The sequence below is a fragment of the Nansenia antarctica genome (assembly GCF_963989245.1).
Source record: "Nansenia antarctica genome assembly, chromosome: 2".
Classification (NCBI taxonomy): domain Eukaryota; kingdom Metazoa; phylum Chordata; class Actinopteri; order Argentiniformes; family Microstomatidae; genus Nansenia; species Nansenia antarctica.
Genome location: NC_137675.1, coordinates 58304360 through 58375951, shown reverse-complemented (window position 1 = coordinate 58375951; position 71592 = coordinate 58304360). Strand labels below are relative to the sequence as shown.

At 46.8% G+C, this 71592-nt stretch overlaps 3 protein-coding genes, 1 long non-coding RNA gene and 1 pseudogene across 5 annotated transcripts; 3 read left to right on the top strand and 2 right to left on the bottom strand.

Annotated features, from left to right (window-relative positions):
- Window positions 1-5395: 5395 nt before the first annotated feature.
- LOC308150953 lies at window positions 5396-6228 on the top strand. Its single transcript, XR_013937267.1, has 3 exons — window positions 5396-5471; window positions 5597-5704; window positions 5902-6228. It is a non-coding gene; the product is annotated as an uncharacterized lncRNA (long non-coding RNA).
- Window positions 6229-23314: 17086 nt separating this feature from the next.
- LOC308151554 (uncharacterized protein) lies at window positions 23315-25594 on the bottom strand. Its single transcript, XM_080524450.1, has 2 exons — window positions 25112-25594; window positions 23315-24907 (listed from the first exon to the last, which is right to left on the bottom strand). The coding sequence occupies exons 1-2, from the start codon at window positions 25260-25262 to the stop codon at window positions 23931-23933; spliced, it is 1128 nt and encodes a 375-aa protein (XP_080380576.1). The 5' UTR covers window positions 25263-25594; the 3' UTR covers window positions 23315-23930.
- Window positions 25595-36658: 11064 nt separating this feature from the next.
- Window positions 36659-39190, bottom strand: LOC308151300 (uncharacterized protein). The gene is made up of 2 exons (XM_080524142.1): window positions 38708-39190; window positions 36659-38503 (listed from the first exon to the last, which is right to left on the bottom strand). Exons 1-2 carry the CDS (start codon window positions 38856-38858, stop codon window positions 37527-37529), a joined length of 1128 nt encoding a protein of 375 aa, XP_080380268.1. The 5' UTR covers window positions 38859-39190; the 3' UTR covers window positions 36659-37526.
- A 5909-nt stretch (window positions 39191-45099) lies between these two features.
- On the top strand, window positions 45100-47746 carry LOC308150321 (lymphoid-specific helicase-like; annotated as a pseudogene). Its single transcript has 9 exons — window positions 45100-45124; window positions 45365-45426; window positions 45514-45561; window positions 45916-46134; window positions 46253-46435; window positions 46646-46789; window positions 46963-47150; window positions 47372-47468; window positions 47615-47746. The product of its transcript is annotated as a lymphoid-specific helicase-like (transcript).
- A 14667-nt stretch (window positions 47747-62413) lies between these two features.
- LOC308150320 (N-acetylglucosamine-6-sulfatase-like) lies at window positions 62414-64164 on the top strand (the record flags this gene model as incomplete). The annotated part of the gene is made up of 6 exons (XM_080523166.1): window positions 62414-62627; window positions 62790-62893; window positions 63013-63114; window positions 63290-63400; window positions 63526-63633; window positions 63831-64164. 6 exons carry the CDS (start codon window positions 62414-62416, stop codon window positions 63981-63983), a joined length of 792 nt encoding a protein of 263 aa, XP_080379292.1. The 3' UTR covers window positions 63984-64164.
- Between the last annotated feature and the right edge of the window lie 7428 nt (window positions 64165-71592).

The following is a 71592-nucleotide window of genomic DNA, read 5'->3' as shown; positions in this document are numbered from 1 at the left end:
GGAGAAGCAAAGCGTGAAGATGATGAAGGAAAAAGGCAAAAGTGCATCTTTAGAGAACACAGACCTCGCTTGGATTTCCTGGACCTGCGGTTTATTGAGCGACCATCTTTGAAGCGGTCGCAGTTCACTTCAGAGGAAAGCAGAGAGAAAGGAAAAAGAAAGAGAGAAGAGAGTGTAGAGACAGAGAAATGAGAGTACCATCGGCAATAGAGTAGAGATAGCAAGCCAGAGAGGAGGAGGAGGAGGAGGAGGAGGAGAAGGAGAAGGAGAAGGAGAAGGAGAAGGAGAAGGAGAAGGAGAAGGAGAAGAAGAAGAAGAAGGAGAAGAAGAAGAAGAAGAAGAAGAAGAACAACAACAACAACAACAACAACAACAACTACAACAACAACAACAACAACAACAACAACAACAAATCAGCGGCAAGTAGAGATAGAAAGTTGTAGGGGAAAAGAGAGGGTGAAAATAAAATGAAAGAACAGGTGGTGCTGTACCTAATTTCTCTACAGGTGTGTTAAGAGGGAGGAAGCCCTGTTTGAGCAGCTGGTCCATCATCTCGTCATCCTCCGTCTGGATCTCTGACACCATGTTACAGGGGATGAGCCCCGGCCGCTCACGGATCTCTGCCCCGTAGAAGCCATCCGTGTCCTTATCCCCATAGACCTGAGGAACACACAGGAGAGAGAGCGACAGACAGACAGAGAGAGAGAGAGAGAGAGAGAGAGAGAGAGAGAGAGAGAGAGAGAGAGAGAGAGAGAGAGAGAGAGAGAGAGAAAAAGAGAAAGAGAGAGACATGATTCTCGTTGGTTAATATAGTTATAGCAGCTTCAGAGTGTATGCGCACCGGAGTGACCACTGGGCCAGTGAGACTTCAATGCTGCCTCATGACTACAATGCTGTGAGTTATCCAACTGTAGTGCTGTGTGGCTCAGACAGCAGCCTCCCACCTTGATGATCTGGCCCTCTTTGAAAGGCAGCTCTTCGTCAGCCGCGTCCGGGTTTGGGGACATGGAGAGGGGGTCATAGTCAAACAGAGTCACAAATATACGCCCCAGGTCCTCCGGCTCCGACTCCTCGTAGTACTCCGGGGAGCGGCGCTCTCGCCCGTTCCTGTGGCCGCGCCCGCCGTACCCATCTGAAACACAGGAGAGGGCACTGCTGCTACTCCCAGCCCTGACAGCCTCCAGCACAGACTGTGAAGGGCAGAGGGACCAGAAGATGTCACTTTGTAAGAGCTGACAGGGGAGAGGGCGAGGAAACACATGTGTGAGAAAAAGAGCCTTGGAGGTTTTAAAATGCCACTCTAAGTAAATGAAAACTGTCAATCTCCCTCTATCAGAGACTGGAACATTTGGAGTCGGGGGTAAGCAAGAGACTGCTTTTACAAAGCTCTTCCGTGCTAACTGATTGACAGTAGCATAGAGTGGCTCTTTTTTTCACACATCTAGACTCTGAATGCTGGCACGATACTCACAGTTGCACACCGACACATTTAGACAGAGGTAGGAAAGACATTTCAAGCAAAGCCATGGGATGCAAGGGGAACTAAATGACCATGCAAATTGAAAGAATGGGGGGGGGGATATATTGTTCATTGCTGTTTTACTGTACAGAACCTGTTTTATCTGACAGAGCCTAATAGGCATGCATCTGTTCTGCTCTTCTAAATCAGAAGGTATGCTTTTATATCAATACAGGAGGGGTCAGAATCATGCTTCGTTCATATTTCGAATACAATCGATTGGGAAAAACAATCCTGAAAGAAATGAGAACACCAAAACATTCCTAAAAGAAATGATACCATCAAATGCCGTAGCAGATTCCTGAATCTGGGCATATCAGGGACACAGGGCCGCTTGGGAGATATGCGAGGCCCTGTGCAAAGTCAGATTTGCGAGGCCTTTTATAATGATGTAGGCTACTGTTATAACCGCGCGACACGCACGCACCGATATATTGCAAGAAATGCGCTCACATGCTGTGCTGATAGACAATAGCATATCTACTTATTTAGATAGTTTACAACCATGTTTGTTTCATTTCAAACCTTTTATACTCGTAAAGGATTAGGATTTAGGATAAAGCAGTCATCATACCCAACATTAAATACGCATAAGCCATTATTGACATGAATAGAGATGTTACTCACCACCATGTAGGCCTATCCTTTATGTTGAAAAGCTTACAGCAAAAGCAAAAAGACATGTCCCGTTTTTGAGAGTACACAAGCCACTTTCTTTCTATTTTTTCCCCATTTGGTAGTTTTCGGAGAAATAAAGTTTCACTAAAGTTCCTGTTCTCATTATTTTTAGGATAACTAAATCCAGGTTTCATCTTTGGGGGACCTCTTCTAATGATCACTTCTGTAACTGTAGAGATATGTACCGGCCAATTTACCAGGATCATCATACATGACATATCTAACACCGTAGGCTCGTCTTGCGTTCCATCACTCTCAGCCCTGCTGCTGCTCTGAGTAGCTCCATCTTCCGCCTCCGTATCCTCTACTTCGCCACTCCTGACCATCATCACCTGGGGCTGGGCAGCCCCACTGCTGCCGGTGTAGCAGTTGTCCTCCTCCACCTCAGAGACATCATCTTTGCCTCTCAGGGGGGGCTGTGCCGTGCTACTACTAGCATTGCTAGTGCTAGCAGTAACGTTAGCTTCTTCGGTGCTAACGGGAGCCTCACTTGTTTTTAGAAATGTTTCGAACGAACCTCTAAGCGAGGCCCTGAAGCCTTCCTTTCTTTTATTTGTATTTCTTTTTTCAGCAAAATTAACATTTTCTTCCTCGGTCTCGTTCCCTCTGCATTTTGTCCGTTGCACTAAGCAGTCACTATGCACAACAAGTGTCAACGCGCGCCCAAAAATTATTTTCACGTTTCACGTAAGGTGTCATAGGGGGAAATTACTTTTTTCTGTTGCTAAGAATCTCCCTGTCCTACAGGTATGCTAGATTTTAGATGTATGATTGACTATGATTATCACATGTGTGAACATTTAGAAATGTATTAAAGGCAAAAATAATAATAAGGTCCCTTGCCTGGCGCTTTGGAGGGCCTCGCCAGCCAGGGTACCCAAAAAAAAAAAACTGCCTCACGCGAGGCCCTCCAAAGCGCGAGGCCCTGTGCCACCGCCCCAGCTAGCCCCCCCTTAAAGCGGCCCTGCAGGGACAGTGAGGGGAAAGGAATGATATCGATAAAACCATGCATTTCATGGTTGAACCAAATGTTTCTATAGTAGAATACAGGAGGCACTCTGGTACTTATTTGTTGTTGTCATAGTAGGCTACTATGATGAGGTTCTGTTTATTCGATAACATCCAAAACAACCATGGATGAATACAGAGGTATATACACTTGAAATCAATCCCATTTAACATATATATATGATATAATAAACATTTTCTTTTGGTGACGTTTTATGGTAAAATTCGAACATTGGAGTGCAATGGAGTGACACCAACAAGGCAAGAGTGCACTTACTCATCCAACGCTTTCCCTTCCCACTGCACTGTAAACAACCAGTCATGCAAAATCAACAGAGTAGGAGGAGGGACGCTATTGTCCCTGGGAGCAGGAGGAGGAGGAGTAGGAAGGGTGAAAGGGGGGTGGGGGAGATGGGTGAGAGAGGGTGAGTTCAAAGGAGGGTCTGGGATTGAGGCTACATACAGGGAGGGGACACTCATTCTCCAGCTACAGAAAATATTGCCATCTTGTCTTCCCCGTCAGCTTAGTCTAAAGTCACACTCAAAAGGTGCCCTGAATGGAGCAGAAAGACCACCCTCTGATAATGTATATCAAATCAGTTTTCCACACACTACTGTATGTGTATATACGTCTATCTTTTCTGTCATTTTATCAAGGGTTATTTTCTTCTAGAGAGAAGCTGTACCACATACCATATTGTTGCTCGGAGGCCATAGACCGCCATATCCTGCGTGGAGCTACACTGCCATAGTAAACATCCTCCTTCACAGGTTCCCCTCACTCCCCTCACTGTTACTGTCCATGGTGATCTCTACAGAAGACACCAATCACAGGGTTATTGTCCGGGCTTGCCCCCACACTCTACCCAATGCCCCCACCCCACCCTGCCCCCGCCTGGACATGCTGGATGGGAAAGGATCAGGGGACTGGGGGGTGGGGGGGTGGTGGTGGGGGTGGGGGTGGGGGGAAGGGGGGTTGGTTAGGACGTAACAGATTTAACTCTGGAGTTATTCAATGTCAAACAGCAATGCTTACACTATTTGAGACAGGTAAAAGCACCTCAGCCCTCTAGATATTAATGTTACCCTATAGACAGTATCCATAAGCATACACCTCTGAGACACCTCTGTTATAAGCACCTGGTAGTTTACCCCCCCCCCCCCCCCCCCCCCCCCCCCCCGCTGCAAATGCACATTTAGCGAGCCAAGTCAGAGACACATTGAGGTATGAGGATGGGTAGAACTACAGGTGTAGGAGCTTCTATGATTGTTTAAGGTCATGTGTCTATGGGGAAGATGTTCAGCTCAGCTCACATGGGTAGAGAAACACATAGTACAGATAAATACAACAGCAGTGTCCCTGAGGGAAGGAACCAGGCCCCCCTCACAGTCAGTGGATGACCTGGTCGAGGCGCTGGTGAAGAAACTAGAGGACCTGAAGGAGCCCAACAACACCTACATCTTCTACACCTCAGACAACGGCTACCATACTGGTGTGTGTCTCCACACGGTTCTGTCTGTCTGACCCTGGTGTTGTTCATGCTCAGCGTTAACCCTACTTCGGGCTGGTGATTAGTGGAACCAATGGGTGTTTCCATCTTTGTTGTTGTGTACAGTGTTGTAACGATCGTTTTTTTTGTTGGGTGTTTTCTCAGGTCAGTTTTCTCTGCCCATTGATAAGAGGCAGCTATATGAGTTTGACATCAGGATCCCCCTCCTGGTCCGTGGGCCAGGCATCAAACCCAAACAGACGCTGCCGGTGAGCTCCCACCTATGCATCCGTCCCTCCAGTCTTCCGTACATTCCTTTTTGTTTATCCATATTTTTAAGTATCCATTCATCCATATACACCTATGTGATGTGTGTGTGTTCTTTCAGGCTTCAGTGTTGAATATTGACATGGCTCCTACCCTGCTGGACATCTCAGGCTTCAATCTCTCCCACGTCAACATGGACGGACAGTCCTTCCTTGCTCAGATGGTAAGAGGACCAAACAGAACACTCTGCTTAGTTTACTTTTAGTTTATTTATTTGCATATGTGCAGTTATGGAAAAAGGGGGGGGAAAAACAGACCAAAAGGGCTTGTTGTAAATTTGACTTACAGTATTTGTACCCTCTAAAATGACACACACTCATTCTCTTTTTTCCCTACAGGCCCCTTCATTGCGTAATGGCACGGTATGGCCATACTTCCTGGTGGAGTACACAGGAGAAGGACACCCCGCCCCAGACCCTGAATGCCCAAAACTGGGCCCCGGCCTGTCTGTGAGTTACTTACATTACCCCCCTATTATCTTCACCCCACTGTTACAGTATTATCCACCTCAGTCTCTGGTTTATCTCACTAAGTAAGACATGACTCACCCCTGTCTGTCTCTCTCTCCCTCCAGCAATGTTTCCCTGACTGTGTGTGTGAGGATGCCTATAACAACACCTACGCCTGCGTCAGGACTCTTGTTGAGCACAACCTACAATACTGCGAGTTTGCTGATAGTGAGGTGTGTGTGTGTGTGTGTGTGTGTGTGTGTGTGTGTGTTTGTGTATTTTCAGGCCTATGTGTGAGTGTTGCTTTTATTCCTATACCTCAGATTAGTACTTTAAGAACCCAGGAAGACTACCACCACCATACACGTTGTGTGTGTGTCTCTCACTCTCAATTCCCTGTCCTCTCTCTCTCTCTCTCTCTCTTTCTCAGTCATTCGTGGAGGTGTACAACCTGACCTCGGACCCCCACCAGATGGAGAACATTGTGAAAAAGGTTGACCCTGCCCTCCTGCAGACCACGAATCAACGGCTGATCAAGCTGCAGTCATGTGAAGGCGACAGCTGCCGCAACACCAAAAAATAACCAATCCACCAACAGGATGGGCGGGACCCCAGCTCTGTACCCGACACTTGAGGGGGTAGAAGTGGCCCTTCACCAGTTATTGTTTCATCCCCCTCCCTAATAATGATAAAGGTTAGGATATTCTACTGTGAGCATTCCTGTTGTCATCTGAGGAGAGATGTTAGGGTTTGGGTATCTGAATTATGCTGACTCATGTCATAGTTGGGGCCAGGAATTGTTCCTGGTCAGGGCACATGTTCAGGGCAAACTCCTTACTCACCTTACTCATAGTATGTGGATGGGCTCCACTCTGCCTGCTCTCAGCCTATCCTGGTACTATGAGATCATTTTATAGGCAGACATGCAGTTGCACTGTATAGACTCCATATTGTTATTATTTTCTTTCCATATTATGAGTACAGGGTCTGGAATACAATCAGAACCTTTGACCCACTAGAGACATTTAAAAGTGTCATAACCTTACAGAGGAAGGGGTTAACATTGCATGTACTCAATCAGTTTTGACCGTACAGTACGTAACCCAAAGATAACTTGTTGAGGATGAAGTTGCCCCAATGTTTATTTAAGGCCAAGTTTTCTTACCCTACAATGGATAAGGTTTGATTTTGGGGAAGGAAAGGTTATCCTAGATGTATACACAAGGGCAACTGCAATTTGTAGCAGGTTTACCAGTGTTCTCCCATAGCCTTTCTGCCTTAGAAGGTGAATGCATCCTACATTCTGTTTTTTAGCACTTTTACAGGGAACGAATGATGAAAGAATTGAAAACTGAACAAGTCCCTTGCTTGTCTTGTATTACTGTGAACCCATACAGGACTTAGTAGTTGTCCTTTATTTGTTATTTTTGTGTGCAAAGTGTCTGAGAGAAGGCAGAGTCTGCCATCATTTTCCTTTGTCTTGATTTTATATCACTCTGTTCAAATCATTTTACAATCTTAGTATTCATGAAATGCAATTGCCATGAGGCCTTCAATTCAAGAGGGAAATTGTCCAGGATGTTGATTGGACACATTTGTTTGTGTGTGACATTTTCAAACAGCTGTTTTTTTTTACTGAATATTGCCTTATGGAAAGGAAGATATTGTCGATATATGGGGACTTTTTAACGTATCAAGGGACTTTTTCAGATTCTAACCTTAAATACGAATGAAGACATGATTAAATCCATGTGCCTTGTCTTTTTGCACTGACACAGCTTATTCCTTTGTTCAATGTGAATGTGGCTGCATTGTGAGAAATCAATAAATCAAATGTATTTTGACTGCATTCTTGGTACATTATATAACACCAACACATGATTATTTATTAGGCAACATAACAGGAGAAATGTCAAGCCAACATGAGAGACAGGAGCACTGCATTTATACAGGATGTGTCTGTGTCTCAGAAGTCAATATGCAAGTTGTATTCATCATACAGTCAATTAATGCAGATGAACACATTTCAGACCAGTATATTCCATTTGTAAACCTCTATTCAACAATGGTAACTGGGTGGTGATTGTAACTGTGAGTAGAGTTCTAATTACATTGACACACTTGGGGCTATCCTGAAAATAGTCGGCTGGACCTATGTTAAAGGGGGACATCCAGGTTTTGTACCCAGTTCTATATCGTGGAGCTCCGCCCCATAGGGGAGCTCTGCTCCTATTGGTTTACCCCGCTACCTAAAGTAGCCAATGACAGAATTTTTCGATGCCTGCGCCCGCCCTGGGGTGCTATATAAAGGGCCGTCCTTCGCTCCTCATTCTCCCAAAAAGTTCAGCACGGGTTTACATCTGAGACTGCAAGAAGGACGACTACAAGAGACTGGAGAACCCGCCAGACTTTTCCCTTCAGCGATGGATCGTCCGCCGCCGACCACGAAGAAGTTCCTCCGGGACGCCTGCCGCTGCGATTTCCTAGCAGCGGAGGACAAGCACGACTTCTGCCACGTCTGCCTCGGCCCCCAACATGCCGAGGCGGCGTTGGTCGCCTCCCCCAGCTGCCTCCCCTTCCACCTCCTTTCCGTCGCGGAAAGGCGGAAGAGGATGGCCTGGTTCAAGGAGAGCATTCCCCTGGCGGACGCTATCTCCGATGATGCGTCCGGACAGGCCCCAGAGCGGCGTTCTTGGCAGGCACCTCCCCAAGTAGGGATGGTCCCGCCCGCTCAGCCGGCCCTGACATCACGCCGCCCTCACCCAGCTGAGTGGTCGGTGCCGGTGTCAGGGTCAGAAAGCTCTGATGAGAGCGAGCGGCAGGTAGAGGCTCACGAGCTCCCCGCCCTCGCCCCCCCATCACTCCACCACGACTTCCAGGGCCTCCTGGAAGCTGCGGCAGGCGTGTTGGCAATTCCCTGTCCCGCCTCCCCTTCCCCAACGGAGTCCTTCTGGGAGAAGGACCTGTTTTACGGGAAAAGGGCGAAGCGACAGGACCAACCTCCTAACGCTGTCCTCCCGGGCTTAGATAAGTTCGTGGAGGACAAGTGGGGAGAACCACTCACAGGCAGGGCGCCAGTGAAGGCGTTCCTGCCCTTTACCAGAGTGGAGGGGCTCGCGGAGGGGATGACCGACGGCTCCCCGCCGCTCGAACCAGCGCTGGCCGCCTACTTGGTACCGGGGTCCAGCGCCTGGTCGGTGCCTAAAAAACCTATGCTGCCCAACCAGCGTGACAGGTTTAACGCCACCCTGGTAGACAAGAGCTACGCTCTCGGTGCGCAGGCGGCGGCGGCGGCGAATAACATCGCCGTGTTTAACGCCGCCATTGCGAAAATCACCACAGACCGACCCAACGGTCTGTCTGCAGCGGAGGCGGAGCTTCTGAGCAAGCTCAGTGCCGCGACGATGTACCTGGCCCAGGGCGTCGCGGTTTGTGGGGGTCGCCTGATGGCAAACGCGGTGGTGCAGCAGCGACAGATGTGGCTGTCTCTCACCACCATGACCGGGGCGGACCGGATGGCCCTACTGAATGCTCCAATAGAGAGACAAGGGCTATTCGGTCCCGCCATGGACACCATGACGAAGCGCCTGGCCGCGATGGAGGAGGCTAAGAAGCACCTTGCCAGCCACCTCCCCCTCCAGCGACCCTCCACCTCTTCTTCTTCCGCCGTGGTGACGACTAGACCGTCAACGGCTGCGAAACGGAGGTTTTGGCGTGATGCGGCACTGGCTCTACCTCTACCGACGGAGCCATGCCCCACTCGGCATCCCCAGCCCCCGCCGCTGACCACTGGGAGGGCCCGCTACGGCCCCCCACGGCAGCGTGGCCCGGTTTCACTGGCAGAGGGGTCGGTAATGACCCCACCACCGTTTTCCTCTTCATGGCTGCTACCTCATAAAGAGGCAAAAGAAGGAAAATCCCCACCTTACTTTTTCAGTAAAGGAGATTTTCCCATGTTATCTACCAGAGCGGAGACCCGCCTGCTTTGTCAGAGCGTCGTCCAATCGCTACCGGTTAGAAACAAAGCGGAGACTGGCCCAGCTTACCAGCGTGTGGCCAGCTCTCTGCCTAACAGACTTACCCCTATCACGACACAAACGGGGTTAAACACCCCTGTCTGTAGCCGCATAATAAACCTGCGTCAATAAAGGGCATTGTTACACATAACAAACACTCTTTACAGACGGCAGCCCATCCCTTTCGAAATGACCCCACCTTGGGCTGTGCCACCTCCTCGGTGTGCAGCGGCGGCTGGGGTCATACAGAAATTCAAGCTTTTTCTGTCGACTGCACCACAACAGACGGCCCAGCCGCTGTCGTTGCGTTATGCAGAATGGCTAGAAGGGGCAGGTATTCTGTCGGGCTGGCTGGACAGGACATTGAGGAGGGGATATGCACTACAGTTCATTCAGCCTCCTCCGCCCTTCAGGGGCGTGAGAGAGACTGTTTTGTCCTGCCCGATAAAAACACGTGCGCTCCAGGAGGAGATTACGAATCTCCTAACAAAGGGCGCAGTGACAATGGTTCCGAGGGACCAGTGGGACATGGGGTGGTACTCCCCGTATTTCCTTGTCCCAAAGAAATCCGGAGGCATGAGACCCATACTAGATTTAAGGGTCCTCAACGAGAGAGTGGCGAAACGCCCCTTTCGTATGTTGACGACGAGGCGCCTTCTGTCTTGTATACAGAAGGGCGACTACGGAATCAGCATAGACCTGAGGGACGCGTATTTTCATGTGCCAATCACAGAGAGGCACAGGAAATTTCTACGTTTTGCCTTCCAAGGGAAGGTTTACGAGTACACGCGCCTGCCCTTCGGGTACGCGCTTGCTCCTCGAACTTTCTCCAAATGCGTGCAGACAGCACTCGAACCACTGAGGCGAAACGGGATACGCATATTAGCATATCTCGACGACCTACTGGTCTTGGCCCAATGCCCAAATCGAGCCATTCGGGACGCAACCTCACTGGTGCAGCACCTCACTCAGCTGGGGTTAGCTGTCAACTGGACAAAGAGTGCTCCGTGGCCGGCTCAACAGTTTTCCTATCTAGGCATTCAGTTGGATACTGCCAAGATGAGGGCCAGTTTATCGGCACCACGGAGAGCGACACTGACGTCAGCTCTCCGGGTGTGTCGAGTGACAAATACAATCACCGCTCTGTCAATGATGTCCTTACTAGGACTGATGTCTGCAGCCCATGTAGTGGTCCCCTTAGGCCTATTACACATGCGCAGACTGCAGAGGTGGTTCGCACGACTGCGACTGGATCCAGTGAGACACCGTCGCAAGTTGATTGTAATACCGAGATCGGTCAAAACCGACCTGAGCTACTGGAGAGACCCGCGCGCCATCGCGCGCGGAGTCGCCATGGGCAGACCGGCATCCCACTACCCAGTCTTCACGGACGCGTCGTTGACTGGGTGGGGAGGAGTGTGGCAGGCAGGTTCGGTGGCAGGAAGATGGGGACCGTTGGAGACGCGTCACATCAACCTGCTGGAACTCGAGGCGGTGAAGTTAACGCTACTTCATTTTGCCCCGGTGTTAAAGGATCTGGACGTGTTAGTCAGATCTGACAACAGGACAACAGTAGCATACATCAATCGTCAAGGGGGAGTACGCTCAGCGTCACTTCATCGCCTAGCGACAGATGTATGTCTGTGGGCTGTCACACACCTGAGTTCGCTAAAAGCTCTCCACATTCCAGGTCTGCTCAACGAAGGAGCAGATCTGTTATCACGGGGAGGCCCGAGGGACGACGACTGGAGGTTAGCACCCTCCATTGTGTCTCTGATTTGGGCACGGTTCAGGCAAGCAGAAGTGGATCTGTTTGCGTCACGGACGAATGCGCAGTATCGCCTTTGGTTCTCCCTGCGCGAACAGGACAACCCGCCATTGGGAGTCGATGCATTCGCACACCACCCATGGCCGAGGGTCCTGTTATACGCGTTCCCACCCCTGACATCTATCCTCCCACTGTTGGCACGAGTGAGGTCAGAGAGGCTAGAGTTAATTCTTGTAGCCCCGGACCGTCCCGGAGCCCCGGGGTTTCCGGAACTGATGGAGATGTTGGTAGAGGGCCCATGGCCCATACCTCATCGACAAGATGCACTCTCTCAAGCCAGAGGCTTGGTGAGGGGGCCGCCTATGATGGGGGGCCCTCTCATGGCCTGGTTACTGAGAGGGACTTGTTAGAACGCAGGGGTCTGACAGACGCGGTCATTCAGACCATTCAGAGTGCGCGCGCGCAATCCACTGCAAAGGGATATGCGGCCCGCTGGCGAGTGTTTACACAGTGGTGTGAGGGACAGGACGTTGACCCAGTCTGCTGTCGGGTCGAAACGTTCTTGTGCTTCTTACAGTCGCTGTTTGACAAGGGATTGGCGGCGGGAACTATTAAAGTTTACGCGGCTGCCATCTCAGCTTGTCATGAGGGTTTTGCGACAACGACACTGTTCAGTCATTCGCTGGTTAAGCGTTTTTTGACTGGAGTGTGTAGGCTTAGACGCCCTCATAGGACTCTAATGCCAAAATGGGACCTGTCGATTGTGCTAGAGGCGCTGTGCGTGCCCCCATTCGAACCCATTGACACTGTGTCGTTGCGTTTATTGTCTCTCAAGACGAGTCTACTCCTCGCCTTGACTACGGCTAAGCGAGTGAGTGATTTATGCGCTCTCTCGACACGGGCAGATTGTTTGATCATATCTGATGACGAAACAAAAGCTGTGTTACGCCCTAACCCGGCTTTTATCCCTAAGGTTAATCGTGGGTTTAGGGTTCAGAGCTGTGCTCTGAGCGCCTTTTTTCCTCCTCCTCACGACGGAGAGAGGGAGAGGCGTTTACATTGTCTATGTCCGGTGCGCGCGTTGGCACATTATGTGAAGCGCACAGCAGGACTGAGATCTTCTCCCCAGCTTCTGATCTGCTACGGCGGACAGAAAGCCGGGGCACCACTCTCGAAGCAGAGGCTGTCCCATTGGATTTGCGAGGCGATTAGCCTCGCATACGAATCGAAGGGGCAGCCCGTGCCGACTGGCATTCGGGCTCATTCCACCAGGGGCATGGCCACATCAGTGGCCATTCTCAGGGGAGTGGGAGTGGAGGAGATATGTGAGGCGGCGTCTTGGTCGTCGCCATCACCTTTTGTACGGTATTACTTGAAAGATATTTCTTCCTCATCCTTTTCTCATTCTGTCCTCAGTTTTGCTGATGACTGATGTAGTGGGGAAGGCACTTGGATTACCCTGGTCATGGGGATTCTATTCAAGTGCTGTCAGGATGAATACGGATGTGCCTGGGGAGGGGACCCTCCTCCAGGACATGTTCCGTTAGATCTACAACCCTACGTGCTCACGTAAGGGCTAGATCAGTGATATTTCTTCCTCATCCTTTTCTCATTCTGTCCTCAGTTTTGCTGATGACTGATGTAGTGGGGAAGGCACTTGGATTACCCTGGTCATGGGGATTCTATTCAAGTGCTGTCAGGATGAATACGGATGTGCCTGGGGAGGGGACCCTCCTCCAGGACATGTTCCGTTAGATCTACAACCCTACGTGCTCACGTAAGGGCTAGATCAGTGGAGCAGACTCGGTGTGGGTTGGGCCAACTTTTTAAGGTTGTCTTGAACCAACATCAGTGGTCAGCTCCGGGTGCCGCTGAGATTGTTTTCGGACTAATAGTCTCAGTGGGGGTACATTTGGCCTCGCTCGCTCCGCCTAAACCAATAGGAGCAGAGCTCCCCTATGGGGCGGAGCTCCACGATATAGAACGATAGTTATGGAGATAGACTCAAGTTCTATGAGTGGAGCGGAGCCCCATAGGGCTGCTGGCCCACTTCGACTTGTTCAAACCCGGCTGTATTGTATGTTTGGGAGAATGAGGAGCGAAGGACGCCCCTTTATATAGCACCCCAGGGCGGGCGCAGGCATCGAAAAATTCAGTCATTGGCTACTTTAGGTAGCGGGGTAAACCAATAGGAGCAGAGCTCCCCTATGGGGCTCCGCTCCACTCATAGAACTGGAGTCTATCTCCATAACTATCGTACTCCGGCAAGTCTTTCCCATTCAAGTCAATTGAGTCTGGCTTAAGCAGTGGCTTCTCAAAGATATTTGTAGACTGTCTTCTCCAGTGTCTGAATCTCCAACTTCACAGGGCATTTGTAGAAGTGGGAGAGCAGTGCCTCTGTGTAGCCAATCAGGAAGTAGAATTTCTGTGGGGGCAGTTTCTGCAGCATCAGAGCACATATCACCAGCACATTACCTCGCCTCTTTATCACAAGCTCATTGGCCAGACAGTTATGGAATGTTCCGAACATGAAGCGTCGCACAGACACATCCTCTACTGTACGATCAGCTGCTCCTCCCTCCCCTTTGAGGTTACCTAAGAGAGAAAAAGATGTGAGGGTTAGCATTGACACACTGTACTACAGCAGTTAGTTTGTTCACGTTCATAACGAATAAGAGGTAACTGATAAGTTTCCAGTTGAGGCCTGAAATGAGCATAGACAGTTTTCTGCTTGATGGCTTTGTTGAATAATATCAGAATTAGAATGTGAGAGGCAGGAAGGCTGGCAGCTCACTGGTGGCCAATGTGATGTGGGTGAAGGGCCTGCTCATAGTTCAGTGGTCTGTCTCCTTTCCCCACACGAATACGGGCTGCCTTGTTCTGCAAAGACAAAATAAGGTATATCAGAAACAGGGCAGAAAGACAGGCAATGAACACAAAATGTGGTCATGCAACAACTGGCCTGCCCATGATTTGGAAAGGTTTTGTTTGAGCACAATCACTACCTTGTGTCCTCTCTTCTTCAGCGCTGGCAGAATTCTGTCCAGTATGAGGAACTTCCCAGATTATATATATATTTTTTTTTTAATAATAATAATAATGGAAATTAGTTTGTCCACGTGTCACCAGATTGCGTTCGTCTCTCACCCCTGAACATGTTAACATGATCATCTTTCTGAACAAGAACCAGTAGGCCTGCCGCCTACAGTCTCTCGCTGGAGTTTAAATTTAAGTTAAGCTGGACGCTCTTAAGGACACTAACGTTTTCAGTCATCCTCCTATTTGTGAGTAACTGTTTTTTTACTGCTCCTATGGTGAGTTACTTATTTTCTATATTTTTATTGATAACGTAAAATGTGTTTTTAAGTTAAACAATTTAGGCTACTCACTGCCTTGTTTAAGAGGATTGTTATCTGACTGTAGTGTCTAGTTTGAATGTGAATGAATGAATGTGTGCAATAGCAACACAAATAAAGTTTTTTCCCCAAGGAAAAAAAAAAAAAAACTTTAATTAACTTACTTTAATGAAAGGTTATCAATTAATCGATAATTGATCGTTAATTCTTGCGATTATCGAAAAAGAAATTTTGATCGTTTGCCCAGCCCTAGTCTGCACCAGCTCCTCGTCAATCTGCAGGGGGGGGGTCATACATACAGTCATCTGTAACAGGCGTCACACTGCTGCAAACACCATTGCTTCCTTGAACTCTGACCTCACACTAGCCTGGGTCCTCCGTATGGATATACATCAACACACGTGACCGTCACAAAACACCCAAGGTTAACCTGCTATCCCACAGAAATGGCAATTTAAGGCACAGGTGAGTGGGGGGATTTAACTTGAGCAGTGAGTTTACCATATCCACTCAGTTACACATACAACATTCATTAGCACCGTTGCTAAAAATAATTTCTCATTAGCAGTCTCAGCGCTTCTGTCAGGGTAGTGATGCAGCCAGGAGTGAACCTACCTTGAGGAGGAGCTCCTTCTGCCTGCCGCTAGGGGGGGCTGCAGCACCCTCAGCACCCCCCTTCCCGCGTGCGTCCCTGCTAGCAAACAAGTTTTTCAGTTGTCAAACATGAGTTGGTAAGTTCTGTTATGTTTCAAATGTCTGCTTTGTGCAAGCCTCGCTGCAGCTGTTAGCCGACTAGCTAGCAGACTTGTGATAACTTCTTGCTATCGACGTTATTACAGTGATATTTGTCGACCATCCGTCTAACTTAGCAAATGTATGAAATGTTAACAGCTTGAAGGAAGAACCACGCAGCGTGTCCGAGTCTGAGGGAGCACAGGGTACAGCGATGGAGGAGACCGTGCCTGACACCGGTAGGGCTGTTGACATCTTTTAAAAGTTAGGAATGGGATGAAAGTGTTCGTTTTCTTCTAACGTCAGGTTTGTCTACAATACGTGTAAATCTAGCTGCAGCAGACGGAAGATGGAGTCCCTGAAGTTCTCCTCACTAAGGACATGGAGGAAGAGGAGAAGCAGTTGATGGAGGAGCGAGTGAAAAAAGAGATGAGTGTTAGTTTTCTTCTAACGTAATTTATTTTTTCTCTATTTTCAAGTCGGAGGAAAGAAGCGTGGGCGTGAGGAAGATTACAACATTGCCGATGTCAAGTCTGAAGAGGTAGGCTAACATACTTTGAAATGGGGCAAATGGGCCTAGTTAACAGTGGCGGCTGGTGCTAAAATGTTTGGGTGGGGCACAGGTTATGGGGGCATGCTCCACGGGGAAGAATATCAACTTTAAAATCTGGATTTACAGTCAATTTTTAGGGATGCTCCGATCTGGATTTTTGGGGCCGATACCGATCACCGATTTGTTTCCTCAAGATCAACCGATACCGATACCGATACCGATTGTTTTAAAAATACATAACTGACTGGATAGCCTAAATATTTTTTGCTTTTTAGACAAAAGTTTTGATCCATTAGGCACCAAGCAAACGCAGACCCATTTTTATGGCATAGTAAAGGTCTGGCCTATCACCCAGTTAGGGCCTGAAGCCCAAGTCAGTCGATATGGCTGTATAAAAGACATCATAAACGTGGCCTTCATGGTTTACATACTGTTACGTCCTCCTATGTTTTCTGTTCAGTTATCTGTCTTCCCCAGAAAAAAAAAAAAAAAAAAATTTAAAAAAAAAAAAAATCGGTTTTTGCGATCGGCCATTTTTGCCGATCACCGATCGAGTCATTTGGAGTGAAATCGGCCGATTTAAATCGGTGGCCGATAAATCGGAGCATCCCTATCAATTTTAGCATGAGAATAGCTCTACCCCCCTGTACAGACCTCGCCATCCCCTCTACCCCCCTGTACAGACCTCTTCATCCCCTCTACCCCCCTGTACAGACCTCTTCATCCCCTCTACCCACCTCTACAGACCTCTTCATCCCCTCTACCCACCTCTACAGACCTCTCCATCCCCTCTACCCACCTCTACAGACCTCGCCATCCCCTCTACCCCCCTGTACAGACCTCTCCATCCCCTCTACGCCCTGTACAGACCTCTCCATCCCCTCTACCCCCCTGTACAGACCTCTCCATCCCCTCTACCCCCTGTACAGACCTCTTCATCCCCTCTACCCTCCTCTACAGACCTCTTCATCCCCTCTACCCTCCTCTACAGACCTCTTTATCCCCTCTACCCCCCTGTACAGACCTCTTCATCCCCTCTACCCCCCCTGTACAGACCTCTCCATCCCCTCTACCCTCCTCTACAGACCTCTCCATCCCCTCTACCCTCCTCTACAGACCTCTCCATCCCCTCTACCCCCCTGTACAGACCTCTTCATCCCCTCTACCCCCCTGTACAGACCTCTTCATCCCCTCTACCCCCCTGTACAGACCTCTTCATACCCTCTACCCCCCTGTACAGACCTCTTCATCCCCTCTACCCCCCTGTACAGACCTCTTCATCCCCTCTACCCCTCTGTACAGACCTCTTCATCCCCTCTACCCCCCCTGTACAGACCTCTTCATCACCTCTACCCCCCTGTACAGACCTCTTCATCACCTCTACCCCCCCTGTACAGACCTCTTCATCACCTCTACCCCCCTGTACAGACCTCTTCATCCCCTCTACCCTCCTCTACAGACCTCTTCATCACCTCTACCCCCCTGTACAGACCTCTTCATCACCTCTACCCCCCCCTGTACAGACCTCTTCATCACCTCTACCCCCCCAGTTTTCTCTACAATTTCTACAATTTTCTCTCTACAGTTTCTACACGTCAACGTGTACCGAAACACTTGTTTCCAACGTGGTCCTACGTTTCTCCTACACCAAGACACATACAAAGAGCATAGAAACATACAAAGAGCATAGAAACATACAAAGAGCATAGAAGATACAATCAGAATACAGTCTGCCATTCCTTCTCCCAGCATCGATTTGGTTTTCCTATCATGACTGAAGGACAGATGATTCACTTACTTACACAAGTTTGACTTCGGTAATAGGTCCAGTTGCAATATCAAGTTGGGAACAAAAGATGCCTCCTTCTAATCCATTTGTTCAATTTGTTTACAAAGTCCGGTAGTGGAAAGCAGAACAACGCATTTGTTACTTCACATCCCGCTAGCCATGTTTTCTACTCAAACCAACCCCTCGTAAATCCTCGGTTTTACCGTCACGAACGTGACGCCGGACATGACGTAAGCACGTACGATTCTTTGTGCATGTCCCAAAACCCCATAGACAATCGACCGAATGGCCTGAAGTTACCAAAATAGATTTTACATGCAAGTCTACGAGAACAGCCTAGTGCAACTTCGAGTAGACTGAAAGTTGCCCCGAAAGGGGCGGGACTTGAAGCTGATTGGAACATACTCCACAGAACACTAGCTGATTGGACTATGATATACTCCACAGAACACTAGCTGATTGGACTATGATATTCAGAAGCAACACTGTCTAGAAGTCATAGAAAACAAATCTCTCTCTTCTCCCTTTGGTGGGGCATTGCACAATTGCCCCTAATGAACCAGCCTCCCCTGCTAGTTAATAGTTTCATTTTGATTTAATTGTTTGCATGTTTTTGTGTTTCAGGAAATGATGTCTAAGGCCAAAATAGCTAAAGTGGAGGAAGAGGAAGAGGTAAGGAATTGTAATCACAATGTAAGGGATACATTTTATAGTTTTCAGCCTATTTTATAGCCTGAACCACCATAAAGGGATGGTTCAGCCTATATTCATGTTTAGGTGAAATATCATCGGTTCTCATAGTATCAGTTGTCCTCATAGGCCAGTAGTGGAATCCTGTATGACCTTTTCTACTGTCCTACCTAGGCCTGTAGTGTATCCTCGATATAAATATAATAGGATGAGAATGGATCAGGCTAAATAATCCTATGATGGCATCTCTGCCAGAAGACAACAAATGTAATGCTGAATTTATAAGGTCACTATTGTATTCTGTCACTGTAATAGTTTTTAGGCATATCATTAATTCAGTTCTGACTGTATTTGAATGCTCTTGCACTGCTAATTGAGTGGTTAAGATTACTTCACTTACCTTTATGAGTTTTCACAGTAATTTTGTGGAGTGTTGTTGATATCAGGGTATCCGCGGTGTCTTGAAAAGTATTAAAAGTTGATCAATCAATTTTGGGAAAATCAAGACCCTTAATAAGGGTTAGGGTTAGTGGGGTGTCCTGCTACACAAACGGGAGATGGGGATCCTGCGTTATGAGCCATTGCTGGTTCATGTGACCTGGTTTGCACAAGGTGTAGCCTACTTACAGTTCACATAAAAAGGTAAAGTATGCAGGTTCCCAGAGAGCTGATCTGCGTTGTGGTAAATGGTAATTTATTTATTGTGTTGTCTGTTTCAGAGTGAAAAGCCACGGGGCTTTGCCAGGAACCTTGACCCAGAGAGGATCATCCTCGTAACAGACAGCAGTGGTGGTGAACTGATGTTCCTGATGAAATGGTGAGTCTCACATGCACAAATGCCGACCTTGTACTTGTTGTCAAGTCACACATTCACTCGTATTGCTTTTTGTAGTCACTTTGGAACCCAACTTTGTTTGGAACCCAACTCTACATGGCAATACTTGAAATTGGGGGTGTTCATGATTAACAGTTATTAGATTACGTCTAGTGATCGCAAGGTCGGCAGATCGTTGGTTCGAACGCCGGCTGGCTACATGTCGAGGTGTCATGGGCAAGACACTGAACCCCAAATTGCTCCCAATGAGCAGGTCAGCACCTTGCATGGTAGCTTGCCACCATTGGTGTATGAATGGGTGAATGAGAGGCCATTGTAAAGTAGGGCTGCCACAAACGATTATTTTCATAGTCGACTAGTCACCGATTATTTTAACGATTAGTCGACTAATCGGATCATAAATTACAGCTTATCGCACAATTACTCAATCGCTCTTATTTAGCTATCATCTTCTAAATCAGCTTCTAAATTTAGCTTGAAGTTGTTAGTTGTTGTTGTAGGCATGTGCTAACTAAAAATAAAGACAATTAAAATGATTGTTCACTCAAAAATAGATATTTTAATGAACTTTGCAGATTTATTTCTGGCATCACATGCATGTAATGTAATGTAAAGAGTAGTAGAGAGTGCAAACTGCTGAGTAAAATGAGGTAGGCTAGGCACTAGGCAACCAAAAGAATACAAAAACAAAAATAAATACTTGTACAGAGTACAAAAGTTTTGCTTTGCTTCACTCATCTCTGGCATCAAACATACATTTTAAATGTATTGAATAGTGCTGCAAAATAAAATGAGGTAGGCACTAAGGCAACTAAAAAAGAGCAATTATCCACAAAAAGAAATGTTTGTAGAGAAAAGGTTCGTCAGCAACCATGGACAAGGGTCTCATATCCTTAACCAGCATGTTCAGGATTGATCCGGTCAGGACGGTGGCTTGCTGGGGTGTGCACGTTGGCATCTTGACAAGATAACTATCCATAGTAGAACGCGCCTTCTTAGCACTGTAACGTTAAGACAACATTTTTAGCTATTTGATAAGTATCGCTTTGATGACAACGTTACAGCACATAACGTAAAATAATGTAAGAAGGCTTTTAACGTAACGATATCGTTAGCCAATAACAAGCTAACTAGCTTACCGAGACGAGCCATCGTCTTCCTCGTCATCTGCCACAACGTGCTTCCTTTTGAGATGCTCGCGCATCATAGACGTGCTGCCATGATAAGCGAGTTCAGCTTTGCAAATTTTACATTTCACATTCTTTTTTTCAACGTTGTGGTTGAAATGCCCCCACACTTTAGACGTACGAGGACGGGAAGACATTTCTCTGTTTGTTTTTCCGGGGATGTCACGTGTGCCCCGGATGACCGACACTGCGCATGTACATCAAAGACACTGGGAGACGCTAGCCAGTGGCAGCTTCAGGGAAGAAAGCGAATGCTTATCGCTTATTTCAGCTACAAAAAAACATGCGACGACGTCGATTACCAAATATGTCGGCGACGATTTTGGTAATCGACGTCGTCGCGACTAGTCGACTAATCGTGGCAGCCCTATTGTAAAGCGCTATGGAATAAGGCGCTTTAAGTCAGTCCATTTACCATTTAGATTAACCGTTGACTAGAAACGTAACCGGTTATTCTTATTGATTGATTTGATTCATTTAGTAAAATAACATTGGCAGATGGTGGTGGGTTGATAAAACCAGAGGTGTAAGTTTGATAATTAAAAAAATTGACTTTCTGCTGGGTTTTTCCCTAACTGAAAAAGGGTCTTAGATGGGGGTCAGGGGAGAGTTATGGCTGCTAGGGGGGTTTTAGGACGGCTTTTAAGGCCCATTCCCGATTCCCTTCCCTACGGCTCGTTTTGGAGTGCTGCTCACTTTGGAGCCACGGCCTCTGAACAGAGCCACAAGGCGTAGGTAGTGGTTGAAATCTTTCCCAATTAAATGGGACAACCCTTCAAGACCCTGATGGGTCATCAGTAGTGTCATAGAAAAACATTGACGTTAGTGATTCATTCACAATTTAAATTTTTACACTATCAATCGATCAAACACGTCAAATCAAGTCATCAAATAACAAATAACAATACTTAATTATCAGACCATGACAGAATAACAGTGCTCTGTAGGCTATCAACTGTGCTCCTACCGTGCCAGTCTGCACTGATATAGGACAACCGTGCAACAACTTCGTGGCTTTAGTTAAATTCGGGTGTCATATGCCATCAAAGGGGGGAAATACGACATGGAAATATGTCAAAATGCATGACTATCATGCCCAAATCAGCCGTAAAATATGTAACATTAGGTAGATAACGTTAGTAGACACGGAGCGCAGTTTTAGTTTAATAAGTGCAATAGCGTCATATGCCATCAAAGGGGGGAAATGCGACATGAAATGTTAAAATGCACCACTATCATGCACAAAACATGTAACGTCAGATAGATAACATTAGACACAGAGCGCAGATTTATTTTTATGGAGTTCTAAAATCCGATATGACAGGAACGCTGGAGAAACAGCCGCTGTCCATGTTATTAGTCAGCTACATGATATAACCCATCAATAATATGGCATAATAACAACTGTTCGGATTAGATTGCGTGTTTTGGTTCAAGAAGTGCCATAGCTATAGCTTCATGCCATCGAAGGGGGAAAATGCGACATGGAAAAATGGTTGTGCTTGTTATAAAGAAAAGGTCTATAATACATTGAAAGGACATTAAACTAAGATAATAATATGGTTATAATTTTTCAAATCTTTATTAACAAGTAATTACAGAGAAACTAATAACATTTGTGGTTGTCTTCCACATTGCCTAGAGCAAAATCTGATTTCTGATGATTCGCAAGGCATCCTGGGAGGTAGGGCCATGGGTCTGAATGTAGTCTTGTCATGAAAAATCTCCAAACAGAGCCATACTCTAAATGAAAACAAGAATTGGGACACCCCTACACGTGAACGTTCAAAACTGAGCCGAAGGGGTGTAATGGGATTGGCCCTAAATGGTCGATTCTGGTGGCTCGTAATGAATACTGGACATTAATCACAGACAATTTGATTGCCATTAAGTTGGCTGGTATACAGGCTATATGGTTTTACATCCTTACTATAGAATTACTAAAACTGAATCATAACCCATCCCTGCGTACTCCCTGCCTTTTGAAGTCCTCCTTACTACCGTACTTTTCATAATGCACTTCCAACTTTTGTTTACACTTATGTGAATCTGCCTTTTTATTAGGGACATTTTCAGAAATGTCTTAAATAAATACGCTTCTGTCCTTGCTAGTTTGTAAGCTTTGGGTTGCCATGGAAATGAGAGCATGACTGACATGATGGAAGTTTATCAAACTTGCTACTAAAGGTCTATAATTAGTATGAGTCCTGAGCTATTCTTTTTCTCCCTCTGCTCTACAGGAAGGGGTCAGACGAGGTTGATCTGGTTCCGGCCCGTGAGGCAAACACTCGCTGTCCTCAGGTGGTCATAGCCTTCTATGAGGAGAGGCTCACCTGGACTGAGGATGAGTCACAGTAGCACCTGACAAATGTCCCTGTTCAAATGTCCCTGTTCAAATGTCAAATGTCAAATGTCCCTGACAAATGGCCCAAATGGCCCTGTTCCTGCCATGTTTTGCAAATAAAAAGACAAACAGAAAGAGATTGTCAGGTTGATTTATTTTCCAATGAGGAATAGGTTTAACACCCAATGTGACATATATGTATTTCAGATCTTTGCCACTAGGGGGTAGTATTTAGAAAACAATGTCAGATGTGTTCTATGTGGTCTAATAATCTGTTTTATATCCCCCATAATTTTTCTTGAAGGAGAAATGGATCCGGGTTCTTATGGGTTAAACATGATCATGTTTATTAAGACCCAGCAGAAGCCAACCAAATAAACATATGTTTATAGCCACTCTTCAGTCCTAAGCAATGGGAGGAACTAAACGAAATGATATGGGAAGGGAATTATAAAAGTTACGTTGTTTGATATCTCAGGGTATCCGCGGTGTCTTGAAAAGTATTAAAAGTTGATAAATCAATTTTGGGAAAATCAAGACCCTTAATAGGTATTAAAAGTATTAAAAAGTCTTATCACGATTTTATGAGGTCTTGAATTTTGTAGGTATTTTTCTGAATTAGACTCTGTCCAAAGAGTTTGAGTCCTAAAAACTTTGAGTAAAAGTTCGTGAATTTATTAGTTTGATTAAAAAACAAAGATGAACCGGAAATTCTGTTGTATGATAGTGGTCTAGTCTATTGCAAACTCAAACTGTTAAGTTAAAGGTCTCACTGATGTAAACGGTTACAGCTCGAAATGGCGGTGAGGTCTGGAAAAATATTGACAAGGTCTTTAAAGGTGCAAATGGTTGAAACAATAGGTCTACTAATTGTTTTGTTATACAGTTGAGAGATGGGACATGTGACCAATCTCAAACATCGATCTCTGGATGCAAAAGCTAACAAAGCCTACTACAATAATGGAGTAAAACAACCTTATATTTTGGTTTATGATAAGGTAATTATAGCTGCAGCAAGATCAACAAACAAAAAGGGGCTGCTTTTGCATAATCATTTCACAATACAAACATATAAATCGCAGTTGAGAGAATGTGGTGGAACGTTGTTTTATTTCACCAAATAATCAAGGTTACCAATCCAGACCAATTTGTAACAATCAGAATACACTATCATTTTCATAGTAATATTTTAACTCTTCAGCTGAAAATCTCCCTGCTGCTTAATCAGCATGTCAAAGTCCTTCACTGTCCTCAGAAAGAAGTCTTTGATGTGTTGGAGTTTCTGAGCAGCGATAATGCGGACCACCAGGGTCTCTCCTAGGGCCTTGGCCTCACAGGGGCGGTGCTGCACCCCATGGGACGTGTTCCTGAAGGGCTCCACCACCAGCAGGCCTGAGCCTTGGGATGGAGCTCCCTTCTGGGGCCTTGAGGCTGGTGTCTCCTGGATGTTCTTTGCCAGATAATTTCTATAAGTAAGCAACAGCTCTGTGAAGTTCTGCAGGTAGTACTGGTTTAGTTCAAGGCGGCTTTCTGATGCAGAATCCACGGCCATTAGACGGTTGCTGTGGATACGCATGTGCACGTGGAACGCGGCGCCGTTCAGCCACTGTTTCATCCCAGCCGAGCTCATGCGCCGCTGCATCAGCATGCGTTCCATGAAGTCCAGTAGCTCGTACCTCAACTTCCTGTCGTAGAGTTCTAGAACCTCCGCCATCTTGGTCTGGTTGTTGGCGACTCCGGAGACCTGCTTCAGGTACTCGCTGACGAGAGTGGCGATCTGAGAGGAGGTGTCCGCTCCAAAGATGCGCTGAATGGGGTCAAGGCGTGATACCTGCCCCTTTATCTGGTGGGCTAGGACCTCGAAGAGCAGGGAGAGAGCCAGAGCTACGATCCCCACCCCCCCGTAACTCACCTTGGTACTCCCCCCAAAGGCTGACGTCAGGTCCCGGTTGAAGGCTGTTAGCTGTTCAGATGACAGGTTCTGCTGGATGGCAGCGTATTGCTGCTCCAGAGCAGTGGTGGAGTTGAGGGAGAGCAGGGTGATGAGGGTGGGGTCCAAGGTGATGTCAGGGAGGATACCTGCTTGGCTCGCCACTTCATACAGACAGTTGACAGTCTCTGGAGTCTCTGGAGTGCAAGCATTGTTCCCCATGGTAGGACTGCTGTCTAGAACCATACAATACAATACCATACAATCATTATAATCATAAACCATACTTAATATACTAGAAAATAAATTACATTTCTTCATTAATTAAAATTAATACAATATATACAATACAGTGATGTATGATATAAAACACTACAATAGAGTATGATGTGTCCAAAAACTATATGATACAATGTAATACGATATGATGCAATACTCACAATGATACAATACACAATTCTGTGCTCCAAAGACTAACACATGGGCTCCGGGTCTGAGGGACGGTGTACTGTCCAGGACACAAACATCGTATAAGCAAACAGTGGATTGCAGGAGACACATTGATAAGAAAGACTTCATCCAATGGAACATGCTCAACGAATCAGATCATCGTCCAATGAAAAAGCAGGTCATTGTCACTAACTGATAGGGCGACAAAGAAGAGACATGGTGCATGTTTGTGTTGGGAAGGAATCTCAACAGTCTAAAAGCAGCTTCCTCTCCTCGTCTCCTCCTCCACAAACGGGGTTAAACACCCCTGTCTGTAGCCGTATAGAGGGACCGTTATTTACATCAAAAACCCCTCCATGTCTATCAGGATCTGGCCCAGCTCATGAGCGTGCGGCCGGTTCTTTGATTATCAGGCATAATAAACCTGCGTCAATAAAGGGCATTGTTACACATAACAAACACTCTTTACAGACGGCAGCCCATCCCTTTCGAAATGACCCCACCTTGGGCTGTGCCACCTCCTCGGTGTGCAGCGGCGGCTGGGGTCATACAGAAATTCAAGCTTTTTCTGTCGACTGCACCACAACAGACGGCCCAGCCGCTGTCGTTGCGTTATGCAGAATGGCTAGAAGGGGCAGGTATTCTGTCGGGCTGGCTGGACAGGACATTGAGGAGGGGATATGCACTACAGTTCATTCAGCCTCCTCCGCCCTTCAGGGGCGTGAGAGAGACTGTTTTGTCCTGCCCGATAAAAACACGTGCGCTCCAGGAGGAGATTACGAATCTCCTAACAAAGGGCGCAGTGACAATGGTTCCGAGGGACCAGTGGGACATGGGGTGGTACTCCCCGTATTTCCTTGTCCCAAAGAAATCCGGAGGCATGAGACCCATACTAGATTTAAGGGTCCTCAACGAGAGAGTGGCGAAACGCCCCTTTCGTATGTTGACGACGAGGCGCCTTCTGTCTTGTATACAGAAGGGCGACTACGGAATCAGCATAGACCTGAGGGACGCGTATTTTCATGTGCCAATCACAGAGAGGCACAGGAAATTTCTACGTTTTGCCTTCCAAGGGAAGGTTTACGAGTACACGCGCCTGCCCTTCGGGTACGCGCTTGCTCCTCGAACTTTCTCCAAATGCGTGCAGACAGCACTCGAACCACTGAGGCGAAACGGGATACGCATATTAGCATATCTCGACGACCTACTGGTCTTGGCCCAATGCCCAAATCGAGCCATTCGGGACGCAACCTCACTGGTGCAGCACCTCACTCAGCTGGGGTTAGCTGTCAACTGGACAAAGAGTGCTCCGTGGCCGGCTCAACAGTTTTCCTATCTAGGCATTCAGTTGGATACTGCCAAGATGAGGGCCAGTTTATCGGCACCACGGAGAGCGACACTGACGTCAGCTCTCCGGGTGTGTCGAATGACAAATACAATCACCGCTCTGTCAATGATGTCCTTACTAGGACTGATGTCTGCAGCCCATGTAGTGGTCCCCTTAGGCCTATTACACATGCGCAGACTGCAGAGGTGGTTCGCACGACTGCGACTGGATCCAGTGAGACACCGTCGCAAGTTGATTGTAATACCGAGATCGGTCAAAACCGACCTGAGCTACTGGAGAGACCCGCGCGTCATCGCGCGCGGAGTCGCCATGGGCAGACCGGCATCCCACTACCCAGTCTTCACGGACGCGTCGTTGACTGGGTGGGGAGGAGTGTGGCAGGCAGGTTCGGTGGCAGGAAGATGGGGACCGTTGGAGACGCGTCACATCAACCTGCTGGAACTCGAGGCGGTGAAGTTAACGCTACTTCATTTTGCCCCGGTGTTAAAGGATCTGGACGTGTTAGTCAGATCTGACAACAGGACAACAGTAGCATACATCAATCGTCAAGGGGGAGTACGCTCAGCGTCACTTCATCGCCTAGCAACAGATGTATGTCTGTGGGCTGTCACACACCTGAGTTCGCTAAAAGCTCTCCACATTCCAGGTCTGCTCAACGAAGGAGCAGATCTGTTATCAAGGGGAGGCCCGAGGGACGACGACTGGAGGTTAGCACCCTCCATTGTGTCTCTGATTTGGGCACGGTTCAGGCAAGCAGAAGTGGATCTGTTTGCGTCACGGACGAATGCGCAGTATCGCCTTTGGTTCTCCCTGCGCGAACAGGACAACCCGCCATTGGGAGTCGATGCATTCGCACACCACCCATGGCCGAGGGTCCTGTTATACGCGTTCCCACCCCTGACATCTATCCTCCCACTGTTGGCACGAGTGAGGTCAGAGAGGCTAGAGTTAATTCTTGTAGCCCCGGACCGTCCCGGAGCCCCGGGGTTTCCGGAACTGATGGAGATGTTGGTAGAGGGCCCATGGCCCATACCTCATCGACAAGATGCACTCTCTCAAGCCAGAGGCTTGGTGAGGGGGCCGCCTATGATGGGGGGCCCTCTCATGGCCTGGTTACTGAGAGGGACTTGTTAGAACGCAGGGGTCTGACAGACGCGGTCATTCAGACCATTCAGAGTGCGCGCGCGCAATCCACTGCAAAGGGATATGCGGCCCGCTGGCGAGTGTTTACACAGTGGTGTGAGGGACAGGACGTTGACCCAGTCTGCTGTCGGGTCGAAACGTTCTTGTGCTTCTTACAGTCGCTGTTTGACAAGGGATTGGCGGCGGGAACTATTAAAGTTTACGCGGCTGCCATCTCAGCTTGTCATGAGGGTTTTGCGACAACGACACTGTTCAGTCATTCGCTGGTTAAGCGTTTTTTGACTGGAGTGTGTAGGCTTAGACGCCCTCATAGGACTCTAATGCCAAAATGGGACCTGTCGATTGTGCTAGAGGCGCTGTGCGTGCCCCCATTCGAACCCATTGACACTGTGTCGTTGCGTTTATTGTCTCTCAAGACGAGTCTACTCCTCGCCTTGACTACGGCTAAGCGAGTGAGTGATTTATGCGCTCTCTCGACACGGCCAGATTGTTTGATCATATCTGATGACGAAACAAAAGCTGTGTTACGCCCTAACCCGGCTTTTATCCCTAAGGTTAATCGTGGGTTTAGGGTTCAGAGCTGTGCTCTGAGCGCCTTTTTTCCTCCTCCTCACGACGGAGAGAGGGAGAGGCGTTTACATTGTCTATGTCCGGTGCGCGCGTTGGCACATTATGTGAAGCGCACAGCAGGACTGAGATCTTCTCCCCAGCTTCTGATCTGCTACGGCGGACAGAAAGCCGGGGCACCACTCTCGAAGCAGAGGCTGTCCCATTGGATTTGCGAGGCGATTAGCCTCGCATACGAATCGAAGGGGCAGCCCGTGCCGACTGGCATTCGGGCTCATTCCACCAGGGGCATGGCCACATCAGTGGCCATTCTCAGGGGAGTGGGAGTGGAGGAGATATGTGAGGCGGCGTCTTGGTCGTCGCCATCACCTTTTGTACGGTATTACTTGAAAGATATTTCTTCCTCATCCTTTTCTCATTCTGTCCTCAGTTTTGCTGATGACTGATGTAGTGGGGAAGGCACTTGGATTACCCTGGTCATGGGGATTCTATTCAAGTGCTGTCAGGATGAATACGGATGTGCCTGGGGAGGGGACCCTCCTCCAGGACATGTTCCGTTAGATCTACAACCCTACGTGCTCACGTAAGGGCTAGATCAGTGATATTTCTTCCTCATCCTTTTCTCATTCTGTCCTCAGTTTTGCTGATGACTGATGTAGTGGGGAAGGCACTTGGATTACCCTGGTCATGGGGATTCTATTCAAGTGCTGTCAGGATGAATACGGATGTGCCTGGGGAGGGGACCCTCCTCCAGGACATGTTCCGTTAGATCTACAACCCTACGTGCTCACGTAAGGGCTAGATCAGTGGAGCAGACTCGGTGTGGGTTGGGCCAACTTTTTAAGGTTGTCTTGAACCAACATCAGTGGTCAGCTCCGGGTGCCGCTGAGATTGTTTTCGGACTAATAGTCTCAGTGGGGGTACATTTGGCCTCGCTCGCTCCGCCTAAACCAATAGGAGCAGAGCTCCCCTATGGGGCGGAGCTCCACGATATAGAACGATAGTTATGGAGATAGACTCAAGTTCTATGAGTGGAGCGGAGCCCCATAGGGCTGCTGGCCCACTTCGACTTGTTCAAACCCGGCTGTATTGTATGTTTGGGAGAATGAGGAGCGAAGGACGCCCCTTTATATAGCACCCCAGGGCGGGCGCAGGCATCGAAAAATTCAGTCATTGGCTACTTTAGGTAGCGGGGTAAACCAATAGGAGCAGAGCTCCCCTATGGGGCTCCGCTCCACTCATAGAACTGGAGTCTATCTCCATAACTATCGTACTCCGGCAAGTCTTTCCCATTCAAGTCAATTGAGTCTGGCTTAAGCAGTGGCTTCTCAAAGATATTTGTAGACTGTCTTCTCCAGTGTCTGAATCTCCAACTTCACAGGGCATTTGTAGAAGTGGGAGAGCAGTGCCTCTGTGTAGCCAATCAGGAAGTAGAATTTCTGTGGGGGCAGTTTCTGCAGCATCAGAGCACATATCACCAGCACATTACCTCGCCTCTTTATCACAAGCTCATTGGCCAGACAGTTATGGAATGTTCCGAACATGAAGCGTCGCACAGACACATCCTCTACTGTACGATCAGCTGCTCCTCCCTCCCCTTTGAGGTTACCTAAGAGAGAAAAAGATGTGAGGGTTAGCATTGACACACTGTACTACAGCAGTTAGTTTGTTCACGTTCATAACGAATAAGAGGTAACTGATAAGTTTCCAGTTGAGGCCTGAAATGAGCATAGACAGTTTTCTGCTTGATGGCTTTGTTGAATAATATCAGAATTAGAATGTGAGAGGCAGGAAGGCTGGCAGCTCACTGGTGGCCAATGTGATGTGGGTGAAGGGCCTGCTCATAGTTCAGTGGTCTGTCTCCTTTCCCCACACGAATACGGGCTGCCTTGTTCTGCAAAGACAAAATAAGGTATATCAGAAACAGGGCAGAAAGACAGGCAATGAACACAAAATGTGGTCATGCAACAACTGGCCTGCCCATGATTTGGAAAGGTTTTGTTTGAGCACAATCACTACCTTGTGTCCTCTCTTCTTCAGCGCTGGCAGAATTCTGTCCAGTATGAGGAACTTCCCAGATTATATATATATATTTTTTTTAATAATAATAATAATGGAAATTAGTTTGTCCACGTGTCACCAGATTGCGTTCGTCTCTCACCCCTGAACATGTTAACATGATCATCTTTCTGAACAAGAACCAGTAGGCCTGCCGCCTACAGTCTCTCGCTGGAGTTTAAATTTAAGTTAAGCTGGACGCTCTTAAGGACACTAACGTTTTCAGTCATCCTCCTATTTGTGAGTAACTGTTTTTTTACTGCTCCTATGGTGAGTTACTTATTTTCTATATTTTTATTGATAACGTAAAATGTGTTTTTAAGTTAAACAATTTAGGCTACTCACTGCCTTGTTTAAGAGGATTGTTATCTGACTGTAGTGTCTAGTTTGAATGTGAATGAATGAATGTGTGCAATAGCAACACAAATAAAGTTTTTTCCCCAAGGAAAAAAAAAAAAAAAACTTTAATGAACTTTAATGAAAAAAAAGGTTATCAATTAATCGATAATTGATCGTTAATTCTTGCGATTATCGAAAAAGAAATTTTGATCGTTTGCCCAGCCCTAGTCTGCACCAGCTCCTCGTCAATCTGCAGGGGGGGGGGGGGGGGGGTCATACATACAGTCATCTGTAACAGGCGTCACACTGCTGCAAACACCATTGCTTCCTTGAACTCTGACCTCACACTAGCCTGGGTCCTCCGTATGGATATACATCAACACACGTGACCGTCACAAAACACCCAAGGTTAACCTGCTATCCCACAGAAATGGCAATTTAAGGCACAGGTGAGTGGGGGGATTTAACTTGAGCAGTGAGTTTACCATATCCACTCAGTTACACATACAACATTCATTAGCACCGTTGCTAAAAATAATTTCTCATTAGCAGTCTCAGCGCTTCTGTCAGGGTAGTGATGCAGCCAGGAGTGAACCTACCTTGAGGAGGAGCTCCTTCTGCCTGCCGCTAGGGGGGGCTGCAGCACCCTCAGCACCCCCCTTCCCGCGTGCGTCCCTGCTAGCAAACAAGTTTTTCAGTTGTCAAACATGAGTTGGTAAGTTCTGTTATGTTTCAAATGTCTGCTTTGTGCAAGCCTCGCTGCAGCTGTTAGCCGACTAGCTAGCAGACTTGTGATAACTTCTTGCTATCGACGTTATTACAGTGATATTTGTCGACCATCCGTCTAACTTAGCAAATGTATGAAATGTTAACAGCTTGAAGGAAGAACCACGCAGCGTGTCCGAGTCTGAGGGAGCACAGGGTACAGCGATGGAGGAGACCGTGCCTGACACCGGTAGGGCTGTTGACATCTTTTAAAAGTTAGGAATGGGATGAAAGTGTTCGTTTTCTTCTAACGTCAGGTTTGTCTACAATACGTGTAAATCTAGCTGCAGCAGACGGAAGATGGAGTCCCTGAAGTTCTCCTCACTAAGGACATGGAGGAAGAGGAGAAGCAGTTGATGGAGGAGCGAGTGAAAAAAGAGATGAGTGTTAGTTTTCTTCTAACGTAATTTATTTTTTCTCTATTTTCAAGTCGGAGGAAAGAAGCGTGGGCGTGAGGAAGATTACAACATTGCCGATGTCAAGTCTGAAGAGGTAGGCTAACATACTTTGAAATGGGGCAAATGGGCCTAGTTAATAGTTTCATTTTGATTTAATTGTTTGCATGTTTTTGTGTTTCAGGAAATGATGTCTAAGGCCAAAATAGCTAAAGTGGAGGAAGAGGAAGAGGTAAGGAATTGTAATCACAATGTAAGGGATACATTTTATAGTTTTCAGCCTATTTTATAGCCTGAACCACCATAAAGGGATGGTTCAGCCTATATTCATGTTTAGGTGAAATATCATCGGTTCTCATAGTATCAGTTGTCCTCATAGGCCAGTAGTGGAATCCTGTATGACCTTTTCTACTGTCCTACCTAGGCCTGTAGTGTATCCTCGATATAAATATAATAGGATGAGAATGGATCAGGCTAAATAATCCTATGATGGCATCTCTGCCAGAAGACAACAAATGTAATGCTGAATTTATAAGGTCACTATTGTATTCTGTCACTGTAATAGTTTTTAGGCATATCATTAATTCAGTTCTGACTGTATTTGAATGCTCTTGCACTGCTAATTGAGTGGTTAAGATTACTTCACTTACCTTTATGAGTTTTCACAGTAATTTTGTGGAGTGTTGTTGATATCAGGGTATCCGCGGTGTCTTGAAAAGTATTAAAAGTTGATCAATCAATTTTGGGAAAATCAAGACCCTTAATAAGGGTTAGGGTTAGTGGGGTGTCCTGCTACACAAACGGGAGATGGGGATCCTGCGTTATGAGCCATTGCTGGTTCATGTGACCTGGTTTGCACAAGGTGTAGCCTACTTACAGTTCACATAAAAAGGTAAAGTATGCAGGTTCCCAGAGAGCTGATCTGCGTTGTGGTAAATGGTAATTTATTTATTGTGTTGTCTGTTTCAGAGTGAAAAGCCACGGGGCTTTGCCAGGAACCTTGACCCAGAGAGGATCATCCTCGTAACAGACAGCAGTGGTGGTGAACTGATGTTCCTGATGAAATGGTGAGTCTCACATGCACAAATGCCGACCTTGTACTTGTTGTCAAGTCACACATTCACTCGTATTGCTTTTTGTAGTCACTTTGGAACCCAACTTTGTTTGGAACCCAACTCTACATGGCAATACTTGAAATTGGGGGTGTTCATGATTAACAGTTATTAGATTACGTCTAGTGATCGCAAGGTCGGCAGATCGTTGGTTCGAACGCCGGCTGGCTACATGTCGAGGTGTCATGGGCAAGACACTGAACCCCAAATTGCTCCCAATGAGCAGGTCAGCACCTTGCATGGTAGCTTGCCACCATTGGTGTATGAATGGGTGAATGAGAGGCCATTGTAAAGTAGGGCTGCCACAAACGATTATTTTCATAGTCGACTAGTCACCGATTATTTTAACGATTAGTCGACTAATCGGATCATAAATTACAGCTTATCGCACAATTACTCAATCGCTCTTATTTAGCTATCATCTTCTAAATCAGCTTCTAAATTTAGCTTGAAGTTGTTAGTTGTTGTTGTAGGCATGTGCTAACTAAAAATAAAGACAATTAAAATGATTGTTCACTCAAAAATAGATATTTTAATGAACTTTGCAGATTTATTTCTGGCATCACATGCATGTAATGTAATGTAAAGAGTAGTAGAGAGTGCAAACTGCTGAGTAAAATGAGGTAGGCTAGGCACTAGGCAACCAAAAGAATACAAAAACAAAAATAAATACTTGTACAGAGTACAAAAGTTTTGCTTTGCTTCACTCATCTCTGGCATCAAACATACATTTTAAATGTATTGAATAGTGCTGCAAAATAAAATGAGGTAGGCACTAAGGCAACTAAAAAAGAGCAATTATCCACAAAAAGAAATGTTTGTAGAGAAAAGGTTCGTCAGCAACCATGGACAAGGGTCTCATATCCTTAACCAGCATGTTCAGGATTGATCCGGTCAGGACGGTGGCTTGCTGGGGTGTGCACGTTGGCATCTTGACAAGATAACTATCCATAGTAGAACGCGCCTTCTTAGCACTGTAACGTTAAGACAACATTTTTAGCTATTTGATAAGTATCGCTTTGATGACAACGTTACAGCACATAACGTAAAATAATGTAAGAAGGCTTTTAACGTAACGATATCGTTAGCCAATAACAAGCTAACTAGCTTACCGAGACGAGCCATCGTCTTCCTCGTCATCTGCCACAACGTGCTTCCTTTTGAGATGCTCGCGCATCATAGACGTGCTGCCATGATAAGCGAGTTCAGCTTTGCAAATTTTACATTTCACATTCTTTTTTTCAATGTTGTGGTTGAAATGCCCCCACACTTTAGACGTACGAGGACGGGAAGACATTTCTCTGTTTGTTTTTCCGGGGATGTCACGTGTGCCCCGGATGACCGACACTGCGCATGTACATCAAAGACACTGGGAGACGCTAGCCAGTGGCAGCTTCAGGGAAGAAAGCGAATGCTTATCGCTTATTTCAGCTACAAAAAAACATGCGACGACGTCGATTACCAAATATGTCGGTGACGATTTTGGTAATCGACGTCGTCGCGACTAGTCGACTAATCGTGGCAGCCCTATTGTAAAGCGCTATGGAATAAGGCGCTTTAAGTCAGTCCATTTACCATTTAGATTAACCGTTGACTAGAAATGTAACCGGTTATTCTTATTGATTGATTTGATTCATTTAGTAAAATAACATTGGCAGATGGTGGTGGGTTGATAAAACCAGAGGTGTAAGTTTGATAATTAAAAAAATTGACTTTCTGCTGGGTTTTTCCCTAACTGAAAAAGGGTCTTAGATGGGGGTCAGGGGAGAGTTATGGCTGCTAGGGGGGTTTTAGGACGGCTTTTAAGGCCCATTCCCGATTCCCTTCCCTACGGCTCGTTTTGGAGTGCTGCTCACTTTGGAGCCACGGCCTCTGAACAGAGCCACAAGGCGTAGGTAGTGGTTGAAATCTTTCCCAATTAAATGGGACAACCCTTCAAGACCCTGATGGGTCATCAGTAGTGTCATAGAAAAACATTGACGTTAGTGATTCATTCACAATTTAAATTAAACACTATCAATCGATCAAACACGTCAAATCAAGTCATCAAATAACAAATAACAATACTTAATTATCAGACCATGACAGAATAACAGTGCTCTGTAGGCTATCAACTGTGCTCCTACCGTGCCAGTCTGCACTGATATAGGACAACCGTGCAACAACTTCGTGGCTTTAGTTAAATTCGGGTGTCATATGCCATCAAAGGGGGGAAATACGACATGGAAATATGTCAAAATGCATGACTATCATGCCCAAATCAGCCGTAAAATATGTAACATTAGGTAGATAACGTTAGTAGACACGGAGCGCAGTTTTAGTTTAATAAGTGCAATAGCGTCATATGCCATCAAAGGGGGGAAATGCGACATGAAATGTTAAAATGCACCACTATCATGCACAAAACATGTAACGTCAGATAGATAACATTAGACACAGAGCGCAGATTTATTTTTATGGAGTTCTAAAATCCGATATGACAGGAACGCTGGAGAAACAGCCGCTGTCCATGTTATTAGTCAGCTACATGATATAACCCATCAATAATATGGCATAATAACAACTGTTCGGATTAGATTGCGTGTTTTGGTTCAAGAAGTGCCATAGCTATAGCTTCATGCCATCGAAGGGGGAAAATGCGACATGGAAAAATGGTTGTGCTTGTTATAAAGAAAAGGTCTATAATACATTGAAAGGACATTAAACTAAGATAATAATATGGTTATAATTTTTCAAATCTTTATTAACAAGTAATTACAGAGAAACTAATAACATTTGTGGTTGTCTTCCACATTGCCTAGAGCAAAATCTGATTTCTGATGATTCGCAAGGCATCCTGGGAGGTAGGGCCATGGGTCTGAATGTAGTCTTGTCATGAAAAATCTCCAAACAGAGCCATACTCTAAATGAAAACAAGAATTGGGACACCCCTACACGTGAACGTTCAAAACTGAGCCGAAGGGGTGTAATGGGATTGGCCCTAAATGGTCGATTCTGGTGGCTCGTAATGAATACTGGACATTAATCACAGACAATTTGATTGCCATTAAGTTGGCTGGTATACAGGCTATATGGTTTTACATCCTTACTATAGAATTACTAAAACTGAATCATAACCCATCCCTGCGTACTCCCTGCCTTTTGAAGTCCTCCTTACTACCGTACTTTTCATAATGCACTTCCAACTTTTGTTTACACTTATGTGAATCTGCCTTTTTATTAGGGACATTTTCAGAAATGTCTTAAATAAATACGCTTCTGTCCTTGCTAGTTTGTAAGCTTTGGGTTGCCATGGAAATGAGAGCATGACTGACATGATGGAAGTTTATCAAACTTGCTACTAAAGGTCTATAATTAGTATGAGTCCTGAGCTATTCTTTTTCTCCCTCTGCTCTACAGGAAGGGGTCAGACGAGGTTGATCTGGTTCCGGCCCGTGAGGCAAACACTCGCTGTCCTCAGGTGGTCATAGCCTTCTATGAGGAGAGGCTCACCTGGACTGAGGATGAGTCACAGTAGCACCTGACAAATGTCCCTGTTCAAATGTCCCTGTTCAAATGTCAAATGTCAAATGTCCCTGACAAATGGCCCAAATGGCCCTGTTCCTGCCATGTTTTGCAAATAAAAAGACAAACAGAAAGAGATTGTCAGGTTGATTTATTTTCCAATGAGGAATAGGTTTAACACCCAATGTGACATATATGTATTTCAGATCTTTGCCACTAGGGGGTAGTATTTAGAAAACAATGTCAGATGTGTTCTATGTGGTCTAATAATCTGTTTTATATCCCCCATAATTTTTCTTGAAGGAGAAATGGATCCGGGTTCTTATGGGTTAAACATGATCATGTTTATTAAGACCCAGCAGAAGCCAACCAAATAAACATATGTTTATAGCCACTCTTCAGTCCTAAGCAATGGGAGGAACTAAACGAAATGATATGGGAAGGGAATTATAAAAGTTACGTTGTTTGATATCTCAGGGTATCCGCGGTGTCTTGAAAAGTATTAAAAGTTGATAAATCAATTTTGGGAAAATCAAGACCCTTAATAAGTATTAAAAAGTCTTATCACGATTTTATGAGGTCTTGAATTTTGTAGGTATTTTTCTGAATTAGACTCTGTCCAAAGAGTTTGAGTCCTAAAAACTTTGAGTAAAAGTTCGTGAATTTATTAGTTTGATTAAAAAACAAAGATGAACCGGAAATTCTGTTGTATGATAGTGGTCTAGTCTATTGCAAACTCAAACTGTTAAAGGTCTCACTGATGTAAACGGTTACAGCTCGAAATGGCGGTGAGGTCTGGAAAAATATTGACAAGGTCTTTAAAGGTGCAAATGGTTGAAACAATAGGTCTACTAATTGTTTTGTTATACAGTTGAGAGATGGGACATGTGACCAATCTCAAACATCGATCTCTGGATGCAAAAGCTAACAAAGCCTACTACAATAATGGAGTAAAACAACCTTATATTTTGGTTTATGATAAGGTAATTATAGCTGCAGCAAGATCAACAAACAAAAAGGGGCTGCTTTTGCATAATCATTTCACAATACAAACATATAAATCGCAGTTGAGAGAATGTGGTGGAACGTTGTTTTATTTCACCAAATAATCAAGGTTACCAATCCAGACCAATTTGTAACAATCAGAATACACTATCATTTTCATAGTAATATTTTAACTCTTCAGCTGAAAATCTCCCTGCTGCTTAATCAGCATGTCAAAGTCCTTCACTGTCCTCAGAAAGAAGTCTTTGATGTGTTGGAGTTTCTGAGCAGCGATAATGCGGACCACCAGGGTCTCTCCTAGGGCCTTGGCCTCACAGGGGCGGTGCTGCACCCCATGGGACGTGTTCCTGAAGGGCTCCACCACCAGCAGGCCTGAGCCTTGGGATGGAGCTCCCTTCTGGGGCCTTGAGGCTGGTGTCTCCTGGATGTTCTTTGCCAGATAATTTCTATAAGTAAGCAACAGCTCTGTGAAGTTCTGCAGGTAGTACTGGTTTAGTTCAAGGCGGCTTTCTGATGCAGAATCCACGGCCATTAGACGGTTGCTGTGGATACGCATGTGCACGTGGAACGCGGCGCCGTTCAGCCACTGTTTCATCCCAGCCGAGCTCATGCGCCGCTGCATCAGCATGCGTTCCATGAAGTCCAGTAGCTCGTACCTCAACTTCCTGTCGTAGAGTTCTAGAACCTCCGCCATCTTGGTCTGGTTGTTGGCGACTCCGGAGACCTGCTTCAGGTACTCGCTGACGAGAGTGGCGATCTGAGAGGAGGTGTCCGCTCCAAAGATGCGCTGAATGGGGTCAAGGCGTGATACCTGCCCCTTTATCTGGTGGGCTAGGACCTCGAAGAGCAGGGAGAGAGCCAGAGCTACGATCCCCACCCCCCCGTAACTCACCTTGGTACTCCCCCCAAAGGCTGACGTCAGGTCCCGGTTGAAGGCTGTTAGCTGTTCAGATGACAGGTTCTGCTGGATGGCAGCGTATTGCTGCTCCAGAGCAGTGGTGGAGTTGAGGGAGAGCAGGGTGATGAGGGTGGGGTCCAAGGTGATGTCAGGGAGGATACCTGCTTGGCTCGCCACTTCATACAGACAGTTGACAGTCTCTGGAGTCTCTGGAGTGCAAGCATTGTTCCCCATGGTAGGACTGCTGTCTAGAACCATACAATACAATACCATACAATCATTATAATCATAAACCATACTTAATATACTAGAAAATAAATTACATTTCTTCATTAATTAAAATTAATACAATATATACAATACAGTGATGTATGATATAAAACACTACAATAGAGTATGATGTGTCCAAAAACTATATGATACAATGTAATACGATATGATGCAATACTCACAATGATACAATACACAATTCTGTGCTCCAAAGACTAACACATGGGCTCCGGGTCTGAGGGACGGTGTACTGTCCAGGACACAAACATCGTATAAGCAAACAGTGGATTGCAGGAGACACATTGATAAGAAAGACTTCATCCAATGGAACATGCTCAACGAATCAGATCATCGTCCAATGAAAAAGCAGGTCATTGTCACTAACTGATAGGGCGACAAAGAAGAGACATGGTGCATGTTTGTGTTGGGAAGGAATCTCAACAGTCTAAAAGCAGCTTCCTCTCCTCGTCTCCTCCTCCACAAACGGGGTTAAACACCCCTGTCTGTAGCCGTATAGAGGGACCGTTATTTACATCAAAAACCCCTCCATGTCTATCAGGATCTGGCCCAGCTCATGAGCGTGCGGCCGGTTCTTTGATTATCAGGCATAATAAACCTGCGTCAATAAAGGGCATTGTTACACATAACAAACACTCTTTACAGACGGCAGCCCATCCCTTTCGAAATGACCCCACCTTGGGCTGTGCCACCTCCTCGGTGTGCAGCGGCGGCTGGGGTCATACAGAAATTCAAGCTTTTTCTGTCGACTGCACCACAACAGACGGCCCAGCCGCTGTCGTTGCGTTATGCAGAATGGCTAGAAGGGGCAGGTATTCTGTCGGGCTGGCTGGACAGGACATTGAGGAGGGGATATGCACTACAGTTCATTCAGCCTCCTCCGCCCTTCAGGGGCGTGAGAGAGACTGTTTTGTCCTGCCCGATAAAAACACGTGCGCTCCAGGAGGAGATTACGAATCTCCTAACAAAGGGCGCAGTGACAATGGTTCCGAGGGACCAGTGGGACATGGGGTGGTACTCCCCGTATTTCCTTGTCCCAAAGAAATCCGGAGGCATGAGACCCATACTAGATTTAAGGGTCCTCAACGAGAGAGTGGCGAAACGCCCCTTTCGTATGTTGACGACGAGGCGCCTTCTGTCTTGTATACAGAAGGGCGACTACGGAATCAGCATAGACCTGAGGGACGCGTATTTTCATGTGCCAATCACAGAGAGGCACAGGAAATTTCTACGTTTTGCCTTCCAAGGGAAGGTTTACGAGTACACGCGCCTGCCCTTCGGGTACGCGCTTGCTCCTCGAACTTTCTCCAAATGCGTGCAGACAGCACTCGAACCACTGAGGCGAAACGGGATACGCATATTAGCATATCTCGACGACCTACTGGTCTTGGCCCAATGCCCAAATCGAGCCATTCGGGACGCAACCTCACTGGTGCAGCACCTCACTCAGCTGGGGTTAGCTGTCAACTGGACAAAGAGTGCTCCGTGGCCGGCTCAACAGTTTTCCTATCTAGGCATTCAGTTGGATACTGCCAAGATGAGGGCCAGTTTATCGGCACCACGGAGAGCGACACTGACGTCAGCTCTCCGGGTGTGTCGAGTGACAAATACAATCACCGCTCTGTCAATGATGTCCTTACTAGGACTGATGTCTGCAGCCCATGTAGTGGTCCCCTTAGGCCTATTACACATGCGCAGACTGCAGAGGTGGTTCGCACGACTGCGACTGGATCCAGTGAGACACCGTCGCAAGTTGATTGTAATACCGAGATCGGTCAAAACCGACCTGAGCTACTGGAGAGACCCGCGCGTCATCGCGCGCGGAGTCGCCATGGGCAGACCAGCATCCCACTACCCAGTCTTCACGGACGCGTCGTTGACTGGGTGGGGAGGAGTGTGGCAGGCAGGTTCGGTGGCAGGAAGATGGGGACCGTTGGAGACGCGTCACTTCAACCTGCTGGAACTCGAGGCGGTGAAGTTAACGCTACTTCATTTTGCCCCGGTGTTAAAGGATCTGGACGTGTTAGTCAGATCTGACAACAGGACAACAGTAGCATACATCAATCGTCAAGGGGGAGTACGCTCAGCGTCACTTCATCGCCTAGCGACAGATGTATGTCTGTGGGCTGTCACACACCTGAGTTCGCTAAAAGCTCTCCACATTCCAGGTCTGCTCAACGAAGGAGCAGATCTGTTATCACGGGGAGGCCCGAGGGACGACGACTGGAGGTTAGCACCCTCCATTGTGTCTCTGATTTGGGCACGGTTCAGGCAAGCAGAAGTGGATCTGTTTGCGTCACGGACGAATGCGCAGTATCGCCTTTGGTTCTCCCTGCGCGAACAGGACAACCCGCCATTGGGAGTCGATGCATTCGCACACCACCCATGGCCGAGGGTCCTGTTATACGCGTTCCCACCCCTGACATCTATCCTCCCACTGTTGGCACGAGTGAGGTCAGAGAGGCTAGAGTTAATTCTTGTAGCCCCGGACCGTCCCGGAGCCCCGGGGTTTCCGGAACTGATGGAGATGTTGGTAGAGGGCCCATGGCCCATACCTCATCGACAAGATGCACTCTCTCAAGCCAGAGGCTTGGTGAGGGGGCCGCCTATGATGGGGGGCCCTCTCATGGCCTGGTTACTGAGAGGGACTTGTTAGAACGCAGGGGTCTGACAGACGCGGTCATTCAGACCATTCAGAGTGCGCGCGCGCAATCCACTGCAAAGGGATATGCGGCCCGCTGGCGAGTGTTTACACAGTGGTGTGAGGGACAGGACGTTGACCCAGTCTGCTGTCGGGTCGAAACGTTCTTGTGCTTCTTACAGTCGCTGTTTGACAAGGGATTGGCGGCGGGAACTATTAAAGTTTACGCGGCTGCCATCTCAGCTTGTCATGAGGGTTTTGCGACAACGACACTGTTCAGTCATTCGCTGGTTAAGCGTTTTTTGACTGGAGTGTGTAGGCTTAGACGCCCTCATAGGACTCTAATGCCAAAATGGGACCTGTCGATTGTGCTAGAGGCGCTGTGCGTGCCCCCATTCGAACCCATTGACACTGTGTCGTTGCGTTTATTGTCTCTCAAGACGAGTCTACTCCTCGCCTTGACTACGGCTAAGCGAGTGAGTGATTTATGCGCTCTCTCGACACGGGCAGATTGTTTGATCATATCTGATGACGAAACAAAAGCTGTGTTACGCCCTAACCCGGCTTTTATCCCTAAGGTTAATCGTGGGTTTAGGGTTCAGAGCTGTGCTCTGAGCGCCTTTTTTCCTCCTCCTCACGACGGAGAGAGGGAGAGGCGTTTACATTGTCTATGTCCGGTGCGCGCGTTGGCACATTATGTGAAGCGCACAGCAGGACTGAGATCTTCTCCCCAGCTTCTGATCTGCTACGGCGGACAGAAAGCCGGGGCACCACTCTCGAAGCAGAGGCTGTCCCATTGGATTTGCGAGGCGATTAGCCTCGCATACGAATCGAAGGGGCAGCCCGTGCCGACTGGCATTCGGGCTCATTCCACCAGGGGCATGGCCACATCAGTGGCCATTCTCAGGGGAGTGGGAGTGGAGGAGATATGTGAGGCGGCGTCTTGGTCGTCGCCATCACCTTTTGTACGGTATTACTTGAAAGATATTTCTTCCTCATCCTTTTCTCATTCTGTCCTCAGTTTTGCTGATGACTGATGTAGTGGGGAAGGCACTTGGATTACCCTGGTCATGGGGATTCTATTCAAGTGCTGTCAGGATGAATACGGATGTGCCTGGGGAGGGGACCCTCCTCCAGGACATGTTCCGTTAGATCTACAACCCTACGTGCTCACGTAAGGGCTAGATCAGTGATATTTCTTCCTCATCCTTTTCTCATTCTGTCCTCAGTTTTGCTGATGACTGATGTAGTGGGGAAGGCACTTGGATTACCCTGGTCATGGGGATTCTATTCAAGTGCTGTCAGGATGAATACGGATGTGCCTGGGGAGGGGACCCTCCTCCAGGACATGTTCCGTTAGATCTACAACCCTACGTGCTCACGTAAGGGCTAGATCAGTGGAGCAGACTCGGTGTGGGTTGGGCCAACTTTTTAAGGTTGTCTTGAACCAACATCAGTGGTCAGCTCCGGGTGCCGCTGAGATTGTTTTCGGACTAATAGTCTCAGTGGGGGTACATTTGGCCTCGCTCGCTCCGCCTAAACCAATAGGAGCAGAGCTCCCCTATGGGGCGGAGCTCCACGATATAGAACGATAGTTATGGAGATAGACTCAAGTTCTATGAGTGGAGCGGAGCCCCATAGGGCTGCTGGCCCACTTCGACTTGTTCAAACCCGGCTGTATTGTATGTTTGGGAGAATGAGGAGCGAAGGACGCCCCTTTATATAGCACCCCAGGGCGGGCGCAGGCATCGAAAAATTCAGTCATTGGCTACTTTAGGTAGCGGGGTAAACCAATAGGAGCAGAGCTCCCCTATGGGGCTCCGCTCCACTCATAGAACTGGAGTCTATCTCCATAACTATCGTACTCCGGCAAGTCTTTCCCATTCAAGTCAATTGAGTCTGGCTTAAGCAGTGGCTTCTCAAAGATATTTGTAGACTGTCTTCTCCAGTGTCTGAATCTCCAACTTCACAGGGCATTTGTAGAAGTGGGAGAGCAGTGCCTCTGTGTAGCCAATCAGGAAGTAGAATTTCCGTGGGGGCAGTTTCTGCAGCATCAGAGCACATATCACCAGCACATTACCTCGCCTCTTTATCACAAGCTCATTGGCCAGACAGTTATGGAATGTTCCGAACATGAAGCGTCGCACAGACACATCCTCTACTGTACGATCAGCTGCTCCTCCCTCCCCTTTGAGGTTACCTAAGAGAGAAAAAGATGTGAGGGTTAGCATTGACACACTGTACTACAGCAGTTAGTTTGTTCACGTTCATAACGAATAAGAGGTAACTGATAAGTTTCCAGTTGAGGCCTGAAATGAGCATAGACAGTTTTCTGCTTGATGGCTTTGTTGAATAATATCAGAATTAGAATGTGAGAGGCAGGAAGGCTGGCAGCTCACTGGTGGCCAATGTGATGTGGGTGAAGGGCCTGCTCATAGTTCAGTGGTCTGTCTCCTTTCCCCACACGAATACGGGCTGCCTTGTTCTGCAAAGACAAAATAAGGTATATCAGAAACAGGGCAGAAAGACAGGCAATGAACACAAAATGTGGTCATGCAACAACTGGCCTGCCCATGATTTGGAAAGGTTTTGTTTGAGCACAATCACTACCTTGTGTCCTCTCTTCTTCAGCGCTGGCAGAATTCTGTCCAGTATGAGGAACTTCCCAGATTATATATATATTTTTTTTTTAATAATAATAATGGAAATTAGTTTGTCCACGTGTCACCAGATTGCGTTCGTCTCTCACCCCTGAACATGTTAACATGATCATCTTTCTGAACAAGAACCAGTAGGCCTGCCGCCTACAGTCTCTCGCTGGAGTTTAAATTTAAGTTAAGCTGGACGCTCTTAAGGACACTAACGTTTTCAGTCATCCTCCTATTTGTGAGTAACTGTTTTTTTACTGCTCCTATGGTGAGTTACTTATTTTCTATATTTTTATTGATAACGTAAAATGTGTTTTTAAGTTAAACAATTTAGGCTACTCACTGCCTTGTTTAAGAGGATTGTTATCTGACTGTAGTGTCTAGTTTGAATGTGAATGAATGAATGTGTGCAATAGCAACACAAATAAAGTTTTTTCCCCAAGGAAAAAAAAAAAAAAACTTTAATGAACTTTAATGAAAAAAAAGGTTGTCAATTAATCGATAATTGATCGTTAATTCTTGCGATTATCGAAAAAGAAATTTTGATCGTTTGCCCAGCCCTAGTCTGCACCAGCTCCTCGTCAATCTGCAGGGGGGGGGGGGGGGGGGGTCATACATACAGTCATCTGTAACAGGCGTCACACTGCTGCAAACACCATTGCTTCCTTGAATTCTGACCTCACACTAGCCTGGGTCCTCCGTATGGATATACATCAACACACGTGACCGTCACAAAACACCCAAGGTTAACCTGCTATCCCACAGAAATGGCAATTTAAGGCACAGGTGAGTGGGGGGATTTAACTTGAGCAGTGAGTTTACCATATCCACTCAGTTACACATACAACATTCATTAGCACCGTTGCTAAAAATAATTTCTCATTAGCAGTCTCAGCGCTTCTGTCAGGGTAGTGATGCAGCCAGGAGTGAACCTACCTTGAGGAGGAGCTCCTTCTGCCTGCCGCTAGGGGGGGCTGCAGCACCCTCAGCACCCCCCTTCCCGCGTGCGTCCCTGCTAGCAAACAAGTTTTTCAGTTGTCAAACATGAGTTGGTAAGTTCTGTTATGTTTCAAATGTCTGCTTTGTGCAAGCCTCGCTGCAGCTGTTAGCCGACTAGCTAGCAGACTTGTGATAACTTCTTGCTATCGACGTTATTACAGTGATATTTGTCGACCATCCGTCTAACTTAGCAAATGTATGAAATGTTAACAGCTTGAAGGAAGAACCACGCAGCGTGTCCGAGTCTGAGGGAGCACAGGGTACAGCGATGGAGGAGACCGTGCCTGACACCGGTAGGGCTGTTGACATCTTTTAAAAGTTAGGAATGGGATGAAAGTGTTCGTTTTCTTCTAACGTCAGGTTTGTCTACAATACGTGTAAATCTAGCTGCAGCAGACGGAAGATGGAGTCCCTGAAGTTCTCCTCACTAAGGACATGGAGGAAGAGGAGAAGCAGTTGATGGAGGAGCGAGTGAAAAAAGAGATGAGTGTTAGTTTTCTTCTAACGTCATTTATTTTTTCTCTATTTTCAAGTCGGAGGAAAGAAGCGTGGGCGTGAGGAAGATTACAACATTGCCGATGTCAAGTCTGAAGAGGTAGGCTAACATACTTTGAAATGGGGCAAATGGGCCTAGTTAATAGTTTCATTTTGATTTAATTGTTTGCATGTTTTTGTGTTTCAGGAAATGATGTCTAAGGCCAAAATAGCTAAAGTGGAGGAAGAGGAAGAGGTAAGGAATTGTAATCACAATGTAAGGGATACATTTTATAGTTTTCAGCCTATTTTATAGCCTGAACCACCATAAAGGGATGGTTCAGCCTATATTCATGTTTAGGTGAAATATCATCGGTTCTCATAGTATCAGTTGTCCTCATAGGCCAGTAGTGGAATCCTGTATGACGTTTTCTACTGTCCTACCTATGAGGATAACTCTGTAAGATGAGATTTCACCTAAACATAAAAAAAGGCTGAACCATCCATTTAACTCTTAACCCAAAATAAACTTGAAGCTGAAATGAAATGGCTTTTGATGTCCTAGATCCTCACCTTCTGAGCTCTCCCTCTTCTCGAACAGGAGGAGGAGATCCCCAGCCACATAAAGCTGGAAGTCAAGGATATAGAGATGATGAGCGACTCGAACACAGACATCAAGAGTCGCCTGTCGGGGGCAGTGAGAGACCGTGCCAAGCACCTGGACCCAGACAGGAAGGTGAACGGCCAGCCCGTGCCTGCCAAGCAGCCCAAACTCTTTACTGGAGGTGTCATGAGATGCTACCAGATAGAGGGCCTCGAGTGGCTTAGGGTGAGTGAAAGTCCTTTTGATTATGCCTATTGCTTGCTTATTGAATCGAAGCCGAAAGGGAGTCATTTGCTCTTTTGTGTGTGTGTGTGTGTGTGTGTGTGTGTGTGTGTGTGCGCAGATGTTGTGGGAGAACGGGATCAATGGGATCCTGGCTGATGAGATGGGTCTGGGGAAGACCATTCAGTGCATCGGCCACGTGGCAATGATGGTCGAGAAGAAGGTCATGGGTCCCTTCCTGGTGGTCGCCCCCCTGTCCACTGTGTCCAACTGGATCAGCGAGTTCAAAAAATTCACCCCAGAGGTACAATAGTTTGAAATACTATTGTACAGACATAATGCAAGTGGATGCCCCATGGTACACAGTGTATGGTAACTTGACATCAAACCACTCATGCAAAATGTCCTACTGTACATTTTCCCCTAATTTACAATCACTGCCTGATTTGAGCTGACATCTATAACTGTTTACTCTTTACCTAAAGGCTTTTTCTGCCCCATGTCGTGTGATAAGATTTCAGTGCAGCTGTACCACGGTCCCCAGAAGGAGAGACTGAAGATATTGAAGTCAATCCGCAAGCCCCAGGGGTCCCTCAACATGTGTCCTGTGGTGATCACCTCCTTTGAGATAGCCATGATTGACGGAGGACATCTGCAGGTGGGCCTCTCTCTCTGTCTCTCATGGTCATCTATGGTGGTTGGAATTTATAAAAATATTTTTTTTAAAAAGAGAGAGAGAGAGAAATTGTTGGTTTTTAGTTCTCACAGCACAGCCTTTTAATGATGACCCCCCCCCCCCCCCCCCAAACACACACACACACACACACACAGTGTTTCCATTGGAAATACCTGATCGTGGACAATCGTAAGAACATGAACTGCCGGCTGGTGAGGGAGCTGAAGATGCTGCCCACAGACAACAAGCTGCTGCTGACCCGCACGCCGCTGCAGAACAACCTGGCCGAGCTCTGGTCTCTGCTCAACTTCCTCCAGCCCGAGGTGCTCGATTACCTCAAAAGGTACGGATGTCTCTGTGAACCAACCAACAAACAAATACATTCCACCATGGAATTTTATTACATTACCGGTAATGTAATATAATGAAATCAGTTATTTTATACTTCGCAATTTAGTGAATAGTAATAAGTAATGTTCTTGTTTTTTTGTTCACAGCACAGCAAAGATTGGTGGTGGTGGTGGTGTGTGCGCGCGTTAATATTTTGCACTCTCTCTCCTACAGCTTTGAGTCGTGGTTTGACATCGACACCATCAAAGACGACGCGGACAACATTGTTGCCAACGAACAAGAGCACAGCATCCTGCACATGCTTCACCAGGTAAGTCCCCTGACTGGCTACCCCCCCGTTCACATGAGAAGACGACGCCGTCAGTGATGTAGCCCGTTAACGGCTTAGATGGGCAGCAATCAGATTGTCCGTTGCCTGTTGTAATTGTTCATCTAACAGGATGTCTCGGTTTGCAGATTCTGACACCGTTCCTGCTGAGGAGACTGAAGTCCGGTGTGACGTTGGACGTGCCGCCCAAAAAGGAGATCATTGTGTACGCCCCTCTCACTGCCAAATAGGCCTCGTTTTACACTGCTGTGGTCACTTAGACGTAAATCACTCGTTTTTTACTATGTATTTCTTTCCTCCCGTCATTTTTCTGCGACGAGGTTTAGCGACAGAACTAGAAGTACACAGAGGTTCTTATCTATACACGTTACTCCTGTTTATTTGCATTTAGTGAAAGAAACTAGGAACAGTACCTGTTGTTTTTGGTTTGTCGTCAGGTTCCACTTCACATGTCTATTTTTGGAGAATCAGTTTGGAAGCGTTTGTACAATGTTAGTCAGGTCGCCTCTTTCTCACTCTCTCTCACACTCTCTCTCTCCTCTTCTCACTCTCCTCTCACTCTCTCTCCTCTTCTCACTCTCTCTCTCCTCTTCTCTCTCTCTCTCTTCTACCACCCATCACATCCCACTGGTGGCTCATCTCCTCTGTAAGATAAACTGAAACCATTTGATCACTTAAGACTGAGAAGTGAATTGAGCTTTGCGCTTTATTTTTGTTCTGATTTTTAAAAAACATGTATTTGTCTTGATGAATAAAAAAAGAAATGAGAAATTAAAACTTGGAATGTTGTATGTTTTGTATTTCCTGTTTCGTACCAACTATGGATTCTCTTATGAGAGCCAGCAGCAGGCCTACCTCTCTGGGGGCGGCTGTGGCGCAGGAGGTAGAGCCGGCGTCTATGCGCATGAGCGGAAGTTGAACAGGTGTGTTTGGACTGAGGAAAAGTTTGAGCGTGTTTTTGAAAAAAACAAACGAACATTATAATAACATCTTTATTTAAGCGAGTTAAGGATTTTGAGTACCCCGACAGCTTCGTGCTGATCGGGGGCTTCTAAGGACGGACGACATGGCAACGAACAACGCGAATGGAATGGACGACGATAAAAGAAACTCGGACAAACGGTATGACGCAAGTTTAACAGTGGAAGTGCGACTGGAGCAAGGAAGTAATATAACCATGATGGAAATGTTACGAGGCATAAAGGAGGTGTGTGGAAATGTGGAGGGCTGTCGGGATAAAGGAGACAGGAAATATGAGATCACGCTGGCATCGAGGAGAGGGAAGGACAAGCTGGTGGATGGTTTCATGATAAAAGACGTGAGAATAATGGGAAAGGACTTGGCGGTGGATGAAATGGTGGTCTCGTTTTTGCATCTCCCGGTATATCTGAAGGACGACGTGATCAGGTACAGGCTGGAGTCGTGGGGGGTGAAGGCGGTATCACCTATCAAAAGAAAGACGTGGCCGGGAACTGACATTGCAGACGGGACGAGATACATGAAGGTGAAGTTCACCGAAGAGGTGAGGTCATTGCCCTATTCTACCAAGTTTGAGACCCTGGTTGGAGTGGATCACTTTAGGGTGATTCATGACAAGCAGGTGAGGGTATGTAGGCTATGTATCAAACCAGGACATGTAATCCGAGAATGCCCGGAGTTCGTATGCTACAAATGCAATAAACAAGGACATTATGCACGTGAATGCATGGGAAGGAGATATGATGGAGGAGAGAGAGTGAGCAGTGATGAGGAGGAGGAGGAGGGGGAGAAGGAGGAGGAGAAGGAGGAGGAGAAGGAGGAGGAGGAGGAGGTGGTGGAGGAGGAGGAGGAGGAGGGGGACGAAGAAGAGGAGATGGAGGGAGAGGAGGAGGAGGTGGTGGAGGAGGAAGTGGTGGAGACACAAGGAGAAGGTGGGGAAAGGAGCCATGAAGACGTGACGGAGGGAGGAGGACAAGCTGAGGTGGTGGAGGAGACCCAGATGGAGCCGGAAGTGGAGAGAGGAGCGGAGGGGCCTGGTCCGGTGGAAATGGAGGGTAAAGAGAGAGAGGAGATTGGAGCCAGCCTAGACAACGCAGTAAGGGATGGAGAGATGGATGAGGCAGGGCCTTCAACAGAGGGCGTGGGGAAAAGAAAAGGTTCCGATGAAGGACTATATGCGGATGTACAGAGGGTGAGGACAAGATCGGGAAGGGGTGCAAAAGGTGCACAAGGGAAGAAGACTAAGGTAGGAAAATGACATGGCGGTGTACATGATCTTTTTCTTTGTAATCTTGACGATGGTCAGGGTTGTTGCTGTCAACACAAATGGACTCAGGGATAGGAAGAAGATGGAGCTTGTGTTGGCAGCATACAGAGAGGAGATTATATGCCTCCAGGAGACGCATTGGACAGAGGACATAATGGAGGATGTAAGAAGGAGGTGGAATGGACAAGTGTATGTGAGTAATGGAACTGTGTATGCTTGTGGGGTGGCTATTTTGGTAAAGAATGGGGTAGTGAAAAATGTAAGGAATATAATGAATGACAATGAGGGAAGAGTGGTGGGAGTGGGGTTCGAATATCAAGGGATAGAGTATGCACTATATTGTATATATGCACCAAATGTGGACAAATATAGGAAAGTTTTTTTTGAATCTTTGAAAGAGAAATGTGTTGGGAATTGTATTATGGTTGGGGATTATAATGTGGTGGTGGACAGGTTAGATGTAACAAGGGGGGTGAAATTTAGGAATGATCCGTCACGCCCAGTATTATTAGAAATGATGCGCACAAGAGGAATGGTGGATATATGGAGGGAGGGGCACCCTGATGCACAGGTTTTTTCAAGGAGACAAATGGTGATGGGGGTTTTGAGACAATCAAGGATCGATTTATGTTTAGTGAAGAGGGAGGTGAGGCACCTGGTTGGAAGGGTTGAGTATCGGTTTATGGCCTTTAGCGACCACGATGCTCAGTCTTTCCAGCTAGGTGCGAGGAACGTAGGGGGAAGAGGAGGGACATGGTGCTTTAATGCAAGTTTACTGAAAGATAGACGTTTTGGGGTGATAGTAAGAGAGTGTGTGAGTGTTGCTATGGAAGACCAGATGTATGAGAGTGATGTGTGTGTGTGGTGGGAAGGGATGAAGGATAAATTAAAAGCTGTAATAATAGCATTCGCAAAACTGAGAGGAAAAGAGAGGGTGAGGGAGGAAAGAGATTTGCAGAAAAGGTTAGCAATAGAACAGGAAAGAGTTGATAATATTCCAGGGCATGATTTAGCAGAGTATTTGAGAGTGAGGGAAGATTTGAGGGAGCTAGAGAAGAGAAAGTGTGAAGGTGCTTTAGTAAGGAGTAGGGCAAGGTATGTGGTTGAGGGAGAAAGGAGTACAGCATTCTTTTTAGGTTTAGAGAAGAGACAGAAAGAGAAAGGGAAAATTAAGGAATTAGAGAATGATAACGGTGAAATAATAACAGACTTAGTGGGAATAATGGATACTGTGCAGTCATTTTATACAGACCTATATACATCTGGGGGGGTGAATGAGGAATGTATGAATAAAGTATTAGAAGCAGTGGAAGCTAGGGTGACAGAAGAAGAAGGGAAAATGTGTGATGCAGACCTAAGGGTGGAGGAGGTTAAGACAGCCATCATGGGGTTAAACCCAAATAAGAGTCCGGGTTCGGATGGGTTGACGGCTGAATTTTATAAAGCTTTTGTTGACATCCTGGCCCCTATATTGTGCAGAGTGTATACGTGTATGGGGAATAAAAGGGTTGTTCCGGACTCTATGGGTTTGGGGGTGCTCACGTTATTGTATAAGGGTAAAGGGGACAGGAACAAATTACAGAATTATAGAGCATTATCATTACTTAATTGTGATTATAAAACCATAGCAAAAGTATTAGCAAATAGATTGAATAAAGTAATGAAAAACATGATTGCACCTACCCAGGCCTATGGAGTCCCAGGGAGGGATGTGGCAGAGAATATGTGCACATTAAGGGATGTTGTGAAGGACATGAGGGAGGAAGGGGGTTTATTGTTATCTTTGGATTTAAATAAGGCTTTTGACAGGGTGGAACATGTTTTTTTATTGAAAACAATGGAACATTTTGGGATTGGGACTGTTATGAGGGATTGGATTGAACTATTATATAAGAATGCAAGAAGTAAAGTAAAGATAGATGGATTATTGACTGACTCCTTCCCTTTGGGGAGATCAATAAGACAAGGGTGTCCACTGTCAGCATTGCTATATAGCATATCTGTGGAGCCATTGGCAGCGTATATTAAGCAGGAGAAAGAAATTAAGGGAATAAATATGCCGGGGGGAGGAGTTAGCATAATCCATCAATATGCAGATGACACGACATGTACTGTCAGGGATGTAAATAGTGTGAACAAAATAATGGGGTGTGTAAACATATATGGAAAGGCTTCTGGTGCAAAAGTGAATGTTGACAAGTCTGAAATGTTGTGTATAGGGGGAGTGAATACAGACAATTGTGTTTTTGATTTGAAAATTGTAAAGGGGATGATAAAAGTGTTGGGGATATATCTTGGAGAGGATGACAGGGAGGCTGTTGATTACACATGGACAGGGGTTTTGAATAAAATAAGAACAACATTGAATTATTGGAAGCAAAGGAACATGAAACTGAAGGGAAAAGTTGTAATTGTTAATGCACTGTTAATGTCAAAATATGTTTATGTATTAGGAGTATTGAATGTACCAGAGTGGGTTCTAAAAGAAACCAGGATGTTAGTGTCAGATTTTTTGTGGAGAGGAAAGGGGGTTAAAATAGCGTATGATGTATTAGTAGCAGATTATGATAAAGGAGGGTTGAAACTGGTAGATTTGGAAGTAAAGATGAGGGCAATGAGAGTCAGAACAGTCAAAAGGTTTTTGTATGGGGAGGAAGGACATGGATGGAAAGGATACTTTAGGGAATGGGTACATAGATGTGGGGGGTGTGGGGATTATGGGTTGTTGATGTGCTTTAAAGTACGGATGTATGATAGGGTGCCGGAATTCTATAAAGAGGTGTTTAAAGCCTGGGGTAGTTTTTTGCCTCAGGTAGGATATGAGTGTGAGAAGAGAGGGGAGATACTAAATGTTCCAGTTTTATTGAACCCGGTAATTAGAAGAGAGGGGAAAATGTTAGAATCTAGGAGTTTCTGGAGGGCAGGACTGATTAGAGTAAGGGATTTTAGGTATGAGGTAGTGCCAGGGTTCCTATCAGAGCAGGCAATTATAGAAGTTGTTAGGGAAACAGATGAGGAGATGAGAAGGGGAGAAATAGTGAGCATGTATAATAAAATAAAGCAGAGTATACCAGGGGAGTGGGTGAGTAGGTTAGATAGGGAGTTAAAAGGGAAGGAGCAAACAGAGTTACCTAAGTTAAGACTAGGGAAAGGGGAAACAGTGCGGGACTTCTCAGCGGTTAAGGTGAAGGAGTGCTACTGGGCACTGTTGGAGAGCAGAGTGAAGGAGCCTGCGGCAGAGAAGGTGTGGAGGCAGGTGTTCCCAGGATTGGAGGTGAAGAACATATGGAGGAATTTATTTTTAAAATATAATAGTTTAGAATGTACTCATTTTGATTTTATGCTTAGGCATAACAGGGTTTATACTAAGGTGGTGTTGCATCAGGTAGACAGAACAGTTTCGAGGGAGTGTGATGTGTGTGGGATACAGGATGAGAACTTAATGCACATGCTGTTTGAATGTAAAGAAATGAAGGGATTCGAAGAAAGGTTGAAAGGACTAGTGAAGAAGCATTGGGGGGTGGAGGTGGTGGGGATGCAGGAGTGGAGGAGGATGGTGGTTTTTGGGGTGGAGGGAAAGAGAAGGGGAGTGAATATATGGTGTTTAAATTATGTATTATCACAGGCTAGGTATGCAATTTATTTGAGGAGGAATTTAGCAAGATTTGAGGGAAAGTGGATAACGGTGTGGAAAGTCTTTGAGGGATTGGTCAGGAAGAATGTGGGACTGATGCACAAGACAGGGCAAAAAGATTTTGAGAAGTTGTTTATTAGGGATTGTGGGTTTATAAGAGTGGTGGTGGATGGAGGGTTGGAGTTTGATTTAGATTTTTGAAGATGTTTTTTGTGTTGCATTCATTTGTTATTGATTTATGATAAAGGGTTATCTTGGTTATGAAGGACTGACGGAATAATAGATGGATGCATCTCATACCAAAATGGTATGGGTGTGTTTTGTTTTTATCTATTGGTTTTTAATTTATTTTATTTGAATTAGAATACAATGAAGGCTATAAAATGAACATGTATGAATATGTATAGCTATGATTGTATTTAAAAGAATATTTTTATAATAAAAGATAAAAAAAAAAAAAGAGTCGGCGTCTAATGATGGCAAGGTTGGCTGATCGGCGGTTCGAGCCCCGGCTGGCCACATCGAAGTGTCCTTGGGCAAGACACTGAACCCCAAATTGCTCCCAATGAGCGGGCCGGCACCTTGCATGGTAGCTTGGCCGGACTGTGTGTGTGAATGGGTGAATGAGAGGCCATTGTAAAGCACTTTGGATAAAGGCGCTATATAAGTGCAGTCCATTTACCATTTACCTCTCACATGCTGGATGATGCTGTTGACGCCTAGCATCAGAGCGCATGTTATACGTTTAAGGAGATGCGAAACATAACGTGTAATAAACGTTTAATAATATAAGCGTGTCATATCATGGCCTCTTGATGGGGAGTGACTCATTTGGCCATTAAGTGGAGTTCTTCCATGATCACTAGGAGTCAAGTACCTCACATTCCCTCACTCTTGGCATTGCTTGCTGAGTCTAACATTGACATCTGAAAGAACTTAAACGTATTCTAACTTATTCTATTTACTCCTTTCAAAGCCGATCTAAAAATAATCAAAATAAGAGACTGAAGACCTCCATCTCTACAGGTTACACCTTAACTGCTCCTCCTGAGACATCTACTACCCCCCAGCACTGCGTCTCCTGAGACACCCGCTTTCCCCCATTGCTGTGTCCCCTATGACTTCTACTGCCCCCCTTGTACTGTCTCTGTTCTCCAGTGTCTATGTATATATATATATATATATATATTAAAAGTTTTCCTTCTATGACTGAGACTGCCAATGGCCCCTGGCCTATGCTAGATTACTCTTCCTGATACGACTGGTGGATTGATGATTCACTTGCTTAGTCAAATGTATTGATTGTAAGTCGCTTTGGAATAAGGCGTCTGCTAAATGCCAAAAATGTAAATGTAAATGTCAACAACACCATCGAGAAATTGATGGCATTTCAATAATCTGCACTATGAAAATGACAAATCATAAAACAAGGAAAGACATTTCTGATGAAACCTGTTGATATCCAAACATTAACTTGCAATTATTTGTTAAACACAGAATTGTCACATTAATTTACAGCTAGTAATGTTATTACTTAGAAATTATACTCTGATAGCAACATAAGCTTTTTTGACGTCTTGCGTGCTATTTTACAAGTAAGCAATATACAAAAACAAGGCTTTCAGGAGCAAATACAAAATGTATATTGTACTAGATTTCTATTTTGATATAAAAATGTTCAAGGAGAATTCATGCATCTTAAAGATAGAACATGCGGTGCTACAGTCTACATATTTCATTTTCCAGAACATCAAAACTATCTTCTATTAGAAACAATTTTAGATCAAACACAGGTTATATTCATAAAGCATTTATTACAATGCTAAATATGCATGTGCAAAAAACATTGCTTGTTGACTGCTATTTGTCAAGACATTATAAGACACGTTAAAAGTCAGTGGTGTTTTCTACTTCCTGTCTATTCTCTTTGAGAATGCTTTATGAATACAGTATCCAAATATTTTACAATGCTTTTGTTTCACAGCAGTCAACATCATAAAAATAAAAATACCTCTGTCAAGTATCAATGGAGTTGTCTTAAATATATTTCTGAGACTTCAACGATGTTTACAGCATAATGCTCCAAAGTGTGAACTCCCATTGTAATTTCAGCAATGAAACACACACAAGCACAGACGGGAAACTGAAGGAGTAAGGAGATAGAGGGAACTGTAAAGAGCAAATGGATGACAGAGGGCTAGTACTGCGAAAGAGCATGTACCCTTTTGGTCTTTATCCGCGCTGGAGCATCCTGGGGGTATCGAGATGGAGTATCAGTGAGAAAAACCTCAACATCATCAGGCACTTCTTCAAGAAAGTTGGAGGGAACAAGACCCTTGTGTCCATTGAGCTCGCCCTGAGGGATCACAGAAAGACAGTGAGACTCATCCTTGCCCAATAAACCCATCTGATGTTGGACTCAGTAACACATTTAGGACAGGGTCTGGTGAAAAGGTCCTCAAGTAGGGCAACTTTCCAGATTAGAAAAGTGCAGCGTGTAAGCTTTCAAATGATGTGTCATACATTGAAATAGTTGAAGAAGAAATGAATTTATTTATTTGAATGTTGGTACACCTCAAACGAAATACCTGAGAAACAGCTAGCAGCTAAAAAGGAACATCACTATGAACTAACTGCATGTTTTAGCACATCACAACATGCTGCTAAAAACAAATAACTACACATAATTAGATCACACAGTTCTTGCTTTTGAGCACGTCTTAAAACATAAGTTTGTTTACAAGCCATTTATCACTTACCCAGTAGCCTACGGCAGACGATACAGTGAATCCGATTCACAATTTATTATAAACCTATAATCTGTAATCCTAAAACTGTTGTTTGTTATATTGAGTCGTAAAATAATAAGTATTTAGTGATCCTAAAAATGTCGTTTGTTATATCAACTTCAACTTTCGTAATATGGAGAAGAAGAAAAAAACACATAAAAAAGAAGTCACATTTACAAGTTTCTTGACATCATCAAGTGTAAATAGGACAGATCACATACTTACATAATAAAACCCATCTTCATCGATTTCACCAAAAACGGTTATGACGTCACCCGCACAGAATGTCAATTCAGCCTGTTGGAAAGAAAGAGGTTAGAGTTACTGTATGTTTACCCTTCTTCTCCGCATCACACAAGCTATAATGTGTTCTGTACAAGACCCAAAACGTACATTCTTAGACTGTAGGGTTTCATTAGTGTGAAATGCTGTGCTTCCTACTCCAACCAATGATATGCATGTACATGTGTTAACGCAGTTTTGGCAGGCTGTCGCAAATACTGTAATGCATCAAATGTTGGATCCTTGAAGACAGGATTGCAACACTACGGGCATCATATTCCTACAGGGCTATCTAAAACACACCGACCAAATGCAATGCACTGTAAGGAGACCGAACCCGAGGAAAGATGCCAGCTCAGGCAATGCGTGAGGGGTTGTGTTCATGAACACTACAGAAGGGAGACACCATCTGAACCCCACCTCCACTACACACTCCAACCACAGGGAGAGAAATTAAAAAACACACAGAGAATGTACAGGTACGCTCCTCTCACTCACCTCCTCATTCAGCCTGTCTCCCCCATACTGTGTCTGACGCAGTGCCAATAGAAAGGTGAGAGTGAGTGAAAGCAGGGGGGGGGGGGGGGGCAAAGGGCCATAGGTACAGCAGGAGAATAATACGTATAGTGACCAGCTAATGACATGTTATTGTAAAGACGGGGAGTCAATCTGGCTGGTATATTGGGCAAAATATTATCCTCAGGCTATTCTATTTCAAGAAGCAGGCAAGTCTACAAGTACTGGAGCAGAGCAGGACTAGGCTTCCACCTAACTCAATAACCGCAGTGACGCTCTCCAACAGTGTCGGTCCTCCTGAGGTATCATACAGAGAGTGTTGTGTAGCATAGATTTTAATGCATGAGCTGTCACATCATCTTCTCCTGTTCATAATGTCTGCCACGTTCAGTCATGTTATGTTCAGTATTGGTAGGTGTTGATTCACATGCATCCACATATTACTTCATCATATCATCTGGAAAAAGGAGAGTAAAGGAAGGATGAAAGGCGAGAGAGAGAGCAGTACCTCCACATCCACGTTAGGGGAGCTCTCCCTAGGATCGTAGTCATAGAGGGCCACCATCCTGCGCGTGGACACTGGGTGCTGACGCCCACTCCTCCTGTTCCTCTCTAGAGAGAGACAGAGAGAGAGAGAGAGAGAGAGAGAGAGAGAGAGAGAGAGAGAGAGAGAGAGAGAGAGAGAGAGAGAGAGAGAGGAGACTGTGAGAAAGAGAGTGAGAGAGAAAGATACTGACTTTGAAAGAAAAGGTGTGTAGAGTATGTGTAGTTGTGAACAGGGTTGTTCACTTTTATCCAAATATTCAGTAGGTACATGTCGTACACAGTTTGGCTGATGATCTGGCATGAATATCCAACTACTTCCAAAGGATGAATGGATGATTGTATTCCAAAGATGACATATCAATGGTTAAACAGTGAAACTAGCCATTACTCCCAATTGCTGATACTCATGTCAGGACTAAAGAGAGGTTCATCAGGAGAAGCAAAGCGTGAAGATGATGAAGGAAAAAGGCAAAAGTGCATCTTTAGAGAACACAGACCTCGCTTGGATTTCCTGGACCTGCGGTTTATTGAGCGACCATCTTTGAAGCGGTCGCAGTTCACTTCAGAGGAAAGCAGAGAGAAAGGAAAAAGAAAGAGAGAAGAGAGTGTAGAGACAGAGAAATGAGAGTACCATCGGCAATAGAGTAGAGATAGCAAGCCAGAGAGGAGGAGGAGGAGGAGGAGGAGGAGAAGGAGAAGGAGAAGGAGAAGGAGAAGAAGAAGAAGAAGGAGAAGGAGAAGAAGAAGAAGAAGGAGAAGAAGAAGAAGAAGAAGAAGAAGAACAACAACAACAACAACAACAACAACAACTACAACAACAACAACAACAACAACAACAACAACAAATCAGCGGCAAGTAGAGATAGAAAGTTGTAGGGGAAAAGAGAGGGTGAAAATAAAATGAAAGAACAGGTGGTGCTGTACCTAATTTCTCTACAGGTGTGTTAAGAGGGAGGAAGCCCTGTTTGAGCAGCTGGTCCATCATCTCGTCATCCTCCGTCTGGATCTCTGACACCATGTTACAGGGGATGAGCCCCGGCCGCTCACGGATCTCTGCCCCGTAGAAGCCATCCGTGTCCTTATCCCCATAGACCTGAGGAACACACAGGAGAGAGAGCGACAGACAGACAGAGAGAGAGAGAGAGAGAGAGAGAGAGAGAGAGAGAGAGAGAGAGAGAGAGAGAGAGAGAGAGAGAGAGAGAAAAAGAGAAAGAGAGAGACATGATTCTCGTTGGTTAATATAGTTATAGCAGCTTCAGAGTGTATGCGCACCGGAGTGACCACTGGGCCAGTGAGACTTCAATGCTGCCTCATGACTACAATGCTGTGAGTTATCCAACTGTAGTGCTGTGTGGCTCAGACAGCAGCCTCCCACCTTGATGATCTGGCCCTCTTTGAAAGGCAGCTCTTCGTCAGCCGCGTCCGGGTTTGGGGACATGGAGAGGGGGTCATAGTCAAACAGAGTCACAAATATACGCCCCAGGTCCTCCGGCTCCGACTCCTCGTAGTACTCCGGGGAGCGGCGCTCTCGCCCGTTCCTGTGGCCGCGCCCGCCGTACCCATCTGAAACACAGGAGAGGGCACTGCTGCTACTCCCAGCCCTGACAGCCTCCAGCACAGACTGTGAAGGGCAGAGGGACCAGAAGATGTCACTTTGTAAGAGCTGACAGGGGAGAGGGCGAGGAAACACATGTGTGAGAAAAAGAGCCTTGGAGGTTTTAAAATGCCACTCTAAGTAAATGAAAACTGTCAATCTCCCTCTATCAGAGACTGGAACATTTGGAGTCGGGGGTAAGCAAGAGACTGCTTTTACAAAGCTCTTCCGTGCTAACTGATTGACAGTAGCATAGAGTGGCTCTTTTTTTCACACATCTAGACTCTGAATGCTGGCACGATACTCACAGTTGCACACCGACACATTTAGACAGAGGTAGGAAAGACATTTCAAGCAAAGCCATGGGATGCAAGGGGAACTAAATGACCATGCAAATTGAAAGAATGGGGGGGGGGATATATTGTTCATTGCTGTTTTACTGTACAGAACCTGTTTTATCTGACAGAGCCTAATAGGCATGCATCTGTTCTGCTCTTCTAAATCAGAAGGTATGCTTTTATATCAATACAGGAGGGGTCAGAATCATGCTTCGTTCATATTTCGAATACAATCGATTGGGAAAAACAATCCTGAAAGAAATGAGAACACCAAAACATTCCTAAAAGAAATGATACCATCAAATGCCGTAGCAGATTCCTGAATCTGGGCATATCAGGGACACAGGGCCGCTTGGGAGATATGCGAGGCCCTGTGCAAAGTCAGATTTGCGAGGCCTTTTATAATGATGTAGGCTACTGTTATAACCGCGCGACACGCACGCACCGATATATTGCAAGAAATGCGCTCACATGCTGTGCTGATAGACAATAGCATATCTACTTATTTAGATAGTTTACAACCATGTTTGTTTCATTTCAAACCTTTTATACTCGTAAAGGATTAGGATTTAGGATAAAGCAGTCATCATACCCAACATTAAATACGCATAAGCCATTATTGACATGAATAGAGATGTTACTCACCACCATGTAGGCCTATCCTTTATGTTGAAAAGCTTACAGCAAAAGCAAAAAGACATGTCCCGTTTTTGAGAGTACACAAGCCACTTTCTTTCTATTTTTTCCCCATTTGGTAGTTTTCGGAGAAATAAAGTTTCACTAAAGTTCCTGTTCTCATTATTTTTAGGATAACTAAATCCAGGTTTCATCTTTGGGGGACCTCTTCTAATGATCACTTCTGTAACTGTAGAGATATGTACCGGCCAATTTACCAGGATCATCATACATGACATATCTAACACCGTAGGCTCGTCTTGCGTTCCATCACTCTCAGCCCTGCTGCTGCTCTGAGTAGCTCCATCTTCCGCCTCCGTATCCTCTACTTCGCCACTCCTGACCATCATCACCTGGGGCTGGGCAGCCCCACTGCTGCCGGTGTAGCAGTTGTCCTCCTCCACCTCAGAGACATCATCTTTGCCTCTCAGGGGGGGCTGTGCCGTGCTACTACTAGCATTGCTAGTGCTAGCAGTAACGTTAGCTTCTTCGGTGCTAACGGGAGCCTCACTTGTTTTTAGAAATGTTTCGAACGAACCTCTAAGCGAGGCCCTGAAGCCTTCCTTTCTTTTATTTGTATTTCTTTTTTCAGCAAAATTAACATTTTCTTCCTCGGTCTCGTTCCCTCTGCATTTTGTCCGTTGCACTAAGCAGTCACTATGCACAACAAGTGTCAACGCGCGCCCAAAAATTATTTTCACGTTTCACGTAAGGTGTCATAGGGGGAAATTACTTTTTTCTGTTGCTAAGAATCTCCCTGTCCTACAGGTATGCTAGATTTTAGATGTATGATTGACTATGATTATCACATGTGTGAACATTTAGAAATGTATTAAAGGCAAAAATAATAATAAGGTCCCTTGCCTGGCGCTTTGGAGGGCCTCGCCAGCCAGGGTACCCAAAAAAAAAAAACTGCCTCACGCGAGGCCCTCCAAAGCGCGAGGCCCTGTGCCACCGCCCCAGCTAGCCCCCCCTTAAAGCGGCCCTGCAGGGACAGTGAGGGGAAAGGAATGATATCGATAAAACCATGCATTTCATGGTTGAACCAAATGTTTCTATAGTAGAATACAGGAGGCACTCTGGTACTTATTTGTTGTTGTCATAGTAGGCTACTATGATGAGGTTCTGTTTATTCGATAACATCCAAAACAACCATGGATGAATACAGAGGTATATACACTTGAAATCAATCCCATTTAACATATATATATGATATAATAAACATTTTCTTTTGGTGACGTTTTATGGTAAAATTCGAACATTGGAGTGCAATGGAGTGACACCAACAAGGCAAGAGTGCACTTACTCATCCAACGCTTTCCCTTCCCACTGCACTGTAAACAACCAGTCATGCAAAATCAACAGAGTAGGAGGAGGGACGCTATTGTCCCTGGGAGCAGGAGGAGGAGGAGTAGGAAGGGTGAAAGGGGGGTGGGGGAGATGGGTGAGAGAGGGTGAGTTCAAAGGAGGGTCTGGGATTGAGGCTACATACAGGGAGGGGACACTCATTCTCCAGCTACAGAAAATATTGCCATCTTGTCTTCCCCGTCAGCTTAGTCTAAAGTCACACTCAAAAGGTGCCCTGAATGGAGCAGAAAGACCACCCTCTGATAATGTATATCAAATCAGTTTTCCACACACTACTGTATGTGTATATACGTCTATCTTTTCTGTCATTTTATCAAGGGTTATTTTCTTCTAGAGAGAAGCTGTACCACATACCATATTGTTGCTCGGAGGCCATAGACCGCCATATCCTGCGTGGAGCTACACTGCCATAGTAAACATCCTCCTTCACAGGTTCCCCTCACTCCCCTCACTGTTACTGTCCATGGTGATCTCTACAGAAGACACCAATCACAGGGTTATTGTCCGGGCTTGCCCCCACACTCTACCCAATGCCCCCACCCCACCCTGCCCCCGCCTGGACATGCTGGATGGGAAAGGATCAGGGGACTGGGGGGTGGGGGGGTGGTGGTGGGGGTGGGGGTGGGGGGAAGGGGGGTTGGTTAGGACGTAACAGATTTAACTCTGGAGTTATTCAATGTCAAACAGCAATGCTTACACTATTTGAGACAGGTAAAAGCACCTCAGCCCTCTAGATATTAATGTTACCCTATAGACAGTATCCATAAGCATACACCTCTGAGACACCTCTGTTATAAGCACCTGGTAGTTTACCCCCCCCCCCCCCCCCCCCCCCCCCCCCCGCTGCAAATGCACATTTAGCGAGCCAAGTCAGAGACACATTGAGGTATGAGGATGGGTAGAACTACAGGTGTAGGAGCTTCTATGATTGTTTAAGGTCATGTGTCTATGGGGAAGATGTTCAGCTCAGCTCACATGGGTAGAGAAACACATAGTACAGATAAATACAACAGCAGTGTCCCTGAGGGAAGGAACCAGGCCCCCCTCACAGTCAGTGGATGACCTGGTCGAGGCGCTGGTGAAGAAACTAGAGGACCTGAAGGAGCCCAACAACACCTACATCTTCTACACCTCAGACAACGGCTACCATACTGGTGTGTGTCTCCACACGGTTCTGTCTGTCTGACCCTGGTGTTGTTCATGCTCAGCGTTAACCCTACTTCGGGCTGGTGATTAGTGGAACCAATGGGTGTTTCCATCTTTGTTGTTGTGTACAGTGTTGTAACGATCGTTTTTTTTGTTGGGTGTTTTCTCAGGTCAGTTTTCTCTGCCCATTGATAAGAGGCAGCTATATGAGTTTGACATCAGGATCCCCCTCCTGGTCCGTGGGCCAGGCATCAAACCCAAACAGACGCTGCCGGTGAGCTCCCACCTATGCATCCGTCCCTCCAGTCTTCCGTACATTCCTTTTTGTTTATCCATATTTTTAAGTATCCATTCATCCATATACACCTATGTGATGTGTGTGTGTTCTTTCAGGCTTCAGTGTTGAATATTGACATGGCTCCTACCCTGCTGGACATCTCAGGCTTCAATCTCTCCCACGTCAACATGGACGGACAGTCCTTCCTTGCTCAGATGGTAAGAGGACCAAACAGAACACTCTGCTTAGTTTACTTTTAGTTTATTTATTTGCATATGTGCAGTTATGGAAAAAGGGGGGGGAAAAACAGACCAAAAGGGCTTGTTGTAAATTTGACTTACAGTATTTGTACCCTCTAAAATGACACACACTCATTCTCTTTTTTCCCTACAGGCCCCTTCATTGCGTAATGGCACGGTATGGCCATACTTCCTGGTGGAGTACACAGGAGAAGGACACCCCGCCCCAGACCCTGAATGCCCAAAACTGGGCCCCGGCCTGTCTGTGAGTTACTTACATTACCCCCCTATTATCTTCACCCCACTGTTACAGTATTATCCACCTCAGTCTCTGGTTTATCTCACTAAGTAAGACATGACTCACCCCTGTCTGTCTCTCTCTCCCTCCAGCAATGTTTCCCTGACTGTGTGTGTGAGGATGCCTATAACAACACCTACGCCTGCGTCAGGACTCTTGTTGAGCACAACCTACAATACTGCGAGTTTGCTGATAGTGAGGTGTGTGTGTGTGTGTGTGTGTGTGTGTGTGTGTGTGTTTGTGTATTTTCAGGCCTATGTGTGAGTGTTGCTTTTATTCCTATACCTCAGATTAGTACTTTAAGAACCCAGGAAGACTACCACCACCATACACGTTGTGTGTGTGTCTCTCACTCTCAATTCCCTGTCCTCTCTCTCTCTCTCTCTCTCTTTCTCAGTCATTCGTGGAGGTGTACAACCTGACCTCGGACCCCCACCAGATGGAGAACATTGTGAAAAAGGTTGACCCTGCCCTCCTGCAGACCACGAATCAACGGCTGATCAAGCTGCAGTCATGTGAAGGCGACAGCTGCCGCAACACCAAAAAATAACCAATCCACCAACAGGATGGGCGGGACCCCAGCTCTGTACCCGACACTTGAGGGGGTAGAAGTGGCCCTTCACCAGTTATTGTTTCATCCCCCTCCCTAATAATGATAAAGGTTAGGATATTCTACTGTGAGCATTCCTGTTGTCATCTGAGGAGAGATGTTAGGGTTTGGGTATCTGAATTATGCTGACTCATGTCATAGTTGGGGCCAGGAATTGTTCCTGGTCAGGGCACATGTTCAGGGCAAACTCCTTACTCACCTTACTCATAGTATGTGGATGGGCTCCACTCTGCCTGCTCTCAGCCTATCCTGGTACTATGAGATCATTTTATAGGCAGACATGCAGTTGCACTGTATAGACTCCATATTGTTATTATTTTCTTTCCATATTATGAGTACAGGGTCTGGAATACAATCAGAACCTTTGACCCACTAGAGACATTTAAAAGTGTCATAACCTTACAGAGGAAGGGGTTAACATTGCATGTACTCAATCAGTTTTGACCGTACAGTACGTAACCCAAAGATAACTTGTTGAGGATGAAGTTGCCCCAATGTTTATTTAAGGCCAAGTTTTCTTACCCTACAATGGATAAGGTTTGATTTTGGGGAAGGAAAGGTTATCCTAGATGTATACACAAGGGCAACTGCAATTTGTAGCAGGTTTACCAGTGTTCTCCCATAGCCTTTCTGCCTTAGAAGGTGAATGCATCCTACATTCTGTTTTTTAGCACTTTTACAGGGAACGAATGATGAAAGAATTGAAAACTGAACAAGTCCCTTGCTTGTCTTGTATTACTGTGAACCCATACAGGACTTAGTAGTTGTCCTTTATTTGTTATTTTTGTGTGCAAAGTGTCTGAGAGAAGGCAGAGTCTGCCATCATTTTCCTTTGTCTTGATTTTATATCACTCTGTTCAAATCATTTTACAATCTTAGTATTCATGAAATGCAATTGCCATGAGGCCTTCAATTCAAGAGGGAAATTGTCCAGGATGTTGATTGGACACATTTGTTTGTGTGTGACATTTTCAAACAGCTGTTTTTTTTTACTGAATATTGCCTTATGGAAAGGAAGATATTGTCGATATATGGGGACTTTTTAACGTATCAAGGGACTTTTTCAGATTCTAACCTTAAATACGAATGAAGACATGATTAAATCCATGTGCCTTGTCTTTTTGCACTGACGCAGCTTATTCCTTTGTTCAATGTGAATGTGGCTGCATTGTGAGAAATCAATCAATCAAATGTATTTTGACTGCATTCTTGGTACATTATATAACACCAACACATGATTATTTATTAGGCAACATAACAGGAGAAATGTCAAGCCAACATGAGAGACAGGAGCACTGCATTTATACAGGATGTGTCTGTGTCTCAGAAGTCAATATGCAAGTTGTATTCATCATACAGTCAATTAATGCAGATGAACACATTTCAGACCAGTATATTCCATTTGTAAACCTCTATTCAACAATGGTAACTGGGTGGTGATTGTAACTGTGAGTAGAGTTCTAATTACATTGACACACTTGGGGCTATCCTGAAAATAGTCGGCTGGACCTATGTTAAAGGGGGACATCCAGGTTTTGTACCCAGTTCTATATCGTGGAGCTCCGCCCCATAGGGGAGCTCTGCTCCTATTGGTTTACCCCGCTACCTAAAGTAGCCAATGACAGAATTTTTCGATGCCTGCGCCCGCCCTGGGGTGCTATATAAAGGGCCGTCCTTCGCTCCTCATTCTCCCAAAAAGTTCAGCACGGGTTTACATCTGAGACTGCAAGAAGGACGACTACAAGAGACTGGAGAACCCGCCAGACTTTTCCCTTCAGCGATGGATCGTCCGCCGCCGACCACGAAGAAGTTCCTCCGGGACGCCTGCCGCTGCGATTTCCTAGCAGCGGAGGACAAGCACGACTTCTGCCACGTCTGCCTCGGCCCCCAACATGCCGAGGCGGCGTTGGTCGCCTCCCCCAGCTGCCTCCCCTTCCACCTCCTTTCCGTCGCGGAAAGGCGGAAGAGGATGGCCTGGTTCAAGGAGAGCATTCCCCTGGCGGACGCTATCTCCGATGATGCGTCCGGACAGGCCCCAGAGCGGCGTTCTTGGCAGGCACCTCCCCAAGTAGGGATGGTCCCGCCCGCTCAGCCGGCCCTGACATCACGCCGCCCTCACCCAGCTGAGTGGTCGGTGCCGGTGTCAGGGTCAGAAAGCTCTGATGAGAGCGAGCGGCAGGTAGAGGCTCACGAGCTCCCCGCCCTCGCCCCCCCATCACTCCACCACGACTTCCAGGGCCTCCTGGAAGCTGCGGCAGGCGTGTTGGCAATTCCCTGTCCCGCCTCCCCTTCCCCAACGGAGTCCTTCTGGGAGAAGGACCTGTTTTACGGGAAAAGGGCGAAGCGACAGGACCAACCTCCTAACGCTGTCCTCCCGGGCTTAGATAAGTTCGTGGAGGACAAGTGGGGAGAACCACTCACAGGCAGGGCGCCAGTGAAGGCGTTCCTGCCCTTTACCAGAGTGGAGGGGCTCGCGGAGGGGATGACCGACGGCTCCCCGCCGCTCGAACCAGCGCTGGCCGCCTACTTGGTACCGGGGTCCAGCGCCTGGTCGGTGCCTAAAAAACCTATGCTGCCCAACCAGCGTGACAGGTTTAACGCCACCCTGGTAGACAAGAGCTACGCTCTCGGTGCGCAGGCGGCGGCGGCGGCGAATAACATCGCCGTGTTTAACGCCGCCATTGCGAAAATCACCACAGACCGACCCAACGGTCTGTCTGCAGCGGAGGCGGAGCTTCTGAGCAAGCTCAGTGCCGCGACGATGTACCTGGCCCAGGGCGTCGCGGTTTGTGGGGGTCGCCTGATGGCAAACGCGGTGGTGCAGCAGCGACAGATGTGGCTGTCTCTCACCACCATGACCGGGGCGGACCGGATGGCCCTACTGAATGCTCCAATAGAGAGACAAGGGCTATTCGGTCCCGCCATGGACACCATGACGAAGCGCCTGGCCGCGATGGAGGAGGCTAAGAAGCACCTTGCCAGCCACCTCCCCCTCCAGCGACCCTCCACCTCTTCTTCTTCCGCCGTGGTGACGACTAGACCGTCAACGGCTGCGAAACGGATGTTTTGGCGTGATGCGGCACTGGCTCTACCTCTACCGACGGAGCCATGCCCCACTCGGCATCCCCAGCCCCCGCCGCTGACCACTGGGAGGGCCCGCTACGGCCCCCCATGGCAGCGTGGCCCGGTTTCACTGGCAGAGGGGTCGGTAATGACCCCACCACCGTTTTCCTCTTCATGGCTGCTACCTCATAAAGAGGCAAAAGAAGGAAAATCCCCACCTTACTTTTTCAGTAAAGGAGATTTTCCCATGTTATCTACCAGAGCGGAGACCCGCCTGCTTTGTCAGAGCGTCGTCCAATCGCTACCGGTTAGAAACAAAGCGGAGACTGGCCCAGCTTACCAGCGTGTGGCCAGCTCTCTGCCTAACAGACTTACCCCTATCACGACACAAACGGGGTTAAACACCCCTGTCTGTAGCCGCATAATAAACCTGCGTCAATAAAGGGCATTGTTACACATAACAAACACTCTTTACAGACGGCAGCCCATCCCTTTCGAAATGACCCCACCTTGGGCTGTGCCACCTCCTCGGTGTGCAGCGGCGGCTGGGGTCATACAGAAATTCAAGCTTTTTCTGTCGACTGCACCACAACAGACGGCCCAGCCGCTGTCGTTGCGTTATGCAGAATGGCTAGAAGGGGCAGGTATTCTGTCGGGCTGGCTGGACAGGACATTGAGGAGGGGATATGCACTACAGTTCATTCAGCCTCCTCCGCCCTTCAGGGGCGTGAGAGAGACTGTTTTGTCCTGCCCGATAAAAACACGTGCGCTCCAGGAGGAGATTACGAATCTCCTAACAAAGGGCGCAGTGACAATGGTTCCGAGGGACCAGTGGGACATGGGGTGGTACTCCCCGTATTTCCTTGTCCCAAAGAAATCCGGAGGCATGAGACCCATACTAGATTTAAGGGTCCTCAACGAGAGAGTGGCGAAACGCCCCTTTCGTATGTTGACGACGAGGCGCCTTCTGTCTTGTATACAGAAGGGCGACTACGGAATCAGCATAGACCTGAGGGACGCGTATTTTCATGTGCCAATCACAGAGAGGCACAGGAAATTTCTACGTTTTGCCTTCCAAGGGAAGGTTTACGAGTACACGCGCCTGCCCTTCGGGTACGCGCTTGCTCCTCGAACTTTCTCCAAATGCGTGCAGACAGCACTCGAACCACTGAGGCGAAACGGGATACGCATATTAGCATATCTCGACGACCTACTGGTCTTGGCCCAATGCCCAAATCGAGCCATTCGGGACGCAACCTCACTGGTGCAGCACCTCACTCAGCTGGGGTTAGCTGTCAACTGGACAAAGAGTGCTCCGTGGCCGGCTCAACAGTTTTCCTATCTAGGCATTCAGTTGGATACTGCCAAGATGAGGGCCAGTTTATCGGCACCACGGAGAGCGACACTGACGTCAGCTCTCCGGGTGTGTCGAGTGACAAATACAATCACCGCTCTGTCAATGATGTCCTTACTAGGACTGATGTCTGCAGCCCATGTAGTGGTCCCCTTAGGCCTATTACACATGCGCAGACTGCAGAGGTGGTTCGCACGACTGCGACTGGATCCAGTGAGACACCGTCGCAAGTTGATTGTAATACCGAGATCGGTCAAAACCGACCTGAGCTACTGGAGAGACCCGCGCGTCATCGCGCGCGGAGTCGCCATGGGCAGACCGGCATCCCACTACCCAGTCTTCACGGACGCGTCGTTGACTGGGTGGGGAGGAGTGTGGCAGGCAGGTTCGGTGGCAGGAAGATGGGGACCGTTGGAGACGCGTCACATCAACCTGCTGGAACTCGAGGCGGTGAAGTTAACGCTACTTCATTTTGCCCCGGTGTTAAAGGATCTGGACGTGTTAGTCAGATCTGACAACAGGACAACAGTAGCATACATCAATCGTCAAGGGGGAGTACGCTCAGCGTCACTTCATCGCCTAGCGACAGATGTATGTCTGTGGGCTGTCACACACCTGAGTTCGCTAAAAGCTCTCCACATTCCAGGTCTGCTCAACGAAGGAGCAGATCTGTTATCACGGGGAGGCCCGAGGGACGACGACTGGAGGTTAGCACCCTCCATTGTGTCTCTGATTTGGGCACGGTTCAGGCAAGCAGAAGTGGATCTGTTTGCGTCACGGACGAATGCGCAGTATCGCCTTTGGTTCTCCCTGCGCGAACAGGACAACCCGCCATTGGGAGTCGATGCATTCGCACACCACCCATGGCCGAGGGTCCTGTTATACGCGTTCCCACCCCTGACATCTATCCTCCCACTGTTGGCACGAGTGAGGTCAGAGAGGCTAGAGTTAATTCTTGTAGCCCCGGACCGTCCCGGAGCCCCGGGGTTTCCGGAACTGATGGAGATGTTGGTAGAGGGCCCATGGCCCATACCTCATCGACAAGATGCACTCTCTCAAGCCAGAGGCTTGGTGAGGGGGCCGCCTATGATGGGCCTGGTTACTGAGAGGGACTTGTTACTGAGAGGGACTTGTTAGAACGCAGGGGTCTGACAGACGCGGTCATTCAGACCATTCAGAGTGCGCGCGCGCAATCCACTGCAAAGGGATATGCGGCCCGCTGGCGAGTGTTTACACAGTGGTGTGAGGGACAGGACGTTGACCCAGTCTGCTGTCGGGTCGAAACGTTCTTGTGCTTCTTACAGTCGCTGTTTGACAAGGGATTGGCGGCGGGAACTATTAAAGTTTACGCGGCTGCCATCTCAGCTTGTCATGAGGGTTTTGCGACAACGACACTGTTCAGTCATTCGCTGGTTAAGCGTTTTTTGACTGGAGTGTGTAGGCTTAGACGCCCTCATAGGACTCTAATGCCAAAATGGGACCTGTCGATTGTGCTAGAGGCGCTGTGCGTGCCCCCATTCGAACCCATTGACACTGTGTCGTTGCGTTTATTGTCTCTCAAGACGAGTCTACTCCTCGCCTTGACTACGGCTAAGCGAGTGAGTGATTTATGCGCTCTCTCGACACAGGCAGATTGTTTGATCATATCTGATGACGAAACAAAAGCTGTGTTACGCCCTAACCCGGCTTTTATCCCTAAGGTTAATCGTGGGTTTAGGGTTCAGAGCTGTGCTCTGAGCGCCTTTTTTCCTCCTCCTCACGACGGAGAGAGGGAGAGGCGTTTACATTGTCTATGTCCGGTGCGCGCGTTGGCACATTATGTGAAGCGCACAGCAGGACTGAGATCTTCTCCCCAGCTTCTGATCTGCTACGGCGGACAGAAAGCCGGGGCACCACTCTCGAAGCAGAGGCTGTCCCATTGGATTTGCGAGGCGATTAGCCTCGCATACGAATCGAAGGGGCAGCCCGTGCCGACTGGCATTCGGGCTCATTCCACCAGGGGCATGGCCACATCAGTGGCCATTCTCAGGGGAGTGGGAGTGGAGGAGATATGTGAGGCGGCGTCTTGGTCGTCGCCATCACCTTTTGTACGGTATTACTTGAAAGATATTTCTTCCTCATCCTTTTCTCATTCTGTCCTCAGTTTTGCTGATGACTGATGTAGTGGGGAAGGCACTTGGATTACCCTGGTCATGGGGATTCTATTCAAGTGCTGTCAGGATGAATACGGATGTGCCTGGGGAGGGGACCCTCCTCCAGGACATGTTCCGTTAGATCTACAACCCTACGTGCTCATGTAAGGGCTAGATCAGTGATATTTCTTCCTCATCCTTTTCTCATTCTGTCCTCAGTTTTGCTGATGACTGATGTAGTGGGGAAGGCACTTGGATTACCCTGGTCATGGGGATTCTATTCAAGTGCTGTCAGGATGAATACGGATGTGCCTGGGGAGGGGACCCTCCTCCAGGACATGTTCCGTTAGATCTACAACCCTACGTGCTCACGTAAGGGCTAGATCAGTGGAGCAGACTCGGTGTGGGTTGGGCCAACTTTTAAGGTTGTCTTGAACCAACATCAGTGGTCAGCTCCGGGTGCCGCTGAGATTGTTTTCGGACTAATAGTCTCAGTGGGGGTACATTTGGCCTCGCTCGCTCCGCCTAAACCAATAGGAGCAGAGCTCCCCTATGGGGCGGAGCTCCACGATATAGAACGATAGTTATGGAGATAGACTCCAGTTCTATGAGTGGAGCGGAGCCCCATAGGGCTGCTGGCCCACTTCGACTTGTTCAAACCCGGCTGTATTGTATGTTTGGGAGAATGAGGAGCGAAGGACGCCCCTTTATATAGCACCCCAGGGCGGGCGCAGGCATCGAAAAATTCAGTCATTGGCTACTTTAGGTAGCGGGGTAAACCAATAGGAGCAGAGCTCCCCTATGGGGCTCCGCTCCACTCATAGAACTGGAGTCTATCTCCATAACTATCGTACTCCGGCAAGTCTTTCCCATTCAAGTCAATTGAGTCTGGCTTAAGCAGTGGCTTCTCAAAGATATTTGTAGACTGTCTTCTCCAGTGTCTGAATCTCCAACTTCACAGGGCATTTGTAGAAGTGGGAGAGCAGTGCCTCTGTGTAGC

Excerpts from the sequence above, each read along its gene's own strand:
- LOC308151554 (XM_080524450.1), bottom strand. The coding sequence starts at position 25,262 with ATGTTCCATTGGATGAAGTCTTTCTTATCAATGTGTCTCCTGCAATCC. Across the intron at positions 24,908-25,111 it reads GAATTGTGTATTGTATCATT|ACAGCAGTCCTACCATGGGG; the intron begins GTGAGTATTGCA and ends GTATGGTTCTAG.
- LOC308151300 (XM_080524142.1), bottom strand. The coding sequence starts at position 38,858 with ATGTTCCATTGGATGAAGTCTTTCTTATCAATGTGTCTCCTGCAATCC. Across the intron at positions 38,504-38,707 it reads GAATTGTGTATTGTATCATT|ACAGCAGTCCTACCATGGGG; the intron begins GTGAGTATTGCA and ends GTATGGTTCTAG.